We start from the raw sequence: 61,275 nt of genomic DNA, 5'->3' as shown, positions 1-61,275 counted from the left end.
TGAGGAAGAGGAGAAATGTCTAGGCACGCAGATGTTCAATTTGCATAGATGGTACCTGTGAATGGCGAAAGACCATGGGAGGACGATTTCTGGGTGTACTTCCAAAATTTATATCACATTTACCATCGACAAGCCCTCGACGCCTCTATCATCACCATTTGGGTTTTGTAAGTATCACTTACCTCTACATTAATACTTTTTGTTAACAAGAACATAATTATATGTGTGCATTATAAAATTTTTATTGCATCGTTTAGACAGGAGACCCAAAGAAGCCGAAAACATGGATGGCACCATCAGATCGGCTTCATGTCTCCTTTGCTAGTCAACCAGAAATTGATCAACGAAAGTTACAAGGAAACGTGCCAAAACTTGTACGATTCGTTGACTAGGCAAAGTTACAAATCCTATATATTCATACCATACAATTTTGGGTAAGCCTTGATCGACTCAAACCTCTGTTATATTACTAAATAAATACTAAGTTGTCTAATACATTTATGTATATATCATATCTATATCTGCAGTTATCATTGGATTTTACTCATACTTTCCGTAGAGACCGGCAATTTTATAGTCTTTGACTCAATGAGAAATCCAAAGTCCGCAATCCAACATATCATAGACCCCTTGAACAGGTAAGTTCAGTTTGCACAATCAAATCCTTTTTCTGTTAATAATAATTCCTGAATATCAAACTTAACTTTGAGCGCAGGGTTTGGAAAAAATTTGTGAAAAATAACAAAGGACGTGGTCAATGGAGGCCCGAACTGAACGTTAACATGGATTATCCGGTATGTTCATTCATAAAGATTTGTCTAGTTAAGTATATAATCCCAAATTATTCTAAATTGAGTAATTTATTTGTTTCTCCTTAAATGTGTGAGACAACAACAAGGAACTGATTGGTGCGGGTACTACGTATGCAACTACTTGCACATCATGACTCCATGCGGGAAGGCTACTGATGAAGAAACGAGAGTACGCCCAAACCGTTCACTAGTATATTTTCATAATTGTACTAACGCACATAATATTAATGCTTTTTTCCTAAATGATAGATGTCTCAAATGTGGGATAAATATTACTCTACTGATCGGATCAACGCCGTGTGCGAGCAGCTCGCCGGATTCATTTTGAATGAGATCTTGGATCCTAGAGGCGAGTTCTACCACGACGGTCACATCTATAGAGGACTTCCATCGACCTCCTGAGGGGACTAGTAATTGGACGGCTAACATGACTTGTACATTTGTAAATATTTTTAAACATTATGCCTTGATGTTTGTAAATTTGTAAATATATTAGTTCATCTAATTAGCTTAATTATATGCTCACATTTCACTTTTAGTCAGTTTCAAATATTCTCTGAAAACGAACACGAACGACTAATGAACGTAGAGTACTGTAGAGCTTGAGTGCGTTTAGCAATTATAAAAGAATGAATAGTAATAAATATAACAAACAAAACTGGATTTGGGAAAAAAAAAGGGAAAATGTCATTGGTACCGGTTGGAAATACCAACCGGTACCAAAGTGGCTGCCACCTTACGTCAGCGTGGCAGCCTCTTTGGTACCGGCTGGTATTTCCAACCGGTACCAATGGAAGCCTAAGGCACCGGTTGAAAAACCCGGTGTCTTAAGTCGAGGCCATTGGTCGCGGTTGCGGGGCACCGGTTTCCTTTGGCCCTTCTCAGCCGGTGCCCAAGGCCCGTTTTCTAGTAGTGCCAGTTTGAGTAGTGAAGTCGACACAAAAGGGGAAAGATTCCATTTTTAAAAAAAAAATAAAACCAAAGGCATGCATTACTATGGCCTCTCCTTACTATCAGCAAATGATTGGAAACAACTGTGCTACCTAGAAATAACAAAAGTTATCCCTTAGATACACATACATCATATATTAAACATGAACAAATGCAATACTAACCTCATTAACTGGCCCCATTTGCAAGGCCCAATGGGCTTCCTGGGTACAAACCAACTGCACAACAATACCCCATCTCTGCCGTAGAAGTGTTGTTCGTTGGATTGTAAACTCTTATTATCGATCCTATGTGAATAATTACTATTCTTCCATCATTTAACACCAACAAAGGATGTGCAGGTAAAGCATGCCAGACAATGGGTGGAACTATTATGTTGTGTTGCTTGACCCATAAGCCCCTTTCAAAGTCCATCAAAAACCATAGGTTCATAGAGGACACCGTACGTTGATGGACCACAACTAAGCAGCCATTCAAGGCAGCCATTGTGAGCTCATAAGCAAAATTGTGCCAAACAGCAGCATTCACAATGCTGCTTAGGGGTCCTCGCAGACTTGCCCTCCACTCTTCAATCCCAAGGTCAAAGGAAGCTATGCCGTCCAGTGCAGGATCTTGTGCTCTATCTTGCTCATCATAGAAGAAGTATACAATCCCGTTGACGACCACAGTTAACCAAAGGCCCAAACGAACAGTTCTTGGTACAGGCTTCTTTCCCCTCCACCAAGCATTGCTGCCCCTATTCACGGTGCAGACCTCGTACAGCTGCCCATCATGGTCATTGAAATGTTCAAGCACACGAAGCACCTTGTACTCCCCTGTCGAGGGAACTTGCCCCAACGCAGTCTCAGCAGATGAACAAGTAGTGTCCGGCTCGTGTGCCACAGGTTCTTCTGCCAATCATTCAGGATCAGGCAAGACACGTACAGCTCCCGTGGCCAGGTCGAGCAATCGGAGGCTCCGCTCGGTCCCTTTCGAAGTGCAGATGAAGCCGGCTTGTATGGATATCACGCACTCGTCCCCCCTGTGTCGACCCCGGTCGCGCGGATTCGCTTGATGACGCGCCCGGTGAGGTCCATGATGTCGCAGATGATTCCGTCGTCTCGAAGCGCCGTGTTATAGCCGGCGAGGATGAGGGGCGGTTCGGGGTGGCGGGCTGCGTGGGCGGCGATGAAGTGCGGGTCGGAGAGGAGGCAGCGCCACGGGCGGCAGACGGCGCGGAGGCGACAGAGGTCCCTGGCCGGGACGCGCAGCAGGATCTCGTACAGCGCGTCGGCCGGCAGGGGCAGGACGCCGCCCTGCGAGAGCAGGTTCCGGGCCGCCATCGCCGTGCCGGCGAGGCGCCGGATAGCAGGATCTGCAACAACAGCACCGGATAGTTGGCATTGGTTGATCCCCTTCCACGCAGGTAAGGCGAGCGGGAAAAAAAAGAGGAGCACGAGCAGCGGGGGAGAAGTCCATAAACAAAGCTCACCAGCAAAGCGCGGTGGAGCCGGAATCTGGGTCGACCACGTCCTCCGGCAGTTAGGTTACCCTCGCGCCGCCGTGATGCCCCGCTAGGCTGGTGGCGGCGGCGGCTACTTTTCAAAAGAAAAAAAAAATAAACTGCACCCATCATATAACAACTTAACAGGTGGGTGTAAATTGGTCCAACAACTTGTAAAGTGCTTAATTTAGGACAATAACTTGATAGCTGGGTGCAAATTGATCCAACAACTTAGAAAATGCTTAATTTAGTGTAATAACTTGGTAAATTGGTGCATTCACAGTCCAAACATTACACGACAATATATTTACTAATGGTAAGTCACAATAAAGAGTATATTCACATCCAAACGTATTATTTGACCGTAGATTTTTGTGTCGCAATGGACACCAATAATTTTATTCTTAGAATAAATTAATTATGGTTTTATTAAAAATAATATATTATTTAACCACCACTACAACAAAAACATATTAGGCAAAATAGATGAACGTTAATAATTATTAAATTTTATAAATGAAAATTATTGATGGTAATCTGGTTGTTTCTTTTCAACTATGTACAATTTTTTATTAGTTCAAATGTAAATAAATTTTAGAATTACACCATTAGCATCACTCAAACATTAAAGTCGATAAGAGAGACCCTAAAAACTTAGATTTCTTTTGCCTAAAAACTTAGATTTCTTTTGCCTCTGCTCATGTATTCAACAATGCTCATGTTTGTTTCAGTTTATTTAGCTCATTTTTTCTTTCTAACGAATATATGAGGCTTTAAAAATATATGTATCAAGCTCCTAAAAGGTATCAATAGTTTGTATCAACGCATTGGCTTTTTTAGTTTAACAATGCATATAATCAAACATAACAGTGATGGTGAATTTTTCAATATTGAATATCAAATTAAATAGTTTTAATTAAAATTAAATCACTATACAAAAATAATTAATGTAAAGACATAACATTTGTCGTGGCTCAAGGAGGAGGGCCACAGCCGGGTGGCGTAGTGCACCCGCCTAATCCCAGAGGGTGGATACTCGGGGAAGTGCAAGCGATTCGACAGATCTTCTTACGAAGCAAGAACACAAGAACACACGGGAATTTAGAGTGGTTCGGGCCGCCGGAGCGTAATACCCTACGTCCACAGATAGTTCTATTGCTCTTGTGTCCGTGGATGAGCCTATCCTCTGCTTCTAAGTCCCTTTTTAGACTTGAGTCCTTCTCTAGCGGGCGTCCCCTTTTATAGCGCAAGGAGGACGCGTACACAGGGATTAGACCCCGACAGGTGGGCCCAACAAGGATGTATAGTATACCACGAAAAAGACATTGTCGTGCTATAGTGATAGAGAATCTTTTGCCAGATACGCTTCATCACCCTGTAGACTCTGTGACCGAGGGGGGTCTTCACCTGTCCCATCGGCGAAGTGCCCGTTGAGGCGGTGTAGGTTGCGGCGTAGACTGTTGGGTCTACTACGTAGGCGTTATGATACTCCGTCGCCGAGCTGTCGTGTCTAACTAGTGTTCCAGACTGACACGCGTGGCGTGGGTGGCGCCAGCGGCTGCATTGTGTGCCTTGGTAATGCGCGATCAACAGTACAGCCTGGCAAAAGTCACCTCGGGCTCTGCTGTGGCAGAGCGCACTTAACGCCTCCCGCATTAAATGCAGTAGGTGGGCGAGTCTTCCCGAGGAAGCCTCGCAGCCGCGCGCGTGCCTGCGCTTGCGGATACGTGGCGACTCCGGACCCCCCCAGGCGGGGTGTCTTTTCCTTCCCCGCTGAGGGGTCCAGATAGTATATGGGGGTCCGGGACCCCGTCTGTTTTGGCTGAGCGCTCCCTTCTCCGGGGCACGTGGCGTCACCGGACTCTTCCCTAGCAAGGGACGGGTCCGGGGCCGCTGACCAGGTGAGAAATGATTCGGACCGCGAGGGCCTGGCTGCTCAGGCCGTCAGCGCGTAGTCAAGGATAACTACGAGGCTCTTGCCTAGACACAGCAACACCTCTAGGATACGTGGTGACACCGGACCCGTCCCCGCTCGGGAAGCGGGTCCGGGACCGTTGGTCTCGTGAGATGGAGCCGGACCCCAGGGGTTTGGCTGGTCAGCCCCTTAGGGCGTAGTTACGGATAACTATGCGAGTCTTATCACAGCAAGAGGGGGTACTCTAGTCTAGAGGTACCGACAGTGGCCCCCGGGCTCACCTCGGGAGAGGTATGAACCCGCAGGTGGGGCTATTATCGTGATGTGTTCTGGCGCAACTTGGCTGTGTTGGCGTGCTCATGTCGCGAGCGGGTGCTCCGGACCCCCTAAAGGCCGTAGCACATGTTGCCAGGTTCAGGTACTAGAGCGCTCTCCATAGGGCGGCGAAGGTGCAGGCTTAGGGTACGGAACCAAGCTAAGCGGCTGCACGGACCTCGAACCGCCCAGGGAGCAAGCACCACTTTCCCGGACCCGGCTCCAGGTGACCGTGGCGAGCGGTCTACACCGGAGCGGGCCACTAGAGTGGACTTGAGCGACCGTGGCGAGCGGTCTCCGCCGGAGCGGGCCACCGGAGTGGACTTGAGCGACGGCGGCGAGCGGTCTCCACCGGAACGGGCCACAGGAGTGGACTTGGGTGACCGTGGCGAGCGGTCTCTGCCGGAACGTGCCACCGGAGTGGACTTGGGCGACCGTGGCGAGCGGTCTCGGCCGGAGCGGGCCACCGGAGTGGACTTGGGCGACCGTGGCGAGCGGTCTCCACCCGAGCGGGCCACAGGAGTGGACTTGAGCGACTGTGGCGAGCGGTCTCCGCCGGAGCGGGCCACCGGAGTGGACTTGGGCGAACGTGGCGAGCGGTCTCTGCCGGAGCGGGCCACCGGAGTGGACTTGAGCGACCGTGGCGTGCGGTCTCCGCCGGAGCGGGCCACCAGAGTGGACTTGGGCGACCGTGGCGAGCGGTCTCTGCCGGAGCGGGCCACCGGAGTGGACTTGGGCGACCGTGGCGAGCGGTCTCCGCCGGAGCGGGCCACCGGAGTGGACTTGAGCTGTTACCATCGATCCACTGAGATATGTTACCAGATCTTGCGGTGGGGCATAGGAAAACATGCCTTATACTAGAAAGGAGTTCGGACCCCTAGTCACGGCAGCCTCAGATACTAGGGTACTCGTAACAGGGCAGTGGAGTGCATAGGCTTATGGTACATTACCAAGCTAAGCAGCCACGCAGAACTCCTCCACCCCAGGATACAAACACCACTTCCCCGGAGTAGGTTCCTAGGAGTTCGGACCACCTTTCAGCTAGAAGTGGTGTCTCAACCTGACCACAAGCAAGCAACTCGATTTGGATCGTTAGTAACAAAAGAAAAAACTCCGTTCGGGAAAAGGAAACATGCAAGCTGAACGAACAAGTGCTATTAAGTTAATGTAAAGATAGGACTGAGAAAGCAAATCTCCTTCATTACTTGATTCGTGGTGTACATCAGAGGTCGGGATTACGAGGGCGGACCTCTACCGCTTTGGACCACTTGCTGGTGTCGCCTGTTTGTGCGATGAAGCCAGAGGTCGGGTTTACAAGGGCGGACCTTTACCGCTCTGGACCACGCGTAGGCACCACATCATTACAAAGGAGAAACACACTCAATCCTATCTAGTGGTAACCTACAGCCGTCGCCCCGTAAGGCATGCACGTTCCTGGACGGAGTGGAACTGCCACCTTGGAGGTTCCTCTCAGTCGTTGGGGGCGAAGGCGCCCTGGACGTGCTTATACAGCATCATCCAACATCACCTCGGGAGCTTGCAGGGCCCTCCTCAGCACAAGAGCTGTTTCATACTCAGATAGCATGAGAACAACTTCTTTGGCTTTGAATGGGAGTGGCCCTGCCGTTGCCAGCTGCCGTCGGAAGCCAGCCCGATGGCCGCTCATAGTGAGCTGAAGCCAGCTTGTCACCCTGGAGCAGCAGAAGGACGGGTGCTCGTTTGGACGAGCACAGAGCGTGGAGAAGGGCGGTCGTTCGCCGGCTCCACCTTGGTGCTAGCACGGGGCCCCCGCGCCTTGCGGTGGAGGTCGATGCCTGTCTGCAGCAGCTCCAAGGGAGGCTTGAGCCAGGCGAGGGAGAAGGCGATAGACATCCTTCCCGAGCCACAGCCGTCGGCTCCAGGCTCCATTTTGAGAGGAAACCTTGAGCCGACGCCGTGCCGCCGCAGGGGACCCCCGGTGGTTGCTTGAGAGAAAACCTTGATCCGACGCTAAGGTGTCGCAGGGTGACGCGCAGCAGGCGTCGCCCCTGTGCGCGACCGTGCCGGCTCTGAGGTGTCGTAGTGGCGACGCACAGCAGGCGCCGCTGCCGTGCGCCACCGCACCGAGGACACTGCTGCCTCGGTGTCAGGACATGTGGCGTAGGTGACGTCATGCCACTCTTCATCTTCTCGTCGTCGTTGCAGAGGATGAGCTCAACCTCAGAAGCCAGGAGGTGAGCGAAGATCTGGCCAACGCTTGCGCGTCCCCACGGACAGCGCCAGATGTCGTGGCTCAAGGAGGAGGGCCACAGCCGGGTGGCGTAGTGCAGCCGCCTAATCCCAGAGGGTGGATACTCGGGGAAGTGCAAGCGATTCGACATATCTTCTTACGAAGCAAGAACACAAGAACACACGGGAATTTAGAGTGGTTCGGGCCGCCGGAGCGTAATACCCTACGTCCACAGATAGTTCTATTGCTCTTGTGTCCGTGGATGAGTCTATCCTCTGCCTCTAAGTCCCTTTTTAGACTTGAGTCCTTCTCTAGCGGGCGTCCCCTTTTATAGCGCAAGGAGGACGCGTACACAGGGATTGGACCCCGACAGGTGGGCCCAACAAGGATGTATAGAATACCACGAAAAAGACATTGTCGTGCTATAGTGATGGAGAATCTTTTGCCAGATACACTTCATCGCCCTGTAGACTCTCTGACCGAGGGGGGTCTTCACCTGTCCCATCGGCGAAGTGCCCGTTGAGGCGGTGTAGGTTGCGGCGTAGACTGTTGGGTCTACTGCGTAGGCGTTATGATACTCCGTCGCCGAGATGTCGTGTCTAACTGGCGTTGCATACTGACGCGCGTGGCGTGGGTGGCGCCAGCGGCTGCACTGTGTTCCTTGGTAACGCGCGATCAACAGTACAGCCTGGCAAAAGTCACCTCGGGCTCTGCTGTGACAGAGCGCACTTAACGCCTCCCGCATTGAATGCGGTAGGTGGGCGAGTCTTCCCGAGGAAGCCTCGCAGCCGCGCGCGTGCCTGCGCCTGCGGATACGTAGTGGCTCCGGACCCCCCCCAGGCGGGGTGTCTGTTCCTTCCCCGCTAAGGGGTCTGGATAGTATATGGGGGTCCGAGACCCCATGGGGGGTCCGGGCCCCTGGCTGTTTTGGCTGAGCGCTCCCTTCTCCCGGACATGTGGCGTCACCGGACTCTTCCCTAGCAAGGGACGGGTCCGGGGCCGCTGACCAGGTGAGAAAGGCCTCGGACCGCGAGGGCCTGGCTGCTCAGGCCGTCAGCGCGTAGTCAAGGATAACTACGAGGCTCTTGCCTAGACACAGCAACACCTCTAGGATACATGGTGACACCGGACCCGTCCCTGCTCGGGAAGCGGGTCCGGAGCCGTTGGTCTGGTGAGATGGAGCCGGACCCTAGGGGTCCGGCTCCTCAGCCCCTTAGGGCGTAGTTACGGATAACTATGCGAGTCTTATCACAGCAAGATGGGGTACCCTAGTCTAGAGGTACCGACAACATTAATTTCTAAACATTGAGGGTTTTTATCCTGACCAAATACATTGCCACGCAATTTGTCCTAACATGAATATACTCTTTATTGAGACTTTGCGTTAGTTACATTGACGTGTAATGTTTGGATTGTGAATGCACCTATTTGCCAAGTTATTGCATTAAGTTGGGCATTTTACAAGTTATTGGACAGATCCGCACCCACATGTTAAATTATTGCACTAAATTGAGCATTTTACAAGTTGTTGGAACAATTTGCACCCACCTGACAAATTGTTGTATGGTGGATGCAATTTACTCAAAAAAAAAACTGCACTGCGGCCAGGGCTAGCTCATCAAGCAAGTTCGGGCCTTAACCTATAGACCAGCCCAGCAGATGTAATTTTGAATATGATGGCCTGTTCTGAGTTTCATTTATTTTTCCAACAAAATTGTGAAGATTAGAAGAGCCTCATTTTAGATTTGATTTTACACGCAGGAGATCGTACAAAAGGACATCCTTGTCATCAGACAGTCAGTACCACTGTAGCAACATGTAGCAAAGGCCATGTAACTACTAATCAGTGCTGCTCACAATCCATATAACACAGGAGCTCTTAGGGAAAACTGAGGCATGGAAAAGTGCAATGCAAGTAAAATCACAGAAGGCATAAAAGGCATGCCAATACTGCATGATAAGTTGATAACCCCAGGAGAGTTTGGGCAGATTTCTTATACGGCGCGCGTGATAGCAGCGCACGGCCCGTCGCTGCCGCCACTGCCGTATAAGAAATCTAGGGTTTGGGGGAGGGGAAGGGGGCGGTCTGGGAGAGTGGGAGGTGGGGCGGAGCGGCCGCCGGCGAGGTCGCCGGCGGCCGGGGTGGGTGGCGGGAGACGGGAGACGGCGGCATTTAGGTTTCTGGGTTGCCTTGGGGTGGAGGGGGGCGGCTCCCATGGCAACCGGCCATAGAGGAGGGGGCCGGGGGTGGCGGCGGTCCGGCGGTGGAGGTGGGTTGTCCGGCGGAGGGCGCGGCAACGCGGGAGCACCGTCGGCCGGGCGGGGCCGGACAACCGGTTTGCTGTGGCCGGCGGCGAGGGCGGCGGGAGGAGACGGCGCGACGGTGGCGTGCTCGGTTAGGGAGGGTGGCGGCGGAGGCCGCCGGAGCCGGATGAGGTGGTCGACGGCGGGGGCGACGGGAGGAAGAAGGAAGGAGGAAGAAAAAGAACAATAAGAGAAGTACCTGTTCGCTGCAACCGGGTCCTAGCGAACGGGCGCCGTCCAGTGTCCCCCGAGTTTGGGCCATCTAGCAGTAGCAGCCAACATGAGACCAAGGTGGCCTGGCACTTCGAGCACAGCAATCCCAAGAACCATTTGTGAGGACAATCAAAACCATATTGGGATTCCTTGACATAGGAAAATGATTTCTGACATTGGCAATTCGAGCATAACAATCCCAAGAATCACAAGGTAGCATCGGATCAAAAGAAATGGGAAAATGAATTCCTTTTTAGAGCAATGGGAAAATGAATTCTGACTATATCCATGCTGCTGTTCCAAATTGGGATTGCTGACTATCACCAAACTTGACAATTGCAGCTGTGCAAAGATACCGCCGCCCGATCTGAAATGGGACAAGTCCACGACGAGAGCTCACCAGCCAAGTCCTCGGACGGAAGCGGAGCTCAACTGCTCAAGTGAATTTTCTTGCTTTGGAGCTGCGGCTATGTTGTTGTTGTTGGAGCTGCGGCTAGTGAAGGAGCTATGGGCCTGAAGCCCTCAACCTTATGCACAAATGGCCCAGCATATGGTTATCTTTGAAGACTGCGTGTTTTGTGTTATTTTATTTGACCAAAAAAACAATAAAAGGACATCCATATTGTAACATGCATCAAAGGCCATGCTAGAACAAAGCTGCAGCGACCAAATAGTCAGAAATCTGAATCGGGGCTGCTCACAACTGATGTCGGCTGTCGCAAAGAAACTTTTAGCGAACTGAGGTACAGAATACAGCATCCCCTCAAGGAAAGGTGCAACGAAAGTAAAATCACAAGGTATAAAAGCATAATCATGAGTCATGACTGAAGCACACAGATTCATACATACCTTCCATACCAACACTGCATCATAATTCATAACCCAGGAGTTTGAGCAATCAAGCAGCCAAAAGCATGTAACCCAAGTCTAAATGCCAATTCAAGCATAACAATCTCATGAACCGTTTAGTGAGGAGCAAGAGATTCTTCAGTCTGAATGATTCACAGCTACGCCTTTATTACACAAGTCAGCTGTCAACAACAAACATCCTAAATCCGTATGGAAATGGTGGCAGTCTAGCAAAAATTTCAAAAGCTCCTTTCCTGTAGCATTACATCAAAAGAAATGGCAAAAGGATTTATGAGTTATGACTAGATCACCAAATTTGACAATTGTAGCTTGTCCAAAGAGACAGTTTGTCAAAGCTGTTCTTATATATTAGGCTGAATATTCATTCACCTACAAAGTTAAGTGAAAAAAAAAAGAATGGGGTTAGATCACGAGGAGAATCACATAGTGAGAATTAGCTAGTGCAAAATGCAAAAGAAACGAATTACATGAATTGGACCGCTATTCAATAGTGGCAAAAGATGCAAACTGCACAAGAGTACAAGACCATTTACAGTTTACAAAGTTGAGAGCAGCAGGTTTAAGGACAGTGATGCTGGACATGTAAGTGCAGGAGATTTAATGAATGCAAGGTAGAGATTACCAGAAAACAGAAACAAAGTTTTTCTTGGAATGAAGTGTGTGTCAGATATCTTATTCAAGCTTACTAGCTCATATCACTTTTTTTTGTCTTCAGCACTATAACGTAGTTAAAACTTTCGTAATTCATCTGTCTCACAAAGAATAAGAGTACCAACTCATACTCTTATTTCACTGTCCAAAACCGTCAGCCTATATTCTGAATATCTGATACTACTACCGAATATAGTGCATTTTCTATTATTGAACTATGTTGATATGCACTTAGATGCTAAACTCAATTTAATTACTTGAATAAAACATAATATTTGATTTATCTTCAATTCTATAGCACATCAATAGCAGTAAGCACTAGCCTAAAATTTGGATGCAAATCACATAACATATTCAAGTCCTGAAAATGCAAAGTAATCAACAACAGCAAGTATGACTGAGGGGGGAAAGACCGGACAAGGCACTTTCCAGCTTATCTTGCTAGTTGCTACAATACTATCGCCGCCGAGGATCACAAAGAGGGAGCAAAATTTTCTTCTCTTAACAAAACAAATCAGTTGATATGAAGATGTTCCTAATAACACAAACGGCTTCAGAAATAAATCCTGAACACCAAGTACTTGAAACAGGAAGTATGATAATTTATCACGAAAAACTGATTGTCACGGGTTTCTTTCTACGAATGAAAACAACATTTGACCCAGATACAGACGAAATCGATGAAGAAGAAATGCCTAAATTCTCCTCACTTTATGTAGAGACAGTTCCGTCCCTAGGATTTCTCAGCGAAGTTTCTCTTTCACAGAGTGCTTCTTGGCAGCATCCCGCACCTTTTCAATATAGCCTTCAATTGGTGGTGTGAGTGTCGCCATGTAACGGTTTGCAGGGAAAGGTGTCATGTCAGGTACCATAGCAGCAGCTTGCAGCTTCTCAGGGAGTGCAGCAATGGCCTCCTTTTTGAGCATCAAAAGCATTGACTCTGCTGTTTGTCTTGCACGGTGCCGCCGCATTAGCACACGACTGTATTCTTTGGCAAGTCGGCGTCCATCCTCGACTGTGAGCTCATACTTGGGGATTGCATCATCATCAACCAGTCCAAGACTGATATACTGATATAGTCAAGGCCCGGTGGACCCATCAGCACACGGTCCCCATCATCTGCACCAGTACCTTTGGATTTGGCTTTAGCTTTGGCCTTGGCTATATCAAGCTCGCGTTGCCTCTCCTTGGATACAAGTCCAAGCTCCTCACGTTTAGCCTCACGAAGACGCTCCTTGGGAGGTAAGTGCCGCAGGGGCGCAGATGCGTTGAGACAAGACTCTGAAATCTGGGTAATGCGCTCCATGGCCTCACGACGTCCACGGCCACCTCCACCTCCACCCCCACCAGTGGAAGGTGTCCCTTTCTTTGCTCCAATGGTGGAACGCTTCAAAGGCTGGCCAGCTTTGAGCTTAGCCTTTCCTTTGGCTGTGCCACTCACTGGTGCACGCTGCTGAAGCTGGTGATGCTGACTGGTCGCTCCAGATGCCAGTGCTGGGCTCATAGTTAGTGTCTTGAGACGTCGAAACATGATATTTCCTGCACTTGAAGCCATTCTGCATAAATCAGGAAAACATAATTATTTGACCTTTTCTTTTCTCTTTGCAACGAAGATCCCTTGGTGTATGCTCTTTGATGATGATGTGGTGCTGGTTGACGAGAGTAGGGCAATGGTTAATAGGAAGTTAGAGCTGTGGAGACACACGTTAGAGTCGAAAGGGTTCAGACTTATTAGGACCAAGACCGAGTACATGATGTGCGATTTCAGCGCGACTAGGCCGTCCTAGAATGAGAGTAGTCTCTTTCTGATTATCCATATCAAGTACCACAAAGTCGACTGGGACGAAACAATCCCGAACTCTCACTGGGACATCCTCAGCGATTCCTTCTGGGTGCCGAACTGAAGAGTCAGCCAATTGCAATTGCATGGGTGTTGGTGTCAACTCTGTATAGCTGAATTGGTCAAATACCGCCTTCGGCATCACGCTAACACTGGCCCCCAAATCACATAAAGCTTTGTCGAAGTTCTGTGTCCCTATTGAACATCTGATAGTGGGGAATCCTGGATCCTTTTTCTTCTCGGGCAATTGTTGAAGTATAGCTGCACTGCATGCCTCAGTGAGCTTGATTACTTCGGTAGTTGGCAGCGGTCGCTTGTTGTTGATTATGTCCTTGATATAGCGAGCATAGGTTGGAACCTTCATCGCATCCATCAAGGGTACATTGATGTTCACTTGTTCTATTATCTCAACAAAGCGGTTGAACTGCTCATCTGTACTTGACTTCTTTGCCCTCATAGGGAACGGCAATACTTGAATGTCATAGAATTCATGCGGAGCCGTCTTCCCTTCATGAACCTTCTCGGGTTCCTCCTCCCGATGTGGTTCTTCTGCCACTGGGCTTGCCTTCTTCCTGTTAACATGGTTAGGATAAGGCGGGTCTTGAGTAGTTTTACCTCCTCGTGTGGTTATCGCCTTAACGTTCTCCAAATCAGGGGGCATGGTAGTAGCCACTTGAGCTAGTTGAATCTCAATCATCTTGTTGAAACTCAACTGGTTTTTGATGGCAGTGGAGAATCCATCCATCTTGGCATGGATATTCTCCATAGATTTGTCTATAACGGCCAACTTCTTCTGAAGGGACTCATTGATCTTCGCTTGGCCGTAGACAATATCTCTCAAGATAGGCTGGTTAGGACCGAAAGAATTCGAATTCCCATTACCTCCTTGGTAGTATGGGCGTGGTTGATTCCACCCCTGACCTCCTTGTGGACGAAACCTATTGCTGCCATTGAGGAATAGAGCTTCTTCTTGGGTTTCTGGGCAATTATCGCCTGAATGTCCAACATTCCCGCAGACCTCGCACGTCATGCGAGTCTCCAAGCCTTGAAGTGTTTGCAATTGAGCCTTATCTTGGGAATAATCCTCAAATTTCTTGAGGAGGAGATCAATCTTCATAGCGAGCATGTCAGCCTCCTTAACGGAGTGCATACCTCGCTGGCGCGGTTGGAGGCGATCATCGCTCCAACCTTGGTTGGAAACCATCTTCTCGATCAATGATGTAGCTCTTTCAATAGTTAGCGAGAAGAAAGCTCCACCCGCAGCGGCATCCACATGATCACGGGATGACTATATCAACCCGTTGTAGAAGTTCTGTAGAATGAGCCAATTATCCATTCCATGGTGCGGACACGCTAGAATGCACTCCTGAAGCCTCTCCCAAGCCTCCAGAATTGACTCATTTGACGCCTGCTGGAAGTTCAAAATCCGACCACGAAGAGCATTGGTTTTGCCCGTCGGGAAGAACTTCGAGAGGAACGCCTTGGCACATTTGTCCCAAGTATCCACAGCAGTCTTGTTAGCATAAAACCATTGCTTCGCTCTCCCTAAGAGAGAGAACGGAAATAGACGGAGCCGGATAGCATCTTGCGATACACCCTTGATAATAAAAGTACTGCAGAGCTCCAGGAACTGCTGGAGATGAGCGCTGGCATCCTCATTGGCCTTGCCACAGATTGTGCTGGCCTGCACCATCGTAATGAGACCCGTCTTGATCTCGAAATTTTCTCCTCCGGTGTTAACCTCGGGCCCGGTAGGGACTTGATTAGCAGACGGAGCAGAGTAATCACGGAGTGTCTTCTGGGCTATAGCTCTAGGAGCTGACGATGATTTGATGACTGGATCGACTGCTGAGAGTGATCTCCGAGGTGATACGAGACGAGCTCGTGTCCTCCTCAAAAGTGACTCTGGATCGGAATGAAAGTTTTGTGGCAGATCGAAACCGGTCATACACTACCCTGTTTTCATATCAACAAAGACAAGAAAACAAAGCCAAGTTAGCCTGTTTAGCAGGCAAATACAAATTTCGATTCTGTTCACAACTTTTATCTATATATTTCACTCTGTGCCTTCCCCGGCAACGGCGCCAAAAATTCTTGTTGGCGCCTACTAAAGTCACCAGCGATGACGCCCACAGACGCCAATTTGAGGTGGCAGTATTTCATGAACCATGGATGAATCCTCAAGCGCACGGAATACCGCTGTAGCATTTTACCCGGGAGTATACCGGGTGTCATTTATATTTCCGCAGGGAAGGCGGTGAGTGAGAGAATATATAGATTAGTGGGTGAACTCTATCTAGATTGGATATTCTCATGCATAATCAGGGGTAAGATAATAACATGGTAGGAGGTGGTGTGACACACACAAACTACCCTCTTGGATAAATAAATAAAAGAAAAATAAAAGAAAGATAAAAGATGCTTTAGGCCGGGAGCAAGGTAAAAGTCAGAGCTCGAGTCAGCTGTGCTAGGCTAGCTATATCTACACTTTCTCATTGGTTAGCTCATCAGAGATTAAACTACACAACAGGGAGATCGCTATCGAAGCGACGGGAGGAGCCCGTACACCCCGGCGACTTTACGTACCTCCTACCCCCCATACCGAACGTGGAGGATTACTAAAAGGCTCGGACAGGGCTGTCACCACCTGCCGGCTACCTCTACGAATCGTGGGTATAGTTGACATCCAGCAACACTTAGCTAATCTAGACACCATGTCTACACTAGTAAGGGATACTCTAGTGTCCCGCGTGGAGCCCCCACCCTCCGGATGGACAGACATCACACTAGAGCAATCATATGAATACTGGAGCAGTTGATAGAGTTCTAAGAATAAAAGACTAACCATCTCCAGCACAGGGCGATCATACAATGCAAGCATAGAATGATAACGCAACCATGACAAGAAGCATATACTCGATAACTCAGAATATACTTCAAGCAGATATCGGTAACCATAGTCTAATTCTATTACAAACAACCGAATATTACAAGAGAGAGCTAGAGATGAACCCATACCAGACTCTCGAGCAACACTGGTGACTCGATGACTCCTAGACTTCTCCTAAACTCCACTAATCCTAAAGACTATGCAAGGAATACAAGAAAGAAGAGGTGAGTGGTGTGTGTGTCCTATTCTCCACCCCCTCTTGTATTTATAGCAGGGAGCCACGAGGTGAAGCTAGCACAACCGACGTAGGGGACCAATGGGGAAGCGCCACGTGCCCTGGTTGAGGCGGTGGGGCCCACGGGCCAGGGCGGCTGATCAGGTAGGTCGGTCGGCCTGCCCGGGCCACCAACCGCCCCCAACTTCTTCTGGTGGGCTGTCTTGGGCCTCTTTGTCTGATCCACGCTGGGGTTGGCCTGTCTTGACTTGTTTGAATTGGGTTCTTGCATCACTTTTGGTCCATCTGAGCCTGAATCGGTACTCTGATAATTTCTGGGATTTTATGTCGGGCCAAAGTGTGCTTGTAACCTGCATATTAGCTTGAAAACACAACTTGCATATTCAAAAAGGTAAAGTGTGGTTTAGGGACTTTATTAGATAAGGATGCGTGTAAGAAATGCAAACTCTCATGATTTTCTGATCAAGTTGACACCTGGAAATGATCGTTAGTGAGCGTCAACACCCGGCTCCCCCTCCCCGACGGCCGGCGCGGCGCAGGTGGAGCGGTGGTGGAGCCGCGCCGCCCCCTCCCTTGCTCCCTGCTCCGGCGAGTTGTGGGCGGCGGACAGCGGCGTGGGTGGACGGCGACGGAGCAGGTGCGGCCGACTCGCAGCGGCGAGAGTGGCGCTTGTGGGCTCGAGCAGGAAGAAGACGGGTGCTCCGTCGGGTGGTTGGGGATGGCGGGCCCCACGTCGGTAGCGGACGTCCGCTCTGACCGCTTGATTTGGCGTGTCAGAGCTGTTCCGCAACGCTTGGGGACGGTTTTCCGTATACCACTGCAGGCATTTTTACGCTATGTGCGTACTGAAGGAATTGGTAGAGGATGCCGGTGCGGGTAGTCTAATAGCCCCCCTCTCAGAGCGGCGTCGGAATGGCCAAGATTAGTGAGTCCACGACGGAGTCTGCGTCCACCGCGGCCCTCCTCCCCCTCCCGCTTCCACACCTCCATCGAGGTCGAAGGTGAAGCACCAGCCGAAGGTCGAGAGGTACCCCATGGAGGGAGGAGACCTGCATCATCTTCCCCATGCTGAGCCTCACCTTCGACATCGGCCAGAGCCCGCAACACGCTGTCTCGTAGGAGTTCCTCTTGGTCTCCCACGGGCACTAAGGATGGATTCGGATCGAATACGATTGAAATCGGATCTGAATGTCACATTTTACCACATTTTAATCCAGATACGAATACGAATGCGGATCTCATCGGATACGAATACAAAATGGATAGTTCGAATTCAGATACCTTCTCGATTTGAAACATAGAGCTATCACGAGTATCAGTTTGTTTTGTCAACAATTTTATAATAGATCAAAATCATTATAGAAGTAGGGAGTAAAGGATTAGAAGATAGCTAATAAAAAAGAATATAATTATCTATGTATAGCTTTTATATTAAACATATAATACTAATTTTAAAGGTAAAATAAATAAATACTTAATAATTAAGATATATAAAAAAATTTGATCATTAAATAATTAATTAATTTGACTCGTATAAAATAATTTTAATAATGAAATAAATATATTAAATAGTTGAAGTTAATTTTTATATCATTACTAATTTTAAAAAATATATTATTAGTTATCTAGCTTTCTAAATAATTTAAATAGTGTACATCATTAAGTAATTAGGTATAAGGATAAGTTTAATATTGTCTCACTAGTCACTTTTTCTTTGCGGATACAGATGGATACGGATGTGATCGGATATTCCTCGAATACGAATATGGAATCGGATAGAGAAAAGTTCTCAAAGTCGTATTCGGATGCATCCAAATGACATCCATATTAAAATCGGATACGAATACGAATATCCATATTTACATTTTAAGTGGATACGAATACGGATAATTCGGATATTCAGCCATTCGGATCCATCCTTAACGGGCACGGGGCTCTTGAGGCTAAGCCACCCACCCCACCATCTTGGTCAAGAAATTTGGATTTTTACATATTGAGCTTGGTAAAATTGCTACCACAAATATAGATTTCACAAAAATTCATATTTGCGGTGCCTGTGATGTGAGGAAATAATGGGCCAGCCGGCCAGGCCTCCTGCTGGATGTTGCGTTGCATTGGGCCGATGTAGGCTGTGGGAGTATGTTGCAACATCATAAAAGATAAATTGAAAGCATCGAATAAAAACTAATACTCCGTTGTAGCAACACAAATCATCTCTTACGACATCAAAAAGAATCTTTGCAACATCTTAGCTCGGCGCCCTACGGCTGCAACATAGGGGTGTGCCTAGCCCCGTGCACGGCGCGACGCGTAGAGCCGGTCGTGGCCTCGTTGGTGATGAGGAGTGGGGGAACGGTAGGGGCGCGCAAGGGGCTGCAGCGATGCTCACCACGAGGGTCTCCGGTGGGGAGACTTGGCGACGAGGACGTTCCAAGGACATCGACGATGATGGGTGGAGCTCATCGCCGAGGAGGGCCTGCAAAAAGTGGTGAAACGGAGGCATGACGTCTCAGATCAGTCAATGAGGACGAGGGAAATCTGTAGCCACAAGGAATTAAAGAGTAGCTCACCAGAAGCGACAAATTTGATGCGCATCCACCTGATCTCCATCGTCAACCCTCCTCCTTCCTCTTCGAGCTCGCCACGCCACCACCGCACCCATAGGCGCTCTTGCCCATCGCCCCGGCCTTGCTCCGACTCAGTGGTTTTGCCCTGGGAGGCGATTACTAGCGGAGAAGCTGAGTTAGGGCATCTCCAAGAGAATAGCCATTTTTAACTCTCTATTTGGCTCTTCATTTAACTTTGTAAACAAATTCCTCTTCATAATAGGGTAGGGAAACCAACAGTATCTCCAAAGTGACTCTCCAAATCACCTCCCTCCTGTTCCCTCCCTCTCATGTGCGGTGTCATCACCGACGCTCCTCACCTCAGACCACCGCAATGAGCTGAGGTCGGCCCTGAAGATGGCAAACTTGGTCGTGCTGTTGGCCATGGCCGCTCTATGGACCACAGAAGCCAGCCGCCGAACACCAACAGGTAATGCGTCTCCGGTGGCGCAGGTGCCTTGCATCGTCTCGCACAGTGGCGAAGCTAGAGCAAATTGGAGGGGGGGTGCGCTTGCCTCGTTGGTGCATAAAACTGAGTCATGGGGGGTGCAAATATGGTGAAAATTTGAGCATGATCACTGTTTTTCCATTTTTTACGGGGTGCATTAGCACCCCCTAATCATAACATAGCTTCGCCCTAGTCTCACCGGCACGATGCAGGGGGCCTTGACATCGCACCTGGCCCAGGCCACCACCGCCTCGCTGGTGCATCTATCCTCGCCGGTGGGCATGGCGAAGAGGTCGCCGGTGTCCTCGACGGCGTACATCTTGCCATTGCAGAATGCAATGTCTGATGCCACGCCACACGAGCGCTACGCCGCAGCTCTGGACGACGAAGTGGACGGAGGATAGGGCTGAGATTCGCGCGGTGCCCCCTAGTGAACGGGTTCACGAGCAGGTACCCGTCGAAGAGCAGCCGGTCATCGCGCAGGAGCCGTGGTACCATGCGGCGTCAGGGAAGCGCAGTACGGTAGAGCCGGTGAAGCTGATGAAGGTGCCGTCCGGGAGCACGAGCCATGGCAGCAGGTCCGAGCTCCGCTGTCGTAGCCCGCGAGTCCGAGCTCCGCCGCCGGAGGGCGTGAGCTCTACTGCCGCAGCCCGCGGGTTTGAGCTTCGCCAGTCCTAGTGGCAGGCCCCACCGGCGCGAGCTCCGCCGCTCGCGCAGACAACCGTCGTCCTCGAGCTTGTCGTGGTGGGAGGGAGAGCGAGCGAGGAGTGGCACGTGAGGGAGGGAGAGAGGCGGGACCCACGAGATGGCGAGGCGGAGCGCCTAGCTACTCTTGCCGAGCGAGCGGGATGGACTGGCGAGTGGGATAGCTGGGCAACATCGATAGAGAGTCTGTTGGATCACCGCTTCTTTGTTATTTCCTCAAATTTACCGATGCATATGCTTTTACAGAGGCCGTTGGAGTTGCTCTTAGTCCGGCCAAATCCATCAGAAAGATAAGAATATAAAGTTACAAGAGTAAATTGCACCCCAGGTCCCCAAACTTGTAGCAACGTTCTGCTTAGGTCCCCAAACTCTTAAATTGTCTAATTGGGTCCCTAAAGTCCTTTAAGTGATTCATCCCAGGTTCCAAATACGCCACGCATGCATCGAAAGCCGACGTGGCATGCCACATGATGCCACGGTGACGAACATTTACAAAAAAACCCTGATATAGTCGTATCTTCCTCATTATGCTCCTTTCTCTCTCTCCCTCACCAATCTCTCTCTCTCCCTTGGAATGGCGGCCCTGGGCACCGCAAAGTGGTCGTGCTGCGCCACGCGAGCTCTGGTGCATGCGGGGCCGCCGAGCTCCCATGCGGTCGCGTGGACGAGGGTTGCTCAAAGCCACGCCATGGCCACGGCAGCTGCTCAACTGGTGTGCAGCTCCCGCTGGTGGCGAGGCCAGCCGGTGCGCGGGGCGGGGCGACCAGTGCGGTCGGGCTGAGCCGATGCGCTTGGCTGCGGCGGTGTAGGGCTGCGCGGGGGCAGCCTGCAGCGAGCGGCGGCGGCGCCATGAACGAGCGCGGCAATGGCAGGTCGGGGACCGTCAACCCCCGGTCCTTCAAGTCATGGTGGTAATGGGGTGGTGTTCGGGGTGTCGTGCAGAGGGTGAGGGAGGTGGGGGAGGAGGTGATTTGAAAGTGGTGGAGGGAGAGCTATGGATTTGGGCGGCGGATCGAAGGTGGTCGGCTCGACTCTGCTTTTTGGTTGGCCCGACTGGAGGAAGAAGAGAGGCAATGAGAGGGAAAGGAGAATAAGGCGCTAGCGGCGCAGTGGAAGCAACGGTCGCAGGGCCGCCACTGCCGCACAGGCTGGCGCTAGTTTCCCACGGGTCCGCCGCCGCGCCGGCCGGCGAGCCTTGCCTTCGGGGCCATCACCGAACCTCGCCCGCAGTCACCGCCGCGTAGCCTTGCCGGTGGGCCGCCAAGGCGCCAACATGGCTGCCTTACCCGCGGCGAGGATGGTGGCGGCAGGAGCGGCGGCGCACAGGCCTCCTCACCGAGCACGCTGCAGCGCTGCCTGCTAGCCGTCGCCACTACGCCCCGGCCACAGCGTGCAACGCAGCGCTTGCAGGCCTGTGCGCACGTGCAAGCCTCGCCGCGCCGCCCTGCTCCTGCTCCACCTCCACGCACCGGCTCGCACGGCCGCGCGCTGCCGCCGCACCCTGCGCCGCGCCAAGGGATGGGGAGGAGCGCCTCCTCAACCGTTGGTGTGGGGAGGAGAAGGGACAACCACTGCGTGGGGGAAAGAGAGCGGCGCGGCGGCGGCCACCTCTGGCGGGTGAGCTATGCACGGCTCGCGGCTGCCGGCTGGGAGTGGTGGTGCAAGTATAGAGGAGGGTGGAGAAAAGCTCGTTAGCCACTGGTGTGGGGAAGAGCAGGGACGGGCGGCGCGTGGGGTACAAAGAGCGGCGTGGCAGCGGCCAGCTCCGACGGATGAGCTGGTGAGAGATTGGAGAGGGAGGGGAAGAGAGGGAGAGAGGAGTAAATGTGAGAAGATAAAAAAAATTTATGTATTTTTTTAAATGTTCGCCACCGTGGTGCCACGTGGCATGCCACGTCGGCTTCGGATGCACGCGTGGCGCGTTTGATACTTATGATGAACTACTTAAACGACTTTAGGTACTCAATTAGATGATTTAAGAGTTTGTAGACCTAAGCGAAACGTCGCTATAAGTTTGGGGACTTGGGATGCAAATACATGGTATAGATTTAAACATGTGTTGTATATCTGGATGAACGTGGCGTCCGAATAATTAAGCGGCATCGGATACTTCCCCGCGGGGAGACCCGGTTGGAAACGAAACGCCTCCAGTTCCAGGCGCTTCCCCGCCCATCGCCGGCCTTCTCTCCCAGTCCAACAGACGCGCGCCGCGGGCCGGGGGAGCCGGCAACCAACAAAAGCCGAAAAGCTCTGGCTCGTCCCCACCCAACCACCCGCATCGGCCGTGCCGCCAGCCGTCAGATACTCCTCTGCCTCCCCTCCCTCTTCCTCCACTCCCCCTCCACTTCCCTTCCAACTCCCCCCAATCCATCCCATCCGCGCCGGCGATGAGGTGGGACGCGGCGGAGCCGGAGGCGGTCCTCGAGCGGATCTGGGACCTCCACGACCGCCTCAGCGACGCCATCCTCGCGTCCTCGCGCGCCCACCTCCTGCTGCCCCCGCCCCCGACCGCGCCGCCCGCCGGAGGGCCACGCCCTCGCGGGTGCGTCTTCGTCAAGGGCGCCGGGGCGGCCGCGGAGGAGGCCGTGGCCGAGGCCAGGAGCCTGCACGCCATCCGCTCCGCGCTCGAGGACCTCGAGGACCACCTCCAGTTCCTGCACGTGAGCCTGCGCCCCTCCCGCCCCTCTGTCTCCCCCCGACCCCGACCGCTCCCCAGCCTCCTCTAGGGTTTCGCTTCGCCTTGATTACTGGCGCGAGTTAGTTCAGGTGTGGACCACGACCGCCACTTCTGTGCTGCAGTTGCGATCCATGGGGGACTACTGCTGCTGATCATGATAGGAGCTCCAGTTCGCGTTTCCCCCGTGGTTGGGCAGATTCTGGCATGGGGAACTGCTTAATCCTGATTTCCTGCACTGCCCTGCCCGCCTGTACTCGGTATGCGGCCTCCAGGGGGCTTGGCTGGTGTTCGCGCCGTGAAATCCACAAGGACCACTCTTGTTTTATGCTTGTTTTCATCCCGCGCCATGATTTTCACACGGTAGAAAGTAGTAACTGAACTGCGGCTGAACGTGTTTATGCCCGTGGGGCATTAGCAGGGCTGTTTCGGATTTGCCATGGCGAGGCATTTACTTCTCTATGACTATTTGGAAAAATTGTGCTCCGCTGATTTTGCCTCAAAAGTGCCCCGTCTCTTGCGCATTGAGTGCAGATTTGGTGGTCATGTGAGCCATGTGGATATTATACGGGCGTCCTGCCATTTCACATGGGCTTTGCTTGCCCTCCCAGTCCTGGTGTCTCGTGTTCTGGATTCCAATTGCGCTACAAATATTAGTATCCTATTCTATAGCCATCTGTCTCTTCTTCAAAGGCGATTGCATGGATACATCTTTGTTGGTGTGGTACGCAGAGATGCAGATCGTCTTCTCTCATAAGGATATACTTGATTTCGCTTTGTAATTCTAACGCATGGAAATGGAATTAGTCCCAAGTTTGCTGGTTATTTCAGCCCAATGAATTTTTAGCATCATTATGTTATATAGATTGTGGCATAAAGCTGAACTCAAGCTGCATTCTGAAATTTGCTATTAAATTGATCACTTGGACTTCCTGGGCATTTGGTTAACTCGGTTATTTCCATCCTAACTTAAGATCAGCTTATAACCTGTGTGTTGTTCCTCTACAGACTGTTCAGTCGCAACAGCGGGCTGAGCGAGATGCTGCAATTGCTAGACTCGAGCAAAGCCGTCTAGTCCTTGCTATGCAATTAGCGGAACATCAGGGGAAGAGGTACAGAGTCATCGATGAGGCCTTGGCATTTGTGGGTGAAGTGAGTGACAAGAGTCGATTTATCTCACCAGAAGACGTCTGTGCGACCCAGACAGAGGATGATGCAGAGGACAACAGGGGCAGTAGTTCAAGGATCATGTCAAGCATGCTATCGTGTAGTTTGTCTTTGGCCAAGAATTCATTTCGGCTGGACAAGATCGGTGGTGCTCTGGGTAATGCTGCGGTGTTTGCAGTAAGTATGCTTGCTTTCTTGCAGCTGCATCAAATTGCATTTGGAAGTAAAACTCCAGCCATGGGATACAGGAAGAGAATTGAGTACAGTTTTCAATCTGGGAGCTCACAACAGAATGGGAAAGGGAAACATTTGGAGGTTTACCTAGCCAGAGGATGAGGAATTATTAGATCACACTGTTTGTTGTACAGAAAGTTTTGACCAAATATCAATTTTGTTGGTTTTGTTAGGGCATTGATCATTCTTTACTATGCTGGACCCTGTTCCAGGCAACCAGGAAACTGACTGTCCAATTCTTTTTGGATGGATTGGAAGGGTACTATGAATTGTACCTCCCAAATTGTATATGGCTTTGTGCTTAGAGATGGATTGTTTGTAAACTGTGTCCTTGTTCAAGGAAACTTGAATGGTCGTGTTCTGAAAGCGATAGCTTTCCACACCATCCTCCCTCCACTTGCTTGCCAGTTTTGATTTCATATTTGATTCCAACTGCTGCCTGGGTGCTATTGAGAGGTGTGTTAATGGTTCTTTGCTTGTGTGATAAGTTTCATGTCCGTGTGGCTATAGATCGAGTACATATGGTGCTTGTGCGGGTGTGCATATGCTTTAATTTGAATTCTGATGACGTTATTTGCTTTTTGCTTCCTTGCGCTTGATGGTGCTTCTTTCTCTGGTTTGCTACTTTGCTTTGTTGATTGCTTTTCTGGTCATATTTGATGCCGAAGCTGCTTTGTTTATATGTTCGCAACTACCCTTCTGTTTTCCAGATGTACTAGTATCCAGCTTTGTTACTTTTGACCATTGCCCTCCAGATCCAGGCTGCTCTAACTGGTTGCGCTTTGTGCCATTTGTGTGTTCTGTTCATTATGTACATTACCACGCTGGAAAGGTGAATACATACATCCTGATGATCTATAATGCAATTTGTGGGTCTGTGTGAAGTTATTGTTACATAGTAATGGTACAGTGGTCTGTCTTTTTTTAAAAGAGGGAAAAGTAGGCGTGACTTTTTCTGTTAATACACGTATGTGCGGTTCACTCACAGTGGATTTATTCTAGATGCATTCATCATTGATGTGTTTAGGTGAGTTGCTCAAACAAGAAAAGTACTGTTACCATACGTGGTTGCTTATGCCCCTAATTATTGTCCCGAGCTTAACACAAAATGAGGTGTCTGCACATTGATCACCTTAGACTAATCATAGTATCAATCATTTCCTATTTACTTGTAGGGTGCACGTGCGACATCTCACGTGTCTGAAAAAAGAATAATTATATAAAATTTTGTTGCAACAGGCATTTTTGAGAAACTTTATATGGTGAAAACAAACAACGAGATCTCAATTGTGGTAAAAATAGACAAAATATTCAAAACATTAAAAAAGTATATAATTATACAAAAATATTGAGCACCACAATGCAATAGAATAACCCTTATTTATACTCATAACAAATATATACAAAAGTTTACAGACCACTACCAGCACTTAAGCTGTCCAAGCATCTCTAGATGCCAACACCAAAGTAACTAAAGGATTACAATTTCTGAAATAAAGGCACATCACTGGGACTGCATCACCAGGACACTAAATGGCCACCGCCCACCAGGAAGCACGATACAACAATAAGACAGAAGCACCACATACGCAAAGACCACCAAGATCTCACACCAATGAGGACTAAGCCAAAATTCTGTTCCTAAAGTTCCAGCCATTATTTTTTTCTCGAACACGCAGGAGAGCTGCGTATCATTGTATTGATAGAAGAAGAAAAATGAGTCACACATAGACCCAAACACACCCAACACACCCCCTTAGCCCTTCGCTACTAATCACCTGCTAAAGAAAGACACTACGACCGACCCAAACATCTAGACCTCACCCTGGATATCAAGCAAGGTAAGGCCCCTAGCTCCTGCAAAGCTCCACAAGTGCGCTTCCTCATAGGCCAAAGAAATGGCAGCAGCGACACTTGGGCTGGACCCATTAAAAACACAATTGTTTCGGTGTCTCCAAAGGCACCAGGCACCAAGGATGACTGGAGAGTTCAGACCCTTCCTTAGATCCCCCACGACTGAAGCTTCCGCCTTTTCCCACCAATCATCAAAGTTAATGTCCTGGGGCTGAGGGGCAAGCGAGATGAGGCCAAACCGCTGAAAGAGGGAGAACCAGAATTGTCTCGAGAACACACACCCGACAAGCAAATGTTGGATATTTTCTTCCTCTTGATCGCAGAGCAAACATCTGGCTGGATGAGGGAGGCCTCGTCGAGCTAGTCTGTCGGCTGTCCAACAGCGATTATGAGCAACCAGCCACATGAAAAATCGACATTTAGGAGGAGCATGAGACTTCCAGATTCTCTCTGCAGGTTTGAAGTAAACAGCACCCTGAAATAGGACCTCATATGCTGATTTTGCAGAATATTCTCCTGAGTTGGATAACCTCCAAATGTGTTTATCAGGAGTCCCAACTTGCAGTTCAACCATACTGAGGAGGTCCCAAACCTCGAGGAATTCCACTAATCCTTCCACCGAAATTGCACCCTGGATATCTTCTAACCATTTTTCATTGGTCAGAGCCTCACGCACCGTCCGCTTGTTAGCCCTTCTTTTGGAAACTAAATCAAACACCCGGGGTGCAAGCTCTCGTATGCTATGGCCATCTAACCACTTGTCCTTCCAGAACAAAGTATTTGTCCCATCTCCCACTTCAGTAATGACAGCCATGGATATGAGACAATCCACCTCTTTGCCAACTTGGATAGGCAGATTTGCCCAAGGTTTGTTTGGTTCCGTTTTCCTAAGCCATGGCCAACGTGCTCTCAAAGCACAATTTAGTCTTTTCAGATCTGAGATACCCAACCCACCGAGCTCCAGATGTCTGCAGACTTTTGGCCAGGCAATTAAACAATGGCCACCTTGTGCTTCTTTCCTTCCCCGCCAAAGAAACCCTCTTCTGATCTTATCGATGGCTTTTATTGCCCAGGTCAGAAGTTCCATTGCCATAGCCACATAAACTATTTTTGCTGTCAGGACAAATTGAACCCGTACCACTCTCCCTGCCCAGGTCATGAGGTCTGCCTTCCACCCTGGCAGTTGGTCTGCTATTCGGTCAGTTATTGGTTGAATCTGCTCCTTAGTCAACTTCTTGATAGTAAGTGGGAGTCCTAAATATTTGCACGGGAAATTTTGCACTTCACAGGGCAGCAGGTTCTGTATGGTGGCCAAGTCCTCTTCAGCACACTGTATTGGCAGCACATTACTCTTCTGCACATTAGTTTTCAATCCGGATGCATCTCCAAACAGCTGAAGCAATTGTGGAGTTAGATTAAAATCAGCTGCTGCCGGACGGAGAAAAATAGCCACATCATCTGCATACAAAGAGATTCGATGCTGAATCGGCCGTGAAGAAAGTGGCTGCAATAACCCAGCTTCAGATGCTCTAGTGACCATCCAATTCAGCACATCCATCACTAGAATGAATAGCATCGGAGAAAGAGGATCCCCTTGACGAAGACCCCTCTTGTGCTGGATAAAATCTCCTGGTGTGCCATTCAGCAGGACCTGAGTAGAGGAAGAAGCTAAAAGCCCACACACCAAGTCTCGCCATCTAGACCCGAAGCCCAGTTTCCTTAGCACCTCCAAAAGAAAAGCCCAAGAAACTAAGTCGAATGCCTTTGTGATGTCTAGTTTAAGGAGGATCCTTGGTTGTTTTTGATTGTGTAGAAACTTCACCGTTTGTTGCACCATCATAAAATTGTCTTGGATGAACCGCTTTTTAATGAAAGCACTTTGGTTGGGCGAGACCATTTCATCAAGGCGGCCGGCAAGTCTGTTAGCCATGATTTTAGTCACCAACTTAGCAAAGCTGTGCACCAGACTTATGGGTCTAAAATCTTTCACCTGATCTACATCTGATTTTTTAGGGAGTAGAGTGATATACGCTGAATTTAACAGCCACAGGTTCCTGCAATTCCTCCCCCAAATTCTGTGTAGGGCTGCCATAATGTCTTCCTTAATTATCGACCAACATGCCTTATAGAACCTGCCTGTGAACCCATCCGGTCCAGAAGCTTTGTCTGATGGCAAATCCTTGATGGTCTTCCACACTTCATTCTCATCAAAGGGAATATCCAGGGCTTCTAGATTATGGTTTGGGATGTCCAGGTGATCCAAATTGATGGTCCTGTCCCTGTCGCTGTCAGCACCAATAAGATTTGAGTAAAACTCAAATATTGCTGCAGCTTTTTCCTCATGCGAAGATAATATCTGATCACCCTCCCTTAAGGAGGCTATGAAATTCTTTCTTTTTCTATGTCTAGCATGCATGTGGAACAACCTGGTATTAGCATCCCCATCCTGCAGCCAATTAATTCGAGATCTGACCCTGGCTACTGTTCTCAGAAGGGAGGCCAGCACCAACGTATGTTTTTTAAGGTTATTGCGTAACCACATCTCGTTTGAATTTAGAGTTCTAATATCTTGAGCAATGTCCAGCTGATGCAAAATTTCCTTCACTAGAAGGAGTTGGGAATTGAGGTGGCCCACCGACTTTTGGCTCCAACTTTGTAAGCTTCTTGCTGTTGCCTTAAACTTCAGCGACAGTGTTTCCAGAGGGCAAGGGCGAGCTGGTACAGCAGTCCATGCAGCCTCAATAGTTTCCATGAAAACATCCAAACTTGGCCAAAAGGCTTCGAAATGGAAGCGCCTCTTGCTGGCTGGGCTGTCCTGTAGGCCAAGCAATAGGGGGCAGTGGTCTGAATCTCCAGAAGCACAACTTTGTAAGAGGCAGTCAGGGAACAACTCTTCCAACTCTAAGGAACAGAAGACCCTATCTTGTCTTACAAGTGTTGGGGAATCATTGGTCGAGGAGCTGGACCAGGTGTACTTGCAAACATGGAGAGGTAATTCAGTGACTGCCATGTCATTCACCCACCTTCTGAATCTTCCCATCATTGCTCTATTTAAATTGCTATTGTTCTTGTCTTCGTCTTTGTAAATCAGGTTGAAATCCCCTGCCACCAGCCATGGACCCGTACACACAGTACCTAATGTCCCTGAGTTCTTGCAGAAATTGGATTTTCTCTTGGTTTCCCTGTGGGCCGTACACGCAAGTCAGCCACCATGAGGTTCCATCAGAAGAGCTGAACTGCACAGAAGAAGAAAAGGCATCCACACGGCTTGAGTTGACCGCACCCAGACGCGCTCTCCAAGCAATCAAGATACCACCACTAGCTCCGATAGAAGGCAGGAATATAAAGTTATTATCAAACTCGACACCAAGCATGGAGAGAATACATTGCCTAGAAACCTCAGCCATTTTCGTCTCTTGTAGACATACCACATCAATTTTAGATGAGTCAACAATTACTCTGACACTGCATCCTGTCTTGCCTGCGAGTTAAGCCCTCTTACATTCCAGACTAAGATACGTGATGGATCCATTAACCATACAAAAGATAGTCCCGACCCCCATTTCGTTACAATACTGCTGCCCTTAGATTAGGCATTCCACAGGCTCCGCTGCGATGTCACCCACAGGGGGTGTCCAACCAAACAGGGCAGCCAACGCCCTTGTGTGTGGATCAGCCAAGAACGATCGGAACCTTTGCGCATAATCTTCTAAAATCTGCTGGCTAAGATGTTCCCTTTCATCTTCGACATCCATATCCAGAGCCCGCATGACCCTTTTCTTCAAATGCACCGGACATACCTCATTCATATCGGCCCCCAACCCGGCCAGGCGTCGACTGCGGCGAGGTGCCTCACTGGGAGGCAGTGTTGTCTTCTTTCTTCTTTTGTTAACGTGTGGAATTGGAAGAATCCCACCCGGCGTCTTGGATAACCTCCGAATAAACTCCGCCGCCGGACTGGAGATCGCCGCAGCGTCAGCAGGGACCCGAGCTGAATCCCCCCAACATTCGGCGTCTCCATAGTGCTGCCTGGAGCAGCAGAGCCCGACTCCCCTTCCCTGGCCCTCGACCTAGGGCGACGGGAGTAGACCAGGAGAGGGGGCGGCATCCTTGACGGCACGCCAGCCGCCGACATTTCAGAAGGCAAGCCGGCCATCCGCAACGTGAGCGGCGATGGTGGAGCCGCCGCCGTTCCCCCGGCCACCGGCAATTGGGGCATCGGTGGCGAGGATCCGGTCAGCCTTCCGTCCATCAATGGATCAGGTGGCGGCGTCAAAGCTTGAATGTGACGGTAGACCACCGGCGACAGGGGCGGAGTCGGCACCGGCAATGTTGAGGGGATGGGCTGCCGAAAGGAGTTACCGAGAGGCGAGTTCAGTTGGGCTCTAGGAGTGGCTTGCACTTCCTCGATGAAACATTCGAGGTCCGGCTCAGAATGAATGTGGGCCGCACAGGCTTCATTAGGCTCGCCAAGCAGGCTGAGGGAGCCCACGGGCCTAGCGCGAACAGGCTCTCCAAGCAGCAACTTCTGTTGATTTTCACCACTCGGAGCACATGCCTCCACGAGGCCTCGCGCCCCCGCCGGTGCAAGCGACTGACTCGCATCCCGGGGCCATGCGAAGGAACTCGTCTCTTCCCTAGGCAAAATGATCTCCTCAGGCTCCAGCGTAGTCGTCAGTTCCCCAAGCAGCGGCGCCTCGGACGTCACCCACGTCCGCCTGGTCCCCGCGCGGGCCCAATGCTGACGGACGGCCACCCAGAGCCGACGACGATTGCGCCGCGTCCCCAGGCCCCACCTGAGCTGGAGAACCTTCGGCAGATCGACAGCCCTGCAGCCGGTGGTGATCATGTCCACCACCGAGCGGCGATGAAGGTGGGGTGTCGAGCGTAGTGGGAGATGGACACCCACCCTCGTCCGCTTGGCCCCCGAGTGGGCCCAGTCGTGCATGCACCGGCAAACGGCCTCCAGGAGCGGACGACGACGACACCGCTCCCCCTGGCCCTACCAGATCCTGAGGACCCCCGGTAGCCCGACGTCCTTGTTGCCGGCGGCGATGCAGGTGGTGGGAAGTCCTCGCTAGCTTCCATGAGAGGCGAAACCGAAACCGATCGAGATAGGATATGTAAGCGTACGCACACCCAGTTCGGAGCCCGCCAAAGCAGGTTCCACAATCTCGAGCTCCAACTCCGCCGGGATGTTGCCATGGCAAGAACGCCATGCCTTCAGTATGAACACATCACGTCTCTCTGCAACACTGGGATGAAGCTCATCAATCCAGCACCATTCGTCAAGGAGAAGCTCGGCCGTAGACAGGACCCAGGCATGTGCAGGGATACCCCTCACCTCCACCTCGACGGCAGAAGGCAAGGAGGAAGTTGTTGAGTTGAGAAACCTCGTCCACCTCATGATGTGCAGCGGACAGAGGCGGTGACGAGTGGCCGTGGCCGCCCACCATTGTAAATCCGATCCACCAGCTCATCACTAGGCAAGATCAAGAGAAAGCTGGCTGGCCCCCAACGATGAATGCGCAGCATGCCTTCCTCGACCTCAAACCTGATAGCGATGGACGAACGGACGAGCTCAGCTGCTCCAACCGGCAGGTCGCCAATTATGGTGACCACCAGGGCGCGAGCGAGCTCATCCTCGCGTCGGCGGATGGCATCAGTGCGAACCAGAAAGCAAACTCTCGACACGAGGATTTATCCCGTGGTTCGGTTAGCCACAAAGGCACACCTACATCCACGTTGTCAAAGCACTCACGGAGAGTATTGCTTCACGGCAATCAAGTCTCTTCCGTGAACACAATCATGGTCACCTTGATCCCGTTTTCCACTAAAAACCTTCACCAAGAAGGGTAGGGGTCTCCACGTCCCCTGCACAAAGATGTCACGCCGCTCCACACCAAATCGGAGGATCGTTGACGTTGCCGACGAGCCAACAAGGCTGCAAGGGGTCGGCGCACCGAGTTTTTCTTTTGGTTCACTAAAAAACCAGCTCACGAGGCACAGAACCTTACTATCTCACTCACTAAAGAGCTGATCTATCACTAACACTCTCAAAGATGTGCTAAGGACTAAGGATATGATCACTAAGCTCTTGGATGGCTTGGAGGTGTTCTTGGATGTGGGTGTGATGTCTCTAAACTCCAGCAACCTTGAAATGCCCGGGGGAACCCATATATATAGGCCACCAAGTCCATAGAGCCGTTTGTAGCCGTTGGACCTTTTCTGCGCAGGGCACCGGTTGAACCGGTGATGGGGCACCGGTGTAACCGGTCACTCACGGCTCAGAACTAGCCGTTGGCCTTCTGACACTGTACTCCAGAAGCCACCGGTTAGACCGGCGCATTGCACCGACGCCTCATCGGTTCAACCGGTGCTGAAGGGATCTGCCTTCACTTCCTTGTAGCTGACGTGGCATTGCATCGGTGCTTGTTCCGGTGGGGCACCGGTTCAATCGGTCCTGAAGAGTTGGCTTTTGCGCGTTTGACATGCTCTCTGGTCAATAGTATGGTGAATGCACCGACACCTATTTCTTTGACCGTCGGTTCAACCGGTGCTACTGAGATTTCTTGACTTTGCCTTCATGCGCTTTGTCCAATGCACCGGTGCCTGTGCGTAGGTTTATCCGGAGACCTCCGGTTAGACCGGTGCTTGGTCATCGGTTAAATCGGTGCAACTGTTTCTGCAAGCTATTGTCCAATTTATCGCGGTGGTCATTTGGACACCTCAAAAATATACTATATCTGCTTTTTCACTACGGTTTGAGTGTCTCAGCGGTGGATTGGACACATCTCTGCAATGAATTGGACACATTTGATTTTATCCATGGGACCTAAAAATCCTACAAATGTGATCTCACAAACTCGTTAGTCCCATTGATTATGTTGTCACACAATCACCAAAATCACAAACAATAGCTTAATGGGGCCATGTTCCTTACAGAGCCCCTATTCAGCCTACATGTATAAGCAATGTTTTCAAAACAAATGAGCTAAATTAACTCCCAGGTGGTGAAATAGGAGCTACAACATCAGATTTAGCCACATTGATATAACCTTTACAAAGTTGATGAATTCACAGCTCCAACAGAGCTACACCACACTTGTATGCTGTAGTTGAAGCAGCAGGGGTGATGGGCCACCGGCTGATCGAAAGTACCTCCTGAGTCCTGACAGCAGAAAGAACTAAGTCTGTCAGATTTACAGAAGCTATGGCATATGTTGGAAATGAGGGAGAGCAGATTAATATGCTGTTATTACCTTGGATTATCCCATCGTCACGAGTAAGCCTGGGTGTCTTGCTTCTAGTTGCTTGCGTTGCACAAACAGCTCCGTGGTGCAGTCCACTATTACTAGTTCTTTCAGCGAAGTGGGTAGGCCCTTGTCCGGCAGTGATCGGATGACTGGACATTTACTGATCTCCAACTTCTTGAGAGAACGTAGGAGATATAATCCTTTTGGAAGGGTCTGCAGATCATAGCAACCTTCAAATGTTAACTGCTGGAGGGACGTGAGGAGCTCAAGCGCCTGCTCTTGCTCTTCTGTGAACTGTTCTACCCGCTGATCATGCCGGAAGGATAAAGTGTGGAGTGTTGCAGCGAGGCAACTGCAAATTGGAGCAACAAGCACCCCAGAGATGGTATCCACCTCAAGATGCTCCAACTGGTAGAAGGAACCTGCTGACACTGACATTGCATTCACCCTGCGTGCCACCTCCGCGAGTAGATCCGCTGCTATGGAGCAGGGGAGCTTTTCTTCCATGTCTCCAAGAACCGCAGTGAGATGGCTCTCTGTCACAGAGTCGCAATCATTTGCTTCCCTATTGTCATCGTAATCCTCTGACATCTGTGACAGGAGATCCTCTGCTGTATAGTCGCAATGGTTTTCTCCCATATCATCACTATAAGGCTCCGAGGTTAGATCATGTTCTGTAGAGTAGCGATGGTTTTCTACCGTACCATGAATGTTATTTCCTCTCCTGGTGAAGTCATTGAAATTGTAAATCACCAACTTCTTGAGTCCGAACATAATGTGAGGATTGAACCCATCCTTTGTTAGATTCTCACAATCTACTAGTTCGAGATGGGTAAGAGATGTTAGGTTTGAAAGCAGAGACATTGCCAGCTTGCTTGACTCACCGATGATGGTGAGCTCCCTAAGAGATGCAGGGAAAGGCTTCATGATTGGATCTGCTTCTCCCGTAGACCACTGACAGAGCATCTCACCACAACTTTCTATTGTTAATGATTCGAGTGACGTGAGGCCCAACAGTCCTCCCCGGTTATCCATGGGAACAATAAGGTTTCGACAGTTGGAGACCTTTAACTTTTGCAGTGAGCTGGAGGAAAGAAATTGCACTCCTTGATCATGATATTCTGTCCCAGGAAAATACGGAACCCGTTTGTGTTCTCTGTCATATTTTACTGAATACCTAATCTCCAATTCCAAAAGGGCTGGGAGACAGTTCAATGCCCTTGCTAGTGATTCTCCACAGAAACGAAATTCATTGAGACTTATTTTTTCATGTGTCATGGATCTAACACTGTCACTGAATTCTTCTGTTAACAAGGTGTCACTGTCATATTGTTCGGAACTTTGCATTTGGAGTTCAGTCCGTGAGGTTTGCATGACATCTTTGATACTTATCTTCTTTACTTTATCCATATTAACAAAGTCCAGAGCACCAAAATAACTGTTAACATTCAACTCGTTTTTCTCATAATGGACCAATGTGTCGGAAAATTCTTTTACCACATGAATGTACGTTGTTTTTGAAGTGCAAGGGATCGGGGCAAGTGATAACTTAGGGCACCCAAAAATCTGTAGAACACAAAGACTGGGAAAAATGTCCTTTTTAGAACACTCTGAGGTGGGTAGAGTAGATAGATTGTAACAATCTACACACTCAATGATTTCAAGCCTTGGAAATGATAGGCAATCAGCTTCTACAACCCACTCCAGAAGACATGGCATATTAGACAGCACAATTTTCTTCAAATGTGTGAAACTTTTATCTTTACCACCACCATAGTCAGGTCCAAACTGATGCATCCCGGCAATCTTCTTCAACTTGAGCTCTGTGAGATATGGTATCATCCCAAAAGGTGGAAGAGTGTTCCAAGACACACCTTCTAGATGTAGAAACTCCAACTTTTCGAAGCAGATGTCACTACACAACCAACTCGGACCAATGGTACCACTATGATTTATAATGCTGAGTGCTCTAAGATTAGGGTGTGGTTGAAGGCCATCGACAACATCAGAGTCTACTGTTTGTTGACTCCAAACTAATCTCAATGAAATCAGATTTCTTTTTAACACCAACTTGGCCTCATGTGCTTCATCCTTATTTCCCACATTTTCAAGGTTGCGTATGGTGAGGGTTCCTCCAAGTTCTCGCAATTTCCCCAACTCTCTTAGTTCAAATCCAACACTCCTTTTCTTGACAATAAATTCTTTTAGCTCTTGTAGATACTTCATGTTTCCTACCTCAGGAATGCTGCAGTGGAGTTCTTTTTGAGCAAGAAAATGGCGTAAATTCACAAGGCGGCTAATGTCATTAGGCACACCGTAACCACCACCCCACTGTGTTAGGTCCAAGAATTTCATGTGATAAAATCTGGACAAAGCGCTAGGTAGCGATGGTTCTAAGAGTAGAGGAGATCTAATTTTTAGGTAACGTAGGTGGATAAGTTTTGAAAAGTGGCATGGAAAAGATCCTATGGAGTCCACATATATAAATAGAACCCGAAGGCTTTTCATTTCTTTGAATGCCTCATTTAGAATAGTAATGGTGCCTCTGTTATATTCTCCAAAAAACATCAAAGTCCTCAAATTTCTAACATCTATCCTTTTCTTTAGTTTATCCAATTCTCTCTCATAATCTTCATTCAATTTGCCCTCAATGTTGATAGACAAGTGACGGATAGATGGTGGGATGCCATCAGCTCTAAAGCAAGAACCACTTATATTTATGCATTCTTCCGATGAAACAAACTGAGATAGCTCATGTAACAAATCATGCATAACATAATTATCATCTCCTTTCATGAGAAAACCATTATCTACTAGCTCATCCAAGTACCTTGATCTTGTGTCATTAACTTCTCTGTTTTCGCCACTAGAATCTGTTATTCCTATTGCAATCCATAAACGAGTAATCTCTAAAACATCAAATTTATGATCTTCAGGGAAAAGAGCACAGTATGAAAAACATTTCTTTAGATGGAAAGGAAGGTAGTCATAGCTAATTTTCAGTGCTGGCATAATATCATCTTCATTTTTCTGATTTTCCCACTCCTTTCTTTCAAGAACTTCCACCCAATGTTCCCGGGAAAGATTGTTCTTCAATAACCGACCAACCGTTTTTGCAGCTAGTGGGGAACACTTCAATTTCTTTGCAATCTCTTTTGCAGTGTCAATTAAGTCATGCTGCTCAAGTTCAACACCAGTGTCACCAAATATACATGCTTGGAAGAATTCCCAGAACTCATCAGGTTCCAGGCCTTGTAATTTTATCGGTTTAGTCGTTTTAACCACCTGTGCTATGTTTGGAAATCGTGTTGTCACAAAAACCATGTTGCCTTTGGTTTCCCCTTTTGTAAACGGGGACAGTAGATTTTTCCACTCACTCTCACTATTGCACTTCCAGATATCATCCAAGACAACTAAGAACCTTTTGGATTTCAATCTCTGCGCAATAGTTTTTTGAAGCTGGTCTAAATTGGTTGTTTCATTTGCTCTGCTACTTTCTTCATTCTCTACTGCAAGTATGCAGTTTAGAATCTCCTGGGTCAGCTTAACAACATCAAAATTAGTTGATACACACACCCAGACTCTAACGGGAAAGTGCTCTTCTATTCTTTTGTCATTGTATAGATGTTGAGTGAATGTTGTCTTCCCAATGCCCCCCGGTCCAACTACAGCAAGAACAGATAGTACCTCACTGCGATATGTGCCGCTGGTCATGTCACATATAGTCTGCTCAAAAATAGTACCCCTCCCGTACAACTTATCTTGTGTAATTGTTGAGCTGGTGTTAGGCCGTTTCAGAGAGGCCGCCCTGGTTGCTGTAGGGTAGCTGCTATGGTTTATTTGGAGGAGATTGGACACAGGAGCACACAAGGTCTGTATGTCCTCGATCAGTGACTTGATTCTTTTGGCCATGGCAACTCTATCGAATTGCAACACTCCAACAGGCCCATTATTGTCGTTGTTGTAAGCATTATCTTGTGTACGGGAACAAGAAAAGCATGGGAGCCAGTTACCGACAGTATGACGAACAGCATGGCGGCCATGCCGGGCATGGCCGCTAAGGCCCCCGCCCACCTCTGGGGCGGCCTCCCGTGTGCCGTCGAGCTCGTCCTGGATCATGAAGTAGTGGAGCTCGTCCAGTGCGTCCTCAGCCTCGTCGGCCTTCTTGTTCAGGTCCTCCAGCAGCCCCTGCAGGCCGGGGTTGTAGCAGACGGCATCCCTCCCTTGCGCCGCGTGCAGCAGCCCGAGCGTGTAGTTAGGGGTGGTAATGGGCCATGGCCCTAATGGTCTCTTCACAGCCCAATAAAGCCCTTAAAATTTTTAGTTCAAAAATACATATGTTTAGAGCCCGGCTCTTTTAGGGCCCGATCCTTAGATTTTCTAGTTCAAAATGTTGGGCCCTTTACCACCCCTACGTGTAGTTGAGCTCGGTTTTGATCCTTGTGAAGTTGAGACCAAGCTCGGAACTGGCCACATACGCCGCCACCAGATCATCGGACAGCTTCTTGAGCACGTTGCCGAGTACCCAGTTTGCGGCGGCGAGAGCCGTCTGCATATCCTCCAGCGGCCGTAGGACGGCAGCTGGGTGTTGAATCAGGTCGAGATTTTGAGCAGTGTGAATGGTGATTTATGTGGATGAACGTCGATGGATGGTTCCTTTTGTAGCCAAGTTGCTGCACAAGGAAATGGAATGGAAGCCCAGTTTCCACACGCCATAGACGCGGCCTCTGTTCGAAGTTACCCCCAAAACACGCTTTATTTCGACATCATGGAGAAGACTAAGTCAGTCTCCACACGCTACAAACACGGTCTCTACTGGTAGTTAGCTTCTGAAATCGTTGAATTGAATCGTAAGTTAAAACACCTTCTGCGCACCCAAAATCTATCTGTTTGGGACCGAACTCACCATCATGCCTAGCTTTTTTTGCCGTCCTAAAAAAAATAATTGGTCAGGGCTAACAGGTGTATTTTACTGGGAATGATTGACCTTGCGTACAGCGAAGCGATGATGAAAGACGAATTCGATGTGGAGTAGTTGGCACGGAGACTTATCATGCCTAGCGTCTTTCATATGTCACCGGGAAAAAACGTCATTGATCAGGGCCAGGGCCAACGACAGGAGGGGTATTGACGATGACCATTTCTGAAGATGACAGATGAGCCTAAATTGATGATTTAGCCATTATTGAGATCAAGCAGATTAGAGATCAGACCATTGCCCTACATGATTCACCCATGTTCCTCCAACTGGTCGGTTGCGCTTTTGTGCAATTTGGTGTTTTGCTCACTGTACAATAATGCGTTGAAGAGTCTTTGATGGTCAATATGATGCAGGGAACGCGTCTTTGAGGTTGCTGCACACTTTTTTTTTATGATGTTATATATACTACTTGTTCTCATGGGGGTTTTTTTTGGTGAATTCCATTTGAAGTGGATTTATGCTCATGGAATGCCTATTGTCAAAAAAAGTACAATGATCTTTGATTTTTTTCCTTTTAAAAAATATTGGACATGATTTTACTATTGATACACAAATGAAAGGTTCCCTCAAAGTGGATTTAATTTTAGATGCATTCATCATGGAACTTGTTTAGGTGAGCGTCGTCGTTCTAACAAGGAAAATACAGCTAGCTTAAGTGGTTCCTTATGGGCCCAATTATTGTCACGAGCTTAACATATACAATGAGCTGTCTGTACATTGATCATCTTAGACTATTATCATATAGTGTCAATAATTTCCGTTTGCTTTAATTTGAAAATGTATTGAAATATATATTAATTAAATTAAATTCTGAAAATATGTACCATAATAGACGTTCATTGCTATCTCGTAACTTAAATCGATAGGAGCCTATTGCAACAGGAACGGAGTTAAAATAATAAAGTGGTTGATGTTTAGAGATATAGGTCCTGTTTGGTTCCCCTTCTAGAATTTCGGAACACGCAAGCCGATAAATTTTTTTTTTGTAAGCATAGAGTACTAAATGAAGTCTATTTGCAAAACCTTTTCACGAATAGGTGTAATTTTTTGCGATGAATCTAACGATAGTAATTAATCGATGATTGGCTACATTGATGCTGCAGTAACCATCCTCTAATCACACGGTCAAAGACCTCATTAGATTCGTTAGGGTTCGAAGCGCAGGGGTTTTGAAGTTGGTTTTGTAAACCACATTTATTTAATACGCATAATTAGCAGTCAAAATGTCTTCTAGGACGTCTAGGGAGAAACAAAACGGGGCCATAGAAGGCAGGACACGCACAACGTGCGCGAATCTAGGATGTAAATCTAGGAGGGGGCTCATTTTCATCCTCTTCTTCCTTGTTTCTCTCTTTTTCTTCTTCCTCTTCTTTATTCACGATTGAAAATTGTTGGGGGCTTTGGGGGCTCCATGATATCCATGGGGTAGAGGGGCTGGAGCCACAGCTGTGGTGAGAGGCGAGGCCTAATAGGCTATGCCCGACAGCTCTACGGCAATAAAAGAGGAAGCGCGACCGGTGGAGAAGCGCACACGCACCGGCTGCCGTGACGCATGGGCGGTGGTGGGGTGGACGCGCTTGGTCCGGGCGTGCACGGTGTAGCTATTGCCAGCACGCGCCCGGCACCAGCTAGACTAGACAGGCTGTTTGTAACAGAACTGTCCAAATTAAACCGGTTTAAGTGCACTAACTATTATTTCAATGGCTAATCAAGTTACCATGTGCTTAAAATGGTGGAATCCGGCAGCCTGTTGGGTTAAGGATCGAAAACACCGGAAGTTTCACACAAAGGCGAGCACAGATGATTACAAGCAGACATAAGTTTCTCAAATCTAAACTTCAACGCAGAGATTTACAAAACAAGTTTAAATAAAATTATCAGAGTTCAACATGCAGCGGAATTTAAATAAATGCTCAGTTTGAAAACAAAGATATCTTGGATTCCGGTATACTTTTTGGACATACCTCTGGCAGGAATGCTTAGGACAACATCACGATCGGAGAGTGCAAATTCCTTTTTTAACCGTTTCATTCATAGGAAGTTGACCTTTGTTGAGTTCTGGCTAAGGTTTCACACAGCTTTGGAGTGCCAGCGCCAAGAGGAGTTGAAAGCCGACAATGCAAGTCTTCACACCACTCCTAAATTGATGACACCATGGCCCATGGAGAAGCAATGTAGTGTGATATATACACATGAAGTTTTTAGTAAATTTCAGGAACAAATTGTAGCTGCAAGAGACCATTGCATTATTTAAGGTATTTCAGAGTGTGATGATGGAAAATGTTTCACCATGCCTATCTGGAAAAGACCGAGTTGTTCAGATGAACAAAACAAACATGTTTGGTAGGTGCTCCTGTAAATTATATGAATCCTATAGCATCCCGTGTCGTCATACCATACAAGTGCTTCGCGCCGAGAAGCAAAATGAGGTACCATCAAATTATATTTTGAAGAGATGGCAGACAAGATGTAAAAGGTGTGTATTGTATGTTTTTTTTTCCTTTGGCTGTTTTGCTTCCTTTTGTACATCCCCTTTTTCTATTTTATACTATCAGTTTTAATGAGCTGTTCAATTTTACAGGGAACTATCCTTTGACGAGGAAGGTAACCTACTGGATGAAAAGCCAAAAGATCCTAGGGACGTGGCAATGCGGAAAAAGATTTCAGAATCGCGCAACACGTTTGAAGATCTTATTCAAATGGCCAAGAACTCTGAACAAGAGATGAACTTTTTATATTCTAGTTTATCCAACCTTGTAGAACCTCTCCAAAATCGCACGCCTGCTACGAGAGTTGATAAATAGATGAGTATGAATCTTTCCTGGGTAATAAAATTCCAACTGAAGTCGATATACATCCACCAAATGATATCAAGTCGAAAGTGAGATCCAAAAGAATTAGGAAAAGCAATGACAAGAAGGTTAAAAATAAACAAAAGTGTCGAAAATGCAAGCAAGTAGTGGATCATGATGCACGCAATTGCCCAAACAATGTTATGTAAGCTTATTGCTACTAGGTGGATGCTTTTATATTTCAATGTTGTGTAAGCTTATTGCTACTAGGTGAGCCAATCTGTAATAATTATTTCAATGTGAGTTGTTAACCATATTTGTATTTGAGTCTGCTTCACTATCAGTTTCAGAACAGTTGGCCTCATTTACTGAGTGTGAGTTGTGAAGGAGACACATTTGTCATTTTTTCCTGTCATTCTGTGAACTGAATGTGAATCAGTTTTGCTAAATCAGCTTTCATGCATCCTGATCACAAATCCTTACTGAAACAGTGCAATTGGTTGGTCTCATATTTCCATGAAAAAAAAATTACACCCATGGATCAGATGCTGGCATCTTGCTGGATGCTTGTTTTCTAATCTTCTGAGAAGTAATATGCTGTACTGTTTCCTAAAGAAATTGTTGGTCTGGACTCCAAATTGTTTCCATTTCTGAAACCTGCAATGATTCTGAATAGAATCTGAAAACTTGCAATGTCCTAATTTGAGACATGTTTGCCATCAATATTTGACAATTAATACAAGAACTCATAGTATGCTGACTCAACCTCATTATCTAAATTCACTCATTCAGAAATTGTATCAAACTGTCACCACAAGCAAGAATCTGGTTTGCAGTTGAGTCAATTTCATTATCAAATGACAGACTACAATTCAATCTAAATCATTTCATACCCCACAACACGATTAAATCTCATCAATTCTTCTTTTACAAATAGACTGAACACAATTCAATCTAAATTATTGCAAATGACAGAACACAATTGGTGGAGACTTCTGATGTTGTACATTGCTAGTACGCCTTTCCGTTGAGGTTCAGCTAGCTAGCTTCGACCAAGCAAAGCAGACACGGCGGCGGCTCGAGGGAGGCGGCGGCTCGAGGGAGAAGGCTGCGGTTCGACGAAGGAAGCGGCGGCCCGAGGGAGGAGGCGGCGACTCGAGGGAGGCGGTGGCGGCGGCCCGACGGAGGTGGCGGCGGCTCGAGGGAGGCGGCGACCCGAGGGAGGCGTTGGAGGCCAGAGGTGCTGTGGAGTCCGCCGGTGGAAGCCCTAGGCCGGGCAGATGCGCTTGCACGGACGAAATGGTGGCTCGACACCTAGACGGAACGGCGTATCGATTGCCCAGACGGAACGGAGGCAGGGGGATACGTGCAAAACGACGAGGCAATGGTGGGGTGAGGCGGGCGGCTAAATGTAAATTTTCCCCACCTCTATACAGTGCCCTCGGATGGTGATCCTGTGGTCACTGTTGGAGTTTCCATAGTTTGTATAGGTGGACTGGTTTTCATAGGATAAATATTCTAGTATAGACCCAATCGATGCAACTCGACGGTATTTGGACCTGTTGGACAAACCACAATCGTTCCCCACCCAACAACCCACAACACGCGTCCGCAGCTCATGGGCCTGTGCGTGGTGGACATCTGGCTTCTGGCCGAAGCAGGCCCACCCACCAGACGCACGCCCGACCTCTCCAATTCGAGAGGAGGACCAAGGACGTCCAACAGACCAACGCGACGCGATCACGGAAAACCCTAGCTGCGGTCGCCACTGCCATCTTCGGCTCCGGGCCTCCGCGGTGCTGCCACATCTCCGACCCTCCCTGCCGCCGCACGTGCGGGCCGTTCTGCTGCGCGTCGTCCGACTCTTGCCCTGCGTGACGCGGCAACGCCATCCGTCAGGCACGGGCGGGCTGCGCCTGCGCGGCGGCGCGGGCTGTACCCGCTGCTCGAGCGATCTTGTAGGCGGAGAAGGCGGCGCAGCGGAGCTTACGAGAAGACGAAGAAGAAGAAGAAATTGCAAATCCACGGCACCGTGTTCTTCAGTAGGCGCATCTCCAGTCATCAGGTACGCCATGTTCATATATTTGTTCGTGTTGCTCCTAGTGAGATCTTTAAATTCACTGGCGTGTGGCTTGTAATTAGTTCAATTGCTTGGGGTTATTCTCTAATAGTAGACTGCTCGGTATGAATGAGTCAGGATTCAGGATCAAGCAAATCGAACTTGCTTGTCACGACCCAAACTTGTTAAACATGTTTAACATTTAATCAAAGGGATGTTTGGTTCTCGACCACAACTTGGCACACTAAAGGCTGGCTCGCCATATATGTTTAGGCAGGTGTTTGGTTGCTCATTTAAGTTAGGCTCGCCACATTTTCATGAAGTGCTCGCCACAATTTTTCTTCATACGAATGTATGGCACGTCCGCCACAGTTGTGGCGCCACTTTTGTCCGCCAGAGATTGTGGCGCCGCCACAGTTAATGTGGCTGGTAGGGGTGGCAATCCAAACAGCCCCTAATAGCATCATCAAGCATAATGAAGCATCATGTGGCACCTGTTTGCATGCATTTTTTAAATTGTGTGTCTTGTTTGATTCAATGCTTGTGAAGTATGTCTGATTTTCTCTATGCAACTATGCCTCCAAATATTTTATTCAAATACTAGAATTCAAATTCCAAATTTAAATATTTTTTGGAATTTTAGGACTTTTGAATCGAGCCATAAATTCTTGGAAAACTCAAAAACAGTCAATTTGTTTTTTACTGAAACCAATCTACAAAGATTTTTTGGGTGGTTCTTGTTGTAAAATGGTCTTGGTGATTTTATCTAGCTCGAGTAAAAATTTTGTAATTTTTGGAGCCAGAAAGAAAGGTCTTGAATTCGAATTTGTTCCACTCTGACCGGGCCCACTCGTCAGCCACCCCTTCCCCCTTCCACCGCACCCCCTCGCACGCCCGTTGGGCAGCAGGGGCGGCGGCGCCCCACCGCCGGCTGCCATTGGCCAGCGTGGTCGGTTGCCGCAGCACCCCCGTCGCCCGCTCGCCTCTCTCATTCCTTTTAGTGCCGGCCCCTTCCCTTTTGCCCAAACCCTAGCCACCATCTCCTTCCTCCTCCATCATTGCCGGCCACCCCGAGCTCCTTGCCACCTCCGATTCGTCGTCTCCGGTTGGCCTCCCTTCAATTACCCGTGCAGGGACCCTCTGCTCACCTTCCTCCTCCGATTCGGGCGCTCACCCGGCCCATTCCTCTCCTGCAGGGTCCCCTCGCCGGAGCTCTTCACCCGCCGCCGCATGACCTTGCCCGACCGCCACCATGCCGCCGTTCCGCCCCGTCCAGGCTGCCGGTGAGTTTCGCCGGCGCACTGCTCCGCCCTCCGCCGCCCAGCTTCGCCGCGCCGCCTCTCGCCGTCGCGCCATGGCGCGGGCGCCGCGCCCCTTTCTTATTCCAGCCATTATTATTGAAGAACTCCATCAAGATTGTTTCCAGTCTTTGGCAACAGTTGCTTAGAGCAGTTCTCTCTTCCTCTTTAGAAATGATTGACCAGCTTCTTGTCCAGTAGGTCCCTCTGAAAATTACCTGCAAATAGGAGTTAGGTCTCTTTTTTTCAAAGACAACTTCATTTCGACTGAGCCAAATGGCCCAACAGAGGGCAGACGCCCCTACAAGCACTTGATTTCTCAGTTTGTTTGGAAAACTCTTTATCCACGCTCCTAATATGTTGGCTATACTAGTCGGTGTCCTGATATTAAAGGCCACACTAACCGCATTCCAAACAAATCTTGCCATATGACAATCAAAAAATAGGTGTTGTATGCTTTCTTCTCAGTTACAGAAACTGCATTTTGTACAACCTTTTCACTTCCTCTTAGCCAGGTTATCCTTTGTAAGAGTTGACCACTTTATACAAAAACCAAAGAAAAATCTTGATCTTGAGAGGTATTCTTACTTTCCAGTTAAAGCCATTTGAAGGTAATCCTTCATTCTGCATTAGATTATTGTACATCGACTTGACAGTGAACTTTTTATGGTTAGTTAGATTCCAAATGAAAATGTCTTTTCCATTCTGGAGTTCGCAGCTAGCTATTTGCTGCACCAGCTGAAACTAATTTAGGAGCCTATTCCCTGTAAGGGCTCTCCTAAAGGAAATGTTGAAAGGGACCGAGCTAATAATCTTAGCTACTGTGTCACTTTTGTTCCTAGCAATACTGTACAGGGAAGGGTAAGCTTCCTTTAGTGTTTTATCACCTATCCATAAGTCTTCCCAAAATCTAGTTTGGGTGCCACTCTGGACTTTAAACCTACCCCTGCTCAAGAAAAGGTCTTTAACTTCCATAAGCCCCGACCAAAATTGTGAATCCCCTGGTTTCTTATGCGCTTGGGACAGCGACTTGTTGTTCAAGTATTTCCTTCTGAGCACATCTTGCCAAATTCCATCCTCATTAATTGGTCTGAAAAGCCACTTGCTCAAGAGGCAAATATTTTGCATTTCAAGGTCTATTATTCCCATTCCTCCCAAACTTCTTGGTTTGCTCAAAATATTCCACTTGATGAGCCTATATTTCTTTTTGTGATTATCATATTGCCACAAAAAGCGAGATCTATAATAGTCTAGTTTTTTCCGCACTCCTTTCGGTAATCTAAAAAAAGACATCATGCACATTGGTAAGCTAGAAAGAATGGAATCAAGCAGGACCAACCGCCTGCCGAAAGATCGGAGCTTGCCTTTCCAACTTCCTAACTTTTTCTGAAATCTCTCCTCTACAGCACCCCAATGCTTGCTAGAAATCTTATGTGTGTTCATTGGGATACCTAAATATGTAAAAGGAAAAGCTCCTTCTTTACATCTGAGAATTTGTGTAAACTCACCCGCATGATCTTTAGCCTCCCCAAAACAAAATATCTCACTTTTATGGAAGTTGATCTTAAGGCCTGATAACTTTTCAAAGGCACTTAGTACCAATTTCAAGGTCTTTGCCTGTTCTAGATCGTTTTCCATCATCTGCGTATTGCAGAATTGAGGGACCTCCCTCCACCAAATGAGGCACTAGTCCCCTGATTTGATTGATCTCCTTGGCTGTAGAGATTAGAATAGAAAGCATATCCGCTACGATATTAAAAAGGATAGGGGAAAGCGGATCCCCTTGTCTCAATCCTTTTTTTGTTTGGAAATAATGCCCTACATCATCATTAAGTTTCACACCAACACTGCCGCCTTCTACTAAACTTTGGATTCATTCACACCACTTTTGGGAAAAACCTTTCATTCTTAGTGTTTGCTGTAAGAAATTCCAATTAACCTTGTCGTATGCTTTCTAAAAATCAATCTTAAACAATCTGAGCAGACACCCTTTTGTCAGAAGAAACATTGAATTAATTTAAATAACCAAGGAGAAGAAACAATTGGAGCATCAAGCTGCAAAGCAACAAGATGGATATATAGCAGTTACTTGTACTTGCTCAAAACCTAAGCATCTCAGTTTACTTAAGCAGGCAACATATAGTAACTCACATACCTAAGTTTGCTTACACCTGGATAAATATTCATCATAAATATCACATTTAAATAAATCACCAGATCCATTCATACACGATGATGCATCAAATTTAGGTTTGGCAATCATATAATCATGAAAACACAAAATGAAATGTAGTTGTCACCTTCCAAGATTAGTTTCATGCGATTTCTGACTGTTTTTTTTGTATTTGTACATGTCGACTGGACATTTACAAAAATTGTCCTATTTACATGAGAAACTTGGTAGCAGAGAAGGTTTTTTAGAGGTGGTAGAGAAGTAGTCACGGACTATCTGGCAAGACCTGTATGATAAAATAGGTAAAATCTATATCAATCCTGCTTATGCTTTTACTGTATCACTTGTTTGACAGTTTGTTGTTAATTTGTAGGTAGGCCTTGATGCCTTTTGCTGGGTACCATTGTCAGTGATCTCTGGCAGGTATGCATTGTCCATTTCTCTATCTGTGTGTGTGTTTTTTAAATGATTATCACTACAAGAAATCTGTTGATTCATGACGAATTTTTGATGACGTTTATGAATAGCGTCATAAATAGACATGATCTATGACGATTTATAATTTTGTCACAGATTTGCAAATAGCCCATACGGGCCCTAATTTGGGCCCAGTTTATGTGACAAATGTCTAAAAACGTCATAGAATAAAAATAAAAATCGTCATAAATTTAATATTATGCTTAAACCACAATGGTGATAAAGAAAAATGCGTTATAGTTAACATGAGCCCACGAATCAATATAACAAACCGAGTTCACGTATGCATCTATGTTGCTACATAATATTTTGTACAAGCTTAAATTCAATTTTTTTAGTTTTTTAAATTTCTATAGCATAAGAAAATTGCTCATTATTTTATCCTAAAAAGACCATTCTAGCCCAACTCAACATTTTCTTAGCTGTAGTGAAAATTTTGGAACAAAACAAGGGCCGAGCTCGTTTTTGCTCTTCAGGCCTCCTCTCTCTCTCTCTCCCTTCTGTTTTTTTTGACGGGTCGGGTTCTCTCCCCCTCCTGTTGTGTTGCGCCACGAGCCCTTTTTTTGACGGGTCGGGTTCTCTCCCCCTCCTGTTGTGTTGCGCCACGAGCCCAGGCAAGCCCAGCATCAGCCCGCAGCAGAAGGACTAGCGCTGGGGAAAAAAGCGCCATGGGACCTTTTTTATTTCAAAGCGCCGCGCGAGGGGAAAAAAACACATTTAAAGGAGAGATCTAGGAGATGAATCGAACCCAGGACTCGGCGGAGAGAATCTGGTGCCCTTCCACTAGGCTGCGCCTACACATGTGTTGGGATTTGGTATTAGCCTATATATCCTAAATATATGCTGCGGTTCATTGTGGCGTTAAAATGATTTTAATATCTCACGGTGGAGCTAAAAATAAGAGATCCAAAGAGTAACGGGGATTCGAGCCCGGGTCACCAAGAAAAAACAAGGGCGCCTTACCAGTGCACCAGGACTTCGTTTGTAAAGATTTTCGGTAATAAATATATTTATTTTTTTGTTGAAACTTGACCCTGCAACCAAGAACACATTTGTGATTCATCTTTTTCTTTTTAATCCGGAATCAAATTTTGTAATCCGTATTTCTCCCTCATAGTAACTCCAAATTTGATGATTCTTTTTTCTGAATTTTTCTAAAAATCGGAGTATTTATTTTGTGGCTTTTGTTTATATGTTAATTGCTATATATTATTATCATTATTCTATAATAAGGTTACAGGTAGAAGTTTGACTTATCCTTAGTAAACATTTGAACTCTTCATATATTCTAATGATATGAGCTATAATGGATGAAACTTACTTGAAATATTTTTTTCGAATTTTTTAAATACTATTTGAGATACATGGAGTTTAAATTGTAATAATTTTCAATAAACACACATATATTTATTTAAAGTACTGAAAATAGTAAATCAATTAAAACTTTTTTGTAACTTCTACAAGATACCTTATATGTAGTCTATTACATATGAAAAATGTATTGATGCATATAAAGTAATTATTTTTATATGTTACTTTACAATGGTGCAATAAAATGAAGAAAAAAAAGAAGAAAGTTAAACAAAGAAGGAATGAAAGAAGGCCCATCCAGCCCAATTGGTCCAACTATTTCAGTCCGTCCATCGCCGATCCGATGGCTAAGGTTTGCATTCCCATGGTATATATTATGCTGCCCCAGCCGCAAACCCTAACCTAGGTCTTGCTCCTCTTCCTCCAGTACTGCGACGGACGCGCCCCATTCCCAGATCCCGCACCCCGCCTGCCCCCGCCCTCCACTTCCATCTCCGGTCGCGCCCCCTTCTCTGGCGGTGCCAGTCCCCCAATCCCCTCGCCGCCGCTCTCGCTCGTGCCTTGCCCGTGCGTGCCGCCCCCTCTCGGGCCATCCGTCCACCTTGCTGCTGTTGTTGCTATTGCCGTCCTCCCCTCGTTAGTGGGCGGGAATGGCACGGCCGGCGGCGGCACCGACGGCGACCCCAAGGCGGTGTTCTCGTAGATCTACACCAACTTGACTGGATCCGTGGCCACCGGATCCATCGCTGCCGTATCGTCCCACTGGGATTTGGAGAGGCGGCCCTCCCCTCCGTATGCTCATCCTCCTCATAGGAGGGAAATACATTACCATGGTATGCTGGTGTTCTATTTCCTTTCTCGATTAATTTTCTGCTAGCGATCCACCCATGTGCACCTTCCCTTTTGAGGTTATTGCACCTGATGCTTTTGATTTGACAGGCGGGCAGGCAACTCGCTAATCCATCATGGGCGGAACCGTGCTATCCCTAGAGCCGTCCACTTCCGCAATGATGGTTGAGGACGGCGAGTAGACCTCGCTCATCCATGGATCTGCGTCATCCACCTCTTGCGTCCGACATCTCCGGCGGCTCCTCGCCCATCTCGCGCGGCGGCGACCACTGCCCTCTTCTCTGCTCCAAGATCCACGCATTGCGCCCTCGTCCCCTCTCCTGGCAATCCTCTCCTCTATGCTTCTCATCAATTTCGTGCAGACCCTAATCCCCTTCCTCTTTCTCATCTTTTTCGATTTGCATCGTCAATTTCGTGGAACTCGTGGTGCAGAGGCAAGTAATTTATGTACCCCCTCTTGATTTGTTCCTTTTCAGCATCTAATTGCATAGGATTACATGTAAATCTCGTAGATTCCTCACACCTTTGATCTATGAAGGAATCGAGTGGATCTGCTTGTCCTCGCTTCCGTTCTGCTGGGTTGAATTCTTGCCTGCTGCTATGGTAAAACCATGAGTGCCCCCTTCTCGTAACCCCTCTGCATGGTTCCAATGAATTTATGTTTAACTATAAGAATGCTATAGTGTTATATATCTGAGCACTTGCCCATGCTTGTGATGATATATTGTTATATTTGAGCACTTGCCCATGACAATGATATTATTTCTATTTATATGATGCGCTGTTGTCCATGTCAATGATGATTGTTATGTTAATTCTAAGCACATGTCCATGCCAATGATATTTGTTTCTATTAAGTTCAGCACTTGTCCATGCCTATAATGCTACTGTTGGTAGTCTGATAACTTATCCATGCCACTTATTTTTATTTATGTTCATCCGAGCACTTGGCCATGTCATTTTTTTATTTTGCTGTCAGCCCTTGTCCATGCCTATGGTGCTGCTTTTGTTTAATTATTTGGCTGAAAATAGCACTTGTCGAGACTTCTCGTTGCTAACTATAACTTAGTGACTGAAAATAGCTGCTGCAGTCTACTTAGATGGGTAACATAACTTGAGTTACATGAAGGAAAGGAATCACCCCCTAATACTCTCTCTGATGTGCCTTTTTTTATTACAATATGCTATGTTACTTCAATTGATTTTGGTTTTCAGGTCCAGCCGCCCTGGATAAAAAGGTCAAATTCAACCTTGACATAGTAAGCAAATTCGGTATGATCCTTACTGAAAATGATATGTTTTCTCTTGTTGTTGTGACTGCTTCATGTTCAAATTTCGTTTTCTATACTGCATTGCAATTCAGACTTCATTGTATCTGTTGATTTCATACAATTTACTAGTGACTTATGCTAAGTTTGAACTTGGCTTCCTTTATTACATGTTCAAAATCCACCGAGGCAAAAAGAGAAATGGTTGATGAATATCACTAGCCTAAGTTGCACACTCTTACGAGATTTCTCTGTTCCTCTGCACAGCAACAAGTTGCATACTCTTAAGCACTGATATTATATTTGTTCTCTTAATTTCAGAAAAAACTGGAGAATTAGAACAGAAGCCATGGAACAGAATTAGAACTGAAGAAAATCGAGAGTTCTCTGTTCTTTTTTGTTCAGCACGGCAACAAGTTGCTAATAAAAATTCTTGTTGGATGAAAACTTGTACTTGATGTGTTGGAAGAAAGACTTTGTATTTGATGTAATACTGGATGAAAAGTTGTTGTATTTGATGTGATGCCTGTTCTGTTTAATTTTTTGGAAATGAAATCCATGGGTTGGAATTGGAATCCTAAAATGTGCTGAAAAAACTATTGAAATTGTTGTACTAGATTTTTTTATGGGCTGTGGGCTGGAAATGTGGTGACGCCATCATCCATGTAGGCAGCCACGTCATCATCCACGGAGGCAGATACGCTATCGTCCATGTAGGCAGCCACATAAGCAGTCACAGTCCCGTCATCGTCTACGTAGGCAGCCACGTCATCATCCATGTGGCGGCTATCTATGACGTTTATTTTCGTCATAGAAAATGGGTTTGGGTTGGGCTTTGGGGGCCCAGGGGCATTCTATGACGGTTTCGAAACGTCATGGATCAAATAATCTATGACGAAAATTTAAGGAACGTCACGAGGTGTGATCTGTGACGCTCAATACATGACGCTATTTGAGATCGTCATAGATACTGCTTTATGACGGTATTTTATTGATCTGTGACGAAATTTAATCGTCATGGATCAACAGATTTTTTGTAGTGTATCCCTCTTCTCTTGTTATGACTTTTCACATAAAACAAATCGGAGTGCTATGGTGGTTGATGTCCCAATTTATGAATAAGTTCCTATATTTTCTGAAACTTTTCTCTATCATGTATCCATGTCGTAATAGACAACATGTCCTAATAACCGATATCGACCCTTTTTGTTATGTTGCCCCATCTCCCAATGGTTGGTCCTTGATTTGAACATGTCCTAATAAAATGGTAGAGCAAAAAACATATGGTGCCCAGGGTCACACTCACACGTTCTGCACATCCGGATGATTAACCTGCTCTCCCAAGAATTGTTGATTTAACCATCTTTATTTGCAACTTCATGGACATTAGCTTTGTGCTTGTGTGGTACACCTCTGAACTGTGTGAACTTCAGTGTGTATATGGTCAATGACCTTTCATCAAGCTTCTTTGAATCTGTAAACTTACTAAATATAGACAACATAGGTTCAGGTAGGAATTTAAGAATACCTGCAATAATCTCATTTGAAGATTGCAATATTTCTCAAACATGTATACTAAGGCTCCTAAGTCCTAACTATCCCCTTCTAATGTACATAAAAAAACACAACCAACCTAAGAAGAAATACACACTCAATTTCGAGCTGAAGAAAACTCGAACCTGCGAGGTCTGTGTGTACACTCACGCCTCCCACGAATTGAGTTCAATATTGCAGAATAGTGCTTGGACACTGCACCGACCAGTTCATGAATTCAAGATGAATATATAAAATTTTCTTCTTAATATATTGTTGCGCAGCTCTGCTGCTTGTTCGAGAAAAAAAATTAGAATTTATAAAATGACACAATGCTGTGTTGATCTTTTTTATAGAAAAAAAATGTCACTCAAGTCACCAAGCCTTATTCATTAAGTAAAATTCTAGATTACCTTTGTCTTTTTAGTAGCATAAAATAATTGTATAAAACCTCACATTACAATCATTTTTAAACTGAAGCATGATAAGCTAAATTATTTGTTCTCCTTCTGTTCTCATTTTTGTTTGCACATATGCTGATTGCTCACATATGTCCGTCTTTGTCGATAGGCTGAGTTTTCACAGACCAGATTGCATTAATAACCTTAAAACCTCTTTCTTGTCCTTATTTGATGAGTTTGAATTTGTTAGTCTTCTGAGTGCTACTGGATGTAATTTCTCAATCTCAATATTTTGACACCGTGTTCAAAGTTTAGAAGGTTTGATCCTATAGTTGTAGGGTGTCAAAAGAAAAGTGAAAAGACTAGGTGGAATATGGTTTAATGTTCTGCCGAGTCGTTGTAGTTGCATGCAATATTATAAATATATTGGACTATTCTTTTATTTAGTTCATGGCTTGCTTAGGATATCCTTAGCATACCAACTCAAGGGGACTACTCAGAATGAGTTATTCAGAATTATACACTTATGCACATTATATGGAATTATTCAGTGCATGGCTTCCTTTGATATATATATTGAATATCAAGTTGTGGCCTGTCAAGTCACTACAGCTCCTGATGACCAGCCGGGCATCGTAGTTCACTGTCAAGGCAAGGAGGAGCGGTACACTCCTGTGCAGATCTCTGCCATGTTTCTAGAAGGAATGGTGAAGAATACCCTGGAAAACCTTGGCAAGGCAAAGGCCATCATTGCTTTCCCGGAACACTTCAACAAGTCCCAGTGTGATGCTACCATCGAAGCTGGAGTGCTCGCAAACCTGAATGTCATTGACATCATCAAGGAGCCAACTGCTACTGCCCTTGCCTATGGTCTTGACAAGGTGCAAGAAAGCAATAGACTGAAGATGGTGCTCGTATTTGATCTCGGGAATAGCTTGGATGTTACCCTCCTCCATATATCTATGGAGTATTGCAAGGTGAAGGCTTCTATCCACATTCCCTCTTTGGATTTCAACCACGAGGTGATTTAGTACTATATAGACAACTTCATAAATGAACACAACTGCAGAGACATCAGAAGAGACGAGAAGGCAAAGGGAAAATTGTGGGATGCTTGTAGAGGGCGAAGATATATCTTTCACTAAAAGCCAAACCGCTGAAGTCTACGGACTATATGGCGGCTTTGACTTCTCCATTGATATCACCATGTAACACCCCGGCCTCCAACCGCACAGCCCAGCCCTTCCGAGGGGCGAGCCCGCTTACACATAGCACCTTACTTACGCTTTCGTCCTCGCTTCGCGTAAAAGGGTTAATCCGAAGGTGCTATGGTTGGAAGCCAAAGGCTTATAAGTTAGTTCCACCCTTACTCAACTAGCAATGTGGTACTAAACATGTGCACACAACACTCATGGGTCACTACTAGGCCATATCCAAATTGAGCCGGATGTCACACCCCCCCCCCTCAAAGAACCCGACGACCTCATCGGTCCAACACACCCACACCGGGCAAATGTCCAAGACCGCCCCCTTTTGGCGCACGCCCGTATGTCCAGTGCCGGCACCATGTGCCATGCCATGTGTCCCATCCGGGCCCACACGCGCCATGCACCATATGCCCGCACACTGATCCGTACGTGTAACCCCAAGGTGCAGAACATGCTTAGAGACTTCTTTGATGGGAAGGAGCTTTGTAATTCAATCAACCCTACTAGTGTCGTTGCCCTTGGAGCCGCCATCAAGCTTCGCTATTTTTTGGTTAAGTTTTCCTAGTACTGCAGTGGTTCTTTTGTTGCAACTTGCTCCTTTTTATTAGCAAACTTTGCTTGCCACCATCACATCAGCATTACATTTCCTGCAGCCGGTTTGGCTGTGCAGCGTTAATATGAATCATGGGCTCAAACAGAGCCACCGATTCGAGATTTAGGTGAGCAATAGGAGCCATACCGAGTAGTTTTCGGTGCCCTTGATATGTTGGTTATTTCACCAAGGATCGAAGAATAAATTTGCCGCCACACTATAACGGGTGCCCTTGATACTTTCTTGTTTGATCACCAAGGATAGAAGAATGTGGCTACACATCGTAACAGAGGCGCTACATTCATTTTCATGTGATGTGGTGTTGGTGTTGGTGATTTCGTTATTGAAGTACTCGAAAATGGGTGAAACTACTTGGGACGTTTTGAAAAGTACTCGGAATGCTACAATACAGAACACAATAAGCATTGGGAAAATCCTAGTGATAAAGATGACACTACTCAGTCAATAAGTCTTGGAACATTTTTATGTTGAATTAACATTATATTTTCTGCAATCGTTGAAGATCAATCCAAGTATCAAAATAGGCGAAACTACTTGGGACATTTTGAAAAGTACTCAGAAGGCTACAAAACTCGACTACAAAGAGCTGATGGGCTTAACAGACCAAGATCCATGAGCAAAGCAATCTTTTAAGATCAATCCAAGTCAAGTACTTGAAAAGTTACTAATCTCACTAATCTTAGTAACTGGGGTCAATAACTAGGGTCTCAATAACCCCTGAAAAGTCAAGTGCCCTTACATGTCCACTACCGCAATGCACTGCTACTACATGAGTTCTTAGTACTGCATGATAAGGCTTACGGCAGGCTGCATCAGTAGTGCATGCAGGAAAAATGATAAGTGCTACTACGTGGAATCCGGAGTTTGTAAACGGATAGTGCAAAGGACTTCAAGAATGCAAGGTGACTGTCTTCTAAACTGACAACGATGATCATATACAGAGACTACTAGAGCAAGGATCTGACTAGTTTGGTGATTATGGGAACCGTGATTCCAACAAGTCCAACGACAATGAAGAAAACAAGAATTTCCCAACCATAACACTTTGTTGACATATAATGGAGGTCCCAAGCTTGAAAGGCTTCTTCCGGCGAAACAAAAGACTCCTTCCATGGTGAAGGCAATCAATTGCCGATCACTCAACAATAAGTGCACCTTCAATTTTACCATCAGTTGCTCTACCCAGTTCTCGTCATTCTCCTTGTTCAAACTCCCATTTTTGGGTTGTTTGTTTTGTATCAGCTACAAAGTTTCTAAACCCGTTAGTGTAGCCAGATGTGGTACTACTGGTGTGGTCGCTGCTTAACTAGAGGTGGCACACACATCGATATTTTAGACTTTGAAGCTTTTTTTATTCTGAGGCTCTTTAGCCTCCGATACCTCTACTCTGTACACTGAGTGCTCTGTGTATATATTGCCTTGATTTTTAGGTACAACTTCCCCTTAGTTGCACCGTCAATCAATGACATGATGGGGCATATATGATTTTAATTCTTTTGTCAGTGCGAGTTTTTTTTCTATGTCCCTGAACATGAAGTCAATAATGTCGAAAGGCTTCCCAAACAAAACATGATACAATAGGGCCAAGTTGTTGTGAACCTCACCTTTATCTCCAGCCCTAGTGTAGACGGTCTTTCTCAGCAGCCCAGCTGCTGCACTAAAACATTTCCATTACTTAGTCCCTTAACTATCAAGATCTTTTTGTTGTTCGTCAGTCAAACTGTCCTCAATCTGAATATTGCAAAAGTTTCTATTTTGCAACGGCATGACGGTAATCTTCATATTTTTACCACTCATCCACGTCGTTGAGGTCCTACTTTGATTTATGTGGATTGTGGAGAAAAACTGTCTGACTGTCTCTTCATGCCAGTCCTGTCTTGTACCCATCAATTTATGAACACCAATTTCAAGACATCTTTCCTCGACATAATCCATCTCTTTGGAATGACTGATAATTTTCTAGTTGATCCATCTGCTGTCAGCAAAGCCCTTCGTTCTATAAACACTGTTGTACATGCCCTTTTGCTCGATGGACCAAAAATGGTCATCTCTTGCCGATCTGCCCTATTCATAGAAATTAGATCTTTTTACTCTTTTAGACAAGGATTTCTAGGTTTTCGTTTCATGTGATCCCTTAGCATGATGAGGTAGAATCTCAATTCTGACGGAACCATTGTCTACATCCTCTACTACAGGCTCTCCACCTTGCTTAGCAGGATGAGGTAACCCTTCTAGAATCTCAGTTGTAACGGAACCATTGTCTACTTCCTCTACTGCAGGTTCTCCATCTTGTGGTAGTTCTGGTCTGGCAAGGTGGTCCTTACACAAAGAACGGGGCCTCTTCCTTGAAGGAATGTGATGGGGCGAGAAATAATCTGCTTCCACTATTTCAACCTCTACTGGACTGTCAGCTGTGAGCTGTGCATCAGAATATTTTTGCACCGCATGTAATCCCTCAGCAAGATGAGGCAACCCTCAGGATGGAGATGGATTGAAAATCTGGTTCTGACTTATATTTGAATATTTTTGCATTGCAGCATCTACTGGGCTCACCTATATCTGATTTTTTTCTTTGCATAGATTTGAAGTCATCAATTGCTTTAGCAAGATGAAGATCAGTACGAGCATCAAAGAAACACGAACAATTATTTGCATCTTGGACTAACTTAGGCCATATTGAATTACACATAATTAAAGTTGCTTCATGTCCAAGGATCCAAAGATATTTCTTGTGGGGAAATAATTTAAATAAAAATGTAGTGGGAGACTGAACTGTCAAAGGATCCAAAGGCAGTTCCTTTGCCAACAGAAAAGGATAAAAGTTAACATTTCTTGCTCTTGTCAAGGCCACATTAGTTCTCTTATTAGAAGAAAAAATTCTTATGTTTCCATCACCATTGCATCTAACTGTTGAAAGTATTATTATGTCCTTTTTATCACCTTGAAATGAATCCACGATTTGTATTTTAATAGAAGGAAAAAACTCTTTTCTTTTCTTCTTCCATATGACGAAACTTTTTCTGAAACGCTCCAATTCTTTCTTGCAAATCAGTCACTTGGGCTGCATATTGAGATATTACACCAATGCTAGTTTTCTTTCTATCCATGATGCATGCTGCAATAGTTTTAGGCCAAACATACAAGGACCAGCCTTAAACTAATTAGATTCAATAAAATCATAAAAATTTAAATACTAAGGCTCAGCCATAAAGTAATTAAACTTAATAAAATTATAAAAATTTAAATACTAAAGATCAGTCATAAACTAATTAGACTTTATAAAATCATAAAACTTTAATAATGTACGTTCAGCAACTGTGACAACAATATTGGCTGCTAGAACAACTTCAATCATATATTTTTGACTCCGACCAATATGCTATTCTATACCATCTTAACCATTAATGACTGAATAATGAAAAACATATCACCAAGAAGAGTGACAAATAAGTCATTGCGATTAGGATGATTTTCTAATTTTCCATCATAAAGTTTTGCAACTGGAAAGTTAATAGAATGGTGCATTTTATATTGCAAATTCAACAAATGCTTGTGGTAACCAATTTGACACAATCTCTCAAAGAGACTTCGTGCATACTTAGCCTCTTCTGCAATCTAAAGATTAAGAGAAAATATGAGCAATCTAGAAATTACTAGGAAATAATCACTGGTAACATTCAATCTTATAAAAAGACATATCGGGCCCATTACTACTGATTGTAGCTGATTATCGTCCCCAACAAGAACCACATGTTTGATCCCACCAATAGTGAGAGAGACACTTGAGTCAGACTCTTTTAGGTTGGCTGCCTCATCAATAAACACATTGTATTGCTGATTTCTCAACCTAGATGACTTGCAAGGAATACAAAATACAAGTTTTGCTTCTCGTAAGCAGAAGTTCTCTCTTTTCTGAGTAGACATTATTTTATGTTTTCCTGGCATTTCTTCAACATGATATTTCAACAATATTTTAGACAGGCCCTTATCAATCTTGTTAGCTTATCATTACCAAATAAAATAATGACATCAAGTGAAAGACCGGCTCAAGTGGACTTTTCAACTAGAGAAACTAGATGAGAAGCCAATTGCACAAGAGCTGTGTTGGTCGGAGCAAATAAAAGAGTTCTTGGTTTGCTTGGAGCCATTAGAAGCATATGCAAAATCACTGAAACTGTTTTAGTTTTACCTATGTAATTCAGGCTTCAAATCAAATGCACACAAGATTTCTTAGAATATTTAGTTGCTGAAATGATAGGAGTAAAAGCATATGCAATATCAAAGAAAATGTTTGGGCCCCAAGCTAGATGTAGAGAAGATTTATCAGGGCATTTAGTTGCTGAAATGCAACTTGCTACTGCATGACTCTGTGATTCATTTAGTTCAAAATCAGTAATCGCAACAATTTTTGCTTAATCTCTGAATTGTCCACATTCTCTATGAGGTTGCAACATATATTAAAAAAAATCATTGCACAATAAGATAGAGAAATGTTCCTCAAACTAAGAGAGAGAAATGTCGGTACATATCTCATTATTAATTTTAGTCAATATGAGATTGCTTATTTCTGGACTCTATTTGAAACCTCTCATCATGTGTTCCCAGCTACATAAGTAGTCAGATTAGTCAGCTGCATAATTTGGTAGGAAGTTTCCTGATTCAGATTGCTCCCACATGGCGACTGTGATATCCAGACCACCATTGATTGTTTAGCAGTGTTGACCTTCATAACCACTAGGATGGTGCAACTGTCCCTGATAATCTGATCTCTAGATTTCAAATTACTTGCTGATAACAACATGAGATCTCCTCTTCTTGGCATATTCTTCCTTGTGGGTCTAGTACTTTGAGCTTAAAATTGTATATATTTGGCTCCCAGAAAATTGCTTATCATCATAGCAATCTACATATAGCCTTTCGGAGATAGTATCAATGCCTAAGTGGATTTGATGCCACATCTGCACCAATGTTGGATTGTGAAATGCTTTTGTGTAGTTCGCCCAGGTTTCAAATTCATCAGGGATCATTTCCACCTGTAAGAACATGTCAACCTTGAAATGAAGATGTTTCAGGTACAGAATAAGGAATGTCGCTTGTTGAGATAGTCTTATTTTATCTTAGAAGGTTATTGTTTCCTTTTAAAATATCTAAAACCAACCATGATAGCACCACTTGGGAAAGAGCTTGATCAGCTTTGTCTGAGTGCGGCATTTCAGTGCTGTTGCAAGCTGCTAGCCTGCTACAATAAATCAAAAAATTGGATTTGATTCCCAGAAATTAATAAATCAAAACATGTTTCATTTCATTTGTAGATATAATTTTCTCCTATATTTAAAAAAGAAAAGAGTATATACTTAAACTTGTCTAAAATTTACAAAAGAAAAGAACATACACCTAAACTTGCTCAGTAAAATGTGGTTGTCTGAAGATTCGGCGCGATGGGCGTCGGCGAGAAGAATCCATTCTGTCAGCCATGCTGACTGAGCGCCAGCCTGGAGATTCGGTGAGGTGGGTGCGGCGAGAAGACCCTTCCTTTGTTCCTTCTCCTCCGATCTAGACTAGTCTGGGAGATGAGCGATAGACGACTCCCCTTCCTTCTGGTATGATATGGCTGGTTCTCCCTCGTCCTGGTCCGATCTAGCTGGTTCTCCTTCCTCCTGGTCCAATCTGGCTAGTTGGCTTTGTAACATGGGTCAATCGTCAGTCTGTCCATGCAGATTGTATAGACGGGTCAATGGAATTCTGTCTATGGGTCAATGGATAGCTCACAAGTCGATTGAGCTTATATGCGGGTCAATGCCGATTCTATACATGGGTAAATGGATAGTACGCGGGTCAACTGAGCTTATATGCGTGCACACGGGCCCAGACCAGCACCGATCAAGGACCAGCACCGAGTTTCGCTTGCCGGCTCGAGCCCATGTCACAAAGCCAACCAGCCAGATTGGACTAGGAGGAAGGAGAACTAGCCAGATCAGACGAGGAGGAAGGAGAACCAGCTAGATCATATCAGACTAGAATAAACAAGATAAACAAGATTCTGGGTGGCTTATATGTGGACTGATCAAGATAAACAAGATTCTGGGTGGCCAAATGTATACAACTTTAAGCTCAAAGTACTTGACCCACAGGGGAGAATATGACAAGAATAGGAAATCTCATGTTGTTATCAGCTAATAATTTGAAATCTAGAGATCAGATTATCAGGGACAGTTGCACCATCCTAGTGGTTATGAAGGTCAACACTGCTAAACAATCAATAGTGGTCCGGATATCACAGTTGTTGTTGGTGTATATTGAGCCCATGTATAGAGGCCCATCTAGAGGCCCATGTATAGGAACTATTTATACCCACCTGTCTAGGGTTTGGAGGAATACATCAGTTATTCTCTCCCAATATGGTATCAGACTAGATTTATTCTCTTCCCTCTCCTCCCTACCCCAGCCGCCGCCGGCAGCCATGGCCGGCCGCCGGCGCCGCCCCTCCCGGCGCCGCCCCACCTCTCTCCTTCCTCCTTCTCTCCCCTTCCTTCCTCCCCTGCTCCCGGATTCTCCTCCCCAGCCGCCGGCGCCGGTTCTCCTCTGATCCAGGCCGCCGCCGCCGGCCCTTGGCGCGGCCCGGCCGCCGCCGCGCTGGCTGCTGCCGCGGGGCCCGCCGCGGGCGCACCGCGCGCGCCATA

The 61,275-nt window shown here is 46.7% G+C and overlaps 4 protein-coding genes, 1 long non-coding RNA gene and 1 pseudogene across 8 annotated transcripts; 3 read left to right on the top strand and 3 right to left on the bottom strand.

Annotated features, from left to right (window-relative positions):
• Positions 1–11,092: 11,092 nt before the first annotated feature.
• LOC120655320 lies at positions 11,093–13,294 on the bottom strand (annotated as a pseudogene).
• Positions 13,295–13,584: 290 nt separating this feature from the next.
• Positions 13,585–14,308, bottom strand: LOC120653355. Its single transcript, XM_039931113.1, has 2 exons — positions 13,694–14,308; positions 13,585–13,623 (listed from the first exon to the last, which is right to left on the bottom strand). The coding sequence occupies exons 1-2, from the start codon at positions 14,306–14,308 to the stop codon at positions 13,585–13,587; spliced, it is 654 nt and encodes a 217-aa protein (XP_039787047.1).
• An 8,374-nt stretch (positions 14,309–22,682) lies between these two features.
• On the top strand, positions 22,683–24,918 carry LOC120655319 (plastid division protein PDV1-like). The gene is made up of 2 exons (XM_039933076.1): positions 22,683–23,107; positions 24,130–24,918. The coding sequence occupies exons 1-2, from the start codon at positions 22,835–22,837 to the stop codon at positions 24,622–24,624; spliced, it is 768 nt and encodes a 255-aa protein (XP_039789010.1). The 5' UTR covers positions 22,683–22,834; the 3' UTR covers positions 24,625–24,918.
• Positions 24,919–33,229: 8,311 nt separating this feature from the next.
• LOC120655318 (putative disease resistance RPP13-like protein 1) lies at positions 33,230–38,337 on the bottom strand. The gene is made up of 3 exons (XM_039933075.1): positions 38,056–38,337; positions 33,639–37,889; positions 33,230–33,547 (listed from the first exon to the last, which is right to left on the bottom strand). Exons 1-2 carry the CDS (start codon positions 38,185–38,187, stop codon positions 33,645–33,647), a joined length of 4,377 nt encoding a protein of 1,458 aa, XP_039789009.1. The 5' UTR covers positions 38,188–38,337; the 3' UTR covers positions 33,230–33,547; positions 33,639–33,644.
• A 5,233-nt stretch (positions 38,338–43,570) lies between these two features.
• LOC120655316 lies at positions 43,571–51,384 on the top strand. 4 transcript variants are annotated; one of them, XR_005667425.1, is made up of 8 exons: positions 43,573–44,569; positions 44,661–47,237; positions 47,309–47,358; positions 48,974–49,075; positions 49,151–49,556; positions 49,663–50,175; positions 50,788–50,844; positions 51,162–51,384. It is a non-coding gene; the product is annotated as an uncharacterized LOC120655316 (long non-coding RNA). The 4 variants fall into 4 exon arrangements; XR_005667423.1 differs by having other exon boundaries at positions 48,974–49,556; XR_005667426.1 differs by lacking the exons at positions 48,974–49,075; positions 49,151–49,556 and having other exon boundaries at positions 43,571–44,569.
• Positions 51,385–53,328: 1,944 nt separating this feature from the next.
• Positions 53,329–53,805, top strand: LOC120653354 (heat shock 70 kDa protein-like). Its single transcript, XM_039931112.1, has one exon. The coding sequence runs from the start codon at positions 53,329–53,331 to the stop codon at positions 53,803–53,805; it is 477 nt and encodes a 158-aa protein (XP_039787046.1).
• Positions 53,806–61,275: the final 7,470 nt, after the last annotated feature.

The sequence above is a fragment of the Panicum virgatum genome, chromosome 1N (assembly GCF_016808335.1).
Source record: "Panicum virgatum strain AP13 chromosome 1N, P.virgatum_v5, whole genome shotgun sequence".
Lineage (NCBI taxonomy): Eukaryota > Viridiplantae > Streptophyta > Magnoliopsida > Poales > Poaceae > Panicum > Panicum virgatum.
Note: the sequence above shows the minus strand (reverse complement) of the source record. Positions and strands in the feature narration are given on the sequence as shown.

Coding starts and splice junctions, on each gene's coding strand:
- LOC120653355 (XM_039931113.1), bottom strand. CDS start 14,308: ATGGATGGATTCTCCACTGCCATCAAAAACCAGTTGAGTTTCAACAAG. Junction 13,624..13,693: donor TTAGCGTGATGCCGAAGGCG/GTATTTGACCAA, acceptor CTGACTCTTCAG/TTCGGCACCCAGAAGGAATC.
- LOC120655319 (XM_039933076.1), top strand. CDS start 22,835: ATGAGGTGGGACGCGGCGGAGCCGGAGGCGGTCCTCGAGCGGATCTGG. Junction 23,108..24,129: donor ACCACCTCCAGTTCCTGCAC/GTGAGCCTGCGC, acceptor GTTCCTCTACAG/ACTGTTCAGTCGCAACAGCG.
- LOC120655318 (XM_039933075.1), bottom strand. CDS start 38,187: ATGCAGACGGCTCTCGCCGCCGCAAACTGGGTACTCGGCAACGTGCTC. Junction 37,890..38,055: donor CAAGGATCAAAACCGAGCTC/AACTACACGTAG, acceptor ATTACCACCCCT/AACTACACGCTCGGGCTGCT.
- LOC120653354 (XM_039931112.1), top strand. CDS start 53,329: ATGGCTTCCTTTGATATATATATTGAATATCAAGTTGTGGCCTGTCAA.